This window comes from Trematomus bernacchii, unplaced genomic scaffold, assembly GCF_902827165.1.
Source record: "Trematomus bernacchii unplaced genomic scaffold, fTreBer1.1, whole genome shotgun sequence".
Taxonomy (NCBI): Eukaryota; Metazoa; Chordata; class Actinopteri; order Perciformes; family Nototheniidae; genus Trematomus; species Trematomus bernacchii.
This window is the reverse complement of record NW_022987550.1, coordinates 1,714,656-1,786,744: the sequence shown is the minus strand read 5'-3', so window position 1 is coordinate 1,786,744 and position 72,089 is coordinate 1,714,656.

The window sequence follows — 72,089 nt, the reverse complement described above, 5'->3', positions numbered from 1 at the left end:
CACGTTGGTTGATTGATTCCAAGACATTCACAAATGCTACGTGCTACATGCTAGGGGTTTCACAACTACCTATATTTACTAGTCGACACGTTTTTCAAAATAGTAGTCGACTAGTCGACTAGTTGTTACGTCATAATAAAGACACACAAAGAGAGGTGGAAAACTGTATTTTGTATTGCAATTCATACAGTTACGTTAAACACTGTAACAAAGGAGCATTTTAATTTGTGTTACATGCTGTTACATGGCTGATTAAATTAAAAACAGTAACTGGACTCACCAAATCTACTGCAAAAACTATGTTAAGAACATAAACGCAACGTAAATCCAGTGCGCATTGCGCAACACTTTACTCGCTGTCACTGTCCTCCTCGATAACGATGTCCACCCTTCCAGGTTTTTTGGTTTGCGTTAAGGAAGACAAAAGCATCAACATGTGAGGGAAGGAGGCTTGACCGCTGTCGGGTGACAGTGTTGCCTGCCAGGGAAAACATCCGTTTCACTTGGGGTGCTGGTGTACCCAGGTAGCTCCTGGAAAGCTTGGCTAAACGGGGGAAGCGGTTCGCGTTTTGTGCCCACCACCATACTTGCCAACCCTCCCGATTTCCGCGGGAGACTCCCGATTTCACTGTCCTCTCCCGGTTTCCTCCCGGGGTCATATTTCTCCCGCATTTCTCCCGATTTCTGACAAAATGAGATTTACTCAGGACTGTTTCCACTCGGACTTTAATACAGCTACACCATTGTTTGGTTTCCATGGTAGCGCGTCTCTTTAGTAGCGCACGCAACTGAAAGTCTGAGAGGGTGTTCAGCATGGTGAGGAAGATAGTCACAGAAAACAGAACAAGAATGGACAACTCGACCCTCTGCTCACTCCTTTCCTGTAAAATACAGGTCCAGCCCACACTTATGCTCCATCAAGGATGGTGCTACAGGCCGCAAGGCATTGCACTTACAACTACAATAAGCATGTTAATGTTAATCTACAGCTCCGGCGATCCACTAGCACCCCCCCTGAAAACTGAAACTGTAGAGTGCATAGGTGCGGCGTATTTGCGCATAAAATGAGTACCCCTGAATGTTGGACGTGTTTTGCTGGAGCATTTTGCAGCACCTCAGCGCCAATGTCGGCATCCTCATCTCCCACGTGTGTCTCCATTTTGTTCACGACTAGTTGACTAGGGCCTACAGCGCCGACTAGTCGATTAGTTGGTGAAACCCCTACTACATGCTACATGCTACATGCTACACAGCCAAAGGTAACTCGTCCTCTGCAGGAGAGAGTATAAAATGTTAGAAAAATGAACAGTAAATATCAATCAGGTCTCACAAAGACACACATACAAAAACAAAACTTTTCCCTCCTTAATTTGATGCTTTTAATTACAGTGAGGATAAAGCCCTCTTCATCCTCTCGTCTGAAACAATCCTCTGAGAGACTGGAGAGAAGGAGTCGGAGCAGATGGGTTTCCACCAGAGCTCCATCCTAATTTCCTCTTAAAGAGGGGGGGGGGGGGGGGGGGGGATCACAGTTGGCGTCTGAAGTTGGCATTTGTGAGAGTGACACTGTGATGTGAATTTTATTATTCTCTGTAATGAGCTGACAGCTATTGTTGTGCCTTAATCACGCTGGATTGGAATTGCCTTTTCCATTACGAGGAGCCACTTTCAATTCTCCCGTTCAGTTTCTCTCTCTCGCTTCTGTAATTCCCCGTCACCTGCCAGCGTGACAGAGTGTGAGAAGCGCCTTGTTTTTATAAAGACACATGCATGAATATATCCTTAATGTATGCAAGCAGAAGATGTCTTTAATGATCGGCTCACTCCGGGGTGAAAACAGTAAAAGTGCACCATGGAAAGCACAGAGAAAAGATGAAGCAGGGGAAAGAGACACTTCTTCAGATCTCTCCAAGTCAACAATTCCAACGATATTTAAATTCACATTGAACATCATTTTAAGAAACATCTTGGTAATGCACATTTAGTTTAGTTTAGTTTATTTGTTTATAGTCGCGTAACAGTAAATGGAGCAGCTTTAGCCAACATTGCTAATTTCCAGCTGTTGTCCCCGGCCAAATGATAATAGACACCTTTGTAAAATCACAATACGTCAACAGCACTATAGTTATAAAGAAAGGATGAGAGACAAGTAGATACAGGCAAAAGGATAAAAGAGAACAATCAAATGCATTTTAAAGGGGACCTATCATGCAAAATGCACTTTTGTACGTCTTTTCTACATGAATATGTGTCCCCGGTGTTCCAGGGAACTCACCAAGTGTCAGAAAACACAACCCTCTCTATTTTCCTCCATACCCAAATCTCTAAAAAAGGGTCTGCAACGGATCTGATAAAAACTGATCCAGATTTGAAAATTCTCTGACGTCAGGAACGAGGAGCTCCGCCTATATGGCCAACTCTCCACCTATCAGGGGAATGAGAGGTTGCCGTGGCATGGTAACAGCATGGTAACAGCATGGTAACAGCATGGTAACAGCATGGTAACATGACGCTCGTGCCTCGCCCCCCTCCTTTGCAGGGGGGCGTGGTCAGCTGCAGCGCATGCAAAGACAGGCTGGAGGAAAGCAAAATAGAGCAAAATGAGGCATGGCTAAAATGCATGATCTGTTTGGCATGTTTTATATAGGTATGGCCCTACAATATATTATTCAAATATAGCATGATAGGTCCACTTTAAGTGAGCTGTAAAGGTGGTATATGTGTGTATGTCTTTGATTTGAGTGGGTAGAGAGTTCCAGTTTTGTATTGCTGTGACCGAGAATGATAACTGACCAAAAGTACTAAGTTAGCAAAGATGCCACCTTTAATGTGCTTGGTTTAATGAAGGAGTAAGTAAGGATTTGGTACCATTGAGAGCTAGCTTTGAGAAAACGCTACGCGGTCGAACGCGGTTCACAGTGAGCAACATGGCAGTGTAATAAGGAATAAGAAGAAACACAGCATCAATTTTTGGGCGGTTGAGTTGCATTGTGGGTAATACAGCCGAGTTTTACAGAAGAATGAGGGGCATAAAATGATTCTGATGCATCAATTTGGTACTGAAAACAAATCAAAACTGTCCATTTTGAGTCTGATGATGAAAGAGGAGTGCATGCAGAAGCCTTGAATGTTAATAAGTAACAAACTAGATTGTATGACATTTTATTTGTCTGTGTATGAAGTGGACGATATGCTTACACAATCACATATGTACTGTATCATCTGTAAGAAAGTGTATAAAAAAGACATTTCCATAAAAAACGTAACTTAATATCAGATAAAAACACTGAAAAACGAATTATTAAATAACTATCAAGTCCCATAAAGACCAGTGTTTGAATGAAACAAGATACATTTACTCACTTATTGTACTTAAGTATAATTGTACTTAATATATGTAATTATAAAAAAACATGATATTCCTTTAATATAGGATGCAGTGCTGTACTACTACATAACATTTAATTTAGCTAACCTTTATGTAGAGCAACTTACAATAATTGCAATAAAACATGACGTTACAACGAGGAAAACGCAGGTTTATTTAATGAAAATAAGTCAAACTATTGCAAGTGCTGGTGTATTAGTTTAAAATTGGTTAAAGTCATTGAGTGCAGCCAATACTAATCTATACAGTCATTAAAAAGTGTCTAAAATTGGCTCCACATTGAAAAACAACATGAAAATGATATGAAATATTTTAGTTATTTAATTATTAATACAATTTCAATTGAGGCAATGCATTTACACGTTCTTGTATATGTCTTAGTAGCTCGAAGTGATGAATCGTACAGATGTAGAAAAACTCTTCACACTTTCTAAAGTCTTTTCTCATCCTCGGTTGTTCACGCAAAAAGTGATGAAAGGACGTTTGGGAAGAAATACTAAAACGAGCTGGAGGCAGATTTCCTCTCCTCGTCATTTCTGTCGTTTTTCAGGAAGTTGCACAAATGATGTCCGACCCCACAACACCTCATTTGGGAAGTCAGAAAAATGTGCAGGGAGGAAGTTCCCGTCACTGTTTGACAGGAAGTGTGTGTGAAGAACATCAGACAGAGTAATTTACTGCACACACACATCGATGTGGAGCCACAAATAAAAGTGAGCAACATGCGTGTTTTGATGAAGACGAGAATTGAGAATCACTATTCTTATGGTACTGCTGCCTTATTAGGCCCATATTGAGCAAAGCATATTAACCTGTTAAGCCCCAAAGGATGCTTTTTTTAATTTAATCTTTTTTTTTTTTTTTTTTTTCTTTGGATGGAATGAATACCTATGGTGATAATTCAATGTAATACACAATTTTGATAGTCTGGTCTGAAAACATTTTCACTTGTTTTGCATCAATCTTGATACGGGGTACTTATTATATGTTATAGTTTGGATTCCTAAAGCTTTTAGTCTACCATCCCATCATTCAAGGGTGGTTTTCACTGTAAGTAATGTTTTTTCTTTAGGCGGAGGTAAGAATTTACCTTTTTTTGCTATGTTCCATCTGAATTTACTCTGACTGAGAAAAATCTATATTGATTCTGACACTTATATATCCAACTCACAGATGTAACCTTGCTTTGATAAAAGAAATTATTCATATAACCCTTTTAGAAGTTAAGTTATAGTCATTTGTTTTGGGCATGTCATTTTCGAGCCTGAAACCTGAAAAACAGGCTCGGGGCTTAACTCATGTACAACAACTTCCTTACTTGCAATCAATAAGCACTAATTAGAGGGTTATTGAGGAAAAAGTCTCAACTAATGGCTTATTACTTGCAGAATATGGTCATGCAGAATAAGGCATTAATAAGTGTTTTATAATGACCAATAAAGAGCCAATATACTGCTAATTTGCATGTTAATGAACAACTAGTTGGTGGTGAATTTGTGTACCTTAATATAAAGTGTTACCAAAAAGTCTATTTACATGTAAATAGAATATGATACGTACAAGAACAGAATATGAAATTAAATAATGTAAATTAAGACAAAATTAAATACGGTTCATTTGGTTTGAACAGTCTCATCTTGTGAGAGCGTGTTCTGCCTCACTCACTCAGGGTTTCCTCTCCTCTGAACTCCTCTGTCCGTCACTCATCAGTTCAGAGCGATGAAATGAAAGTAAGGATGAAGAGTTGCAGTCCGTCATCAGGCTGTCTTCATTAGTCTCTGCGGCTTCAAACAGAGCCTCAGCAGGAGGGAGAGGGAAGCACCCAAACATCCAGGAGATGACCATCAGCAGGGCTTCTGTTTACAGCTGACTTCATCATCAGGTCATGTTGGGTAGTGTTTGTGGAAAGACAGGCTGCTATCAGACTGTTTCCTCATGGAGAACGCTAGATCTTATGGGACTAGGGCGAGGTTCACTTACATTATCACAATCAGAATAGTTAATTTATCCCAGTGAGACATGATGAAGACATGATGAAGACATGATGAAGACTCAGACTCATGATGAAGACATGATGAAGACATGATGAAGACATGATGAAGACATGATGAAGACTCAGACTCACGGTGAAGACATGATGAAGACATGATGAAGACTCAGGCTCATGATGAAGACATGATGTAGACATGATGAAGACATGATAAAGACTCAGGCTCATGATGAAGACATGATGAAGACATGATGAAGACTCAGGCTCATGATGAAGACATGATGAAGACATGATGAAGACTCAGACTCATGATGAAGGTCTCGATGCAATCCTTGTCAGCCCAAACAGTCTGGAAGCCATTAAAGGAAACGTAGGAAACATTGTTGATGGAAACATTGTTGATGGAAACATTGCCAGAACAGTCCGTAAGAAATCGAAGGTAACGTTGTCGTCAGGTGTTTCCGTAAAGCACATTAAACAAGAATCCAGATATTCCTTATGACTCCTGGCTCACACCGTTAGCTCGTCCATTTCAGTAACCAGTGATCGTACGTTGCCCTCGATGAGACGGAGACACAGCTTATATTTTATTTTCTCCATAATCTGAACCCAGCTCTCCCTCTTCGTCTCTTCAGTTCATCCTGCATCCTTTCTGTCCCTCTTGGGGGTTTCAGAGGAGACATATCTGTTGTTCTGACCTCCATGTCAGCCAGCTTCAGAGCCATCAACTTCCCCTGGTGTAAACAGTGCTATGATTGATTGAATACCAGCAGAAATGCAGTGGCGGAAAAACAAACTAAATCTTTCTCTACTGAAATGTTTGGAAAGGGCACAGCTTAAGAAGTTACTAATAGAAGTTACTCATAGATAAATAACACGTTACGTAAAGTAAGAAAGCTAAAAGTTGAGAAATAAGGAGCAACAGGCATGCATGGTTGGCGCATGCACACTAAAATAAGGTTAATATAAACACCTTATGGTACACATCTTCATTGTCACATTGTCAAGTGATATTTACTTTTGGGTTACAGATAGTATAAAACCTGTAAGATCCTCTCAGCCTCGGACACATGTGGCAGACCGACTCATAAGTATTCTGTCTCCTATCGTACAACAATATAATCTTCACCTCAAATTACCTAAAGTTGTCCGTATTGTATTATTTCCTAATGTTCCTGAGTGCTTGACAACCCTTTAATGAATACCTAATGACTCCCCCTTGTCAATGATTCAGATCAGGTACCGTTTGAATGCTTTCTCGATGACTAATTGGGTGCAAAATAACCATAAAAAGTTATCATCCGTTGAAGCGTGGCTGTAATTTTGGAGGCGAGACAGAGAAGTGAAGTCCAGTGCTGTGGATGTGAATATATATCCAGATACAGCTCACTGTGGGCAGGCAGAGAGAAACGCCACAGGCAACACACACACACACACACACACACACACACACACACACACACACACACACACACACACACACACACACACACACACACACACACACACACATATTCACGGCCGCCTGCCATGTCCAACACAAATTCATCCATAAACTCAGCTGTCCTCTCGTCAACAACACAGGTAGAAACGCTGCTGGCGAAAATAGAAACCCGATTAAACCCCCTGTTGACGACACCTGTCGATACGACTTAAGCCCGGAGGATGATGTGTTGTTGCCTCGTGATTCATTACAGCGTGTGTTGTGCACGGTTTCTTTTAGTCTACTTCTCAATTTACCGCTGCAGAAATATTCTATTTGATGTAATGTGTGCTCTTTGTTCTCCAGGGGATTGAGTTTTTGGATCCGAATTTGAGTTTTTGTCACGGCTGCACATACATTCAAAATGATGTGTAATAGAAAATATACATAAACACTAACAATATACATATCAACAGTGTGTATACTGTAGAGCAGTGGTTGCCAACCTAATTTGCAAAATATTATGATTTGTGTGGAAACATTTCATTATTAAGATTTTTTTTTATTTGAACCTCTTTTCCTTTCTCTTTCTTGATCCTCCTTAGCAACGGTCATTACAGTCCTTAGCAACGGTCATTACAGTCCTTGACAGCGGTCTGTTCTACTGGATTTACAACGTGTCACATTTTCTGAATGGACCAATCAGAACTGTATTTAGCCTCCCTATTGTTTATGGTTGAATGTGGGCCACGAACAATTTTTTAGATTCTTAAGTGGGCCCTGAGCTGAAAAAGGTTGGGAACCGCTGCTATAGAGAATCCCTATTGAATACATGGCATCTTTAAGGTGAAGTGGACGAGGAGAGTGTGTGATGTGCTTGTGTTTGGTTGTGTTGTAGTTGTAAGTAAAGACTTTTTCTTTTAACTTATTCACGCCTGGACGTCCATTTTGTGTCCATGTGTGCAACAGTCGCACAAACTCAACTCTCTCATGTCTCTGGACAACAAGACCGACGACTTATTGCCAAGGAGGAGATGATCCAGAAGTGAAACAACAACGTAGTGCATTATTTTATGTTGTTAACCAAATTAAAAAACATGCTGGGTGGAAAATCTCTGCTTTATGAAACTAAAGCATTGTTCCTCAGTCTCTTAAAGCAGCGTTGAGACGGAGAAGGTTTTGAATGAACTGACTGAACTCTTGATTCAGAGACAGGTGACAGTCAAACGTCTCCACTTCTCTCCTCACTCTCCGGCTGGGAAAGGTTTCTTATATAAGTTGTTTGCTAAGTACTCAGAAATCAATGTGAGCATACCCAAGGCTGGCAGATTTGAATATTGAAATATCCTGCAGTAGTGAAGGTTATACTGCGAAGAAGTAGAGGTACATTTGAGGATTAAATAAGACTGTTTCTTGTGTAAAAAGAAGAATTTGCTTTTGCCTACATTTAATTTTCCTTATTAGTCTTCTTTAATGTAGTTTATTTACATTTATTCAGAGGTGGGAGAAGTACTCAGGTCTTGTACTTGAGTAAAAGGGAGGTGTGTGGTGCAGTGGGTTGTGCCCTGGTGTTCGGATCATGGGGTCACAGGTTCAAACCCCACTGCAGTCAGCATGTCGTTGTGTCCCTGAGACACTTCACCCCAAATTGCTCCTGTGGGGATTGTCCACAGTATTGAGTATGTAAGTCGCTTTGGATAAAAGCATCTAACAAGTGACATGTAAAAGTGGAAGTACTCAGATCTTGTACTTGAGTAGAAGTACCAGAGTGTAGGAATACACTGTTACAGTAAAAATATTAGCATCAAAATATAGTTAAAGCAGTAAAAGTAGTCATTTTTAGGTTGAGTTTATGGTCTCTATATCTCTAGTTTCAAGTCTTCTTCAATACAACATGAGGAAGCATGATGCCTACCCTCTTATAGAAAAGCGTTCTAGAATATAAAATACTTTATTCCACCACTGAGAATAATTTGCCGCATCTTTTAATTTTCCGAAATGTATGAATGAAGTCTCAGACTGTATCATATTACTGTTTCTCTTCCAGTCGTCTTCAATTTCCTCACTTTTTATTGAATGTTCCCTCTGGGTGTGTGTGTGTGTGTGTGTGTGTGTGTGTGTGTGTGTGTGTGTGTGTGTGTGTGTGTGTGTGTGTGTGTGTGTGTGTGTGTGTGTGTGTGTGTGTGTGTGTGTGTGTGTAGGAGCCATGCTGGGTTCGCTCCCTGCTGCAGATGCTAAACATTCAACTGCCTTCCCATCAGCCCCCTGTATTACCACGGACCCACTGACTGACTCAACAGCTGCCCAGGGTGTGTGTGTGTATGTGTGTGTGTGTGTGTGTGTGTGTGTGTGTGTGTGTGTGTGTGTGTGTGTGTGTGTGTGTGTTTGTGTGTGTGTGTGTTTGTGTGTGTATCTTTACAGTGTGGACTGCGTGAGTGCTTACATTTGTGAGGGAAATGATGGAAGTGTGTGTGTGTGTATATAGTATGTGAGTCAATTGTTGCCAAGTCTATGTGCATGATTTCATTTGAAGGTAGCATGAATGATGCATGTGTGTGTGTGTGTGTGTGTGTGTGTGTGTGTGTGTGTGTGTGTGTGTGTGTGTGTGTGTGTGTGTGTGTGTGTGTGTGTGTTTGCGTGAGCTAAAGTGAAACGTTGGTGAGGAATACGTGCTTATGTTTGTGTCATCGCCCGCTGGTTTGCCACTTCTAGATGTTTCAAACATTCTGTCTCCTCTAAAGTTTAGGAATGAATGTTTCTCAAAAACGCAGCTCAGCTAATCCAGGAAATGTCGTGCATCTTATCCGGATCAAACCATTTGGATGAGTCGATATCGAACAGACTCATCTATCAGAGAAACCTGGTTGTAATGAAAAGGTAAATCAGACTTTGTTTTGTTCATTTTGAAGATCCTCTCCACTGTTTCCGCCCCGCTGTGATGTGAAATCTGTAATTCAGAGTAAATGTGGCGCAGCGGATACAGCTCAGTGGGAAGCACAAACATCATGGAAGAAGAAGATCCTTTTACCTTTTACTTTAGGAAAGTAGGTACCAATGCAACACTGAGAGAGCAGTGTCAGAAACACAGAAGAAGAAGTCTCATTTCCTGTGATTCCCTCGTGCATCTGAAGGTGGTTTGGGATTATTTGCAAGAACGACAGACTCTAATAATGCCAATCTCAATTCAATCCATGACGTCAGCCATCTTGGAAGGATACAATCGAAGCGAAGCACAAAAACAACTTTAATTTAAACTTGTTAAACATGGTCTTTAAGCACTGTTGTGTTGTTTATTATTCGTATAATATTATAATAATTACTAAGTATATTATTATGATTATGTCAATGTGTAAGAAGCATTTAAATGTTGTTACTGGAAGACAGTAAGGTAGTTTAATAAAATACAATTGAGTCTAGTTTAGTTTTTCTCAATCTAGGGGTTAGTTAACACAATCAAATCAAAGTTTAGTTATATAGCCCAATGTCACAAAAGACGTTTGTCTCAGTAGATTGACAGAAACAAACATCAATATTGTATATAATATAATTACAGGAAGTAAATGAAAAGACAAGATAGAGTGTAAAATACAAATAAAATGAATTAAGATACAAGAAAAAAGACAATAGGCGCTTTCACACCAAGTACTTTGCAGTACTTAGTTCATCAGAACTCTTTAGTTCTGATGAACTAAAGAGCAGATCGCGTTCACACCGGAATAAGTCCCTGGGGGAGGATTAGGCAAATGGAGCCGCTGACGTCACTTCTTCTTCTTCTGCTTTGGGTTTACTGGCAGGCCGCAAACAACTTCACGCAATACTGCCACCCGAAGTCCCCGGCCGGAAGTCCCCGGAGTTACGGCCCCTACACACGGCGGCGTGTGTTGACACTTCAACGCTTCTGCCCATTCACTTTGAATGGGGTGACGTCACGATTCGCCGAACTGCATTCTGGGAGCAAAGCGTAGCTTTCCTCGCGGTGCTCGCTGCAAAAGTAGAGCAATGTTCTACTTTTGAAGCTGAGGCGGAGGCGTCAGCCAATCAAATCCCGCGCATGCAAATCTGCCAGTACAAGCGCTAGCCAATAAAACCGCGTGTATGCTGGGAGAGCCAGACCGCAGTTCATTTCCTCATATGCCAAAAAAAGGAGGAGAAAATAATCGTAGCGGTAGGGAATCACCCGGTGCTTTCAGTCCCTGTTCACCTACCGGGATACAAACCGGAGGAGCTAGGCATGGAGGGAGGTCGCAGAGACAGTGGGTGAAACTGCTAGGTTTTCGCCTGTTTGGGGAGTTTATATCCAGTGTACTTCGTTTGAATGGACAGCAGGCATAGACAGTATATTTAGCCACCAAGCAATGTTGCATAAAATAGCACCATAGACATTAATTAAAAATCGCTTTTTAGACATTAATGTCTATGGTGAGATTCATACACGGGAGCCTTTTTAAAGCCTTTTTACCCCGCTGCAAACAGAAACCCCCCCTCCTTCCCATCACAAACTTTACACAGACCCCCCCTTCCAATTATCAACTCCTGTCTTGTTTCCGCAAACTCTTGTGTCCTGCAGCAGATAAAAGTTTTGCAAGCCCCCGTTCGTTTAGTACCTAAAATAATAGACATCGCTTTTTCCAGCTGACAAACCCGACTTTCTGGTCACTTCTTCAATTTTCCAGCCCTTGGGGAGAGACACGGGAGATTCATGTGATTGGTTGTTGGTCGCGTTGCTCGCGTAAACTCCCCAAGCTCAAGACACGCCCACCGCCAAGCGGCAACGCACGCCGCCGTGTGTAGGCTGCGTTAGGGACTGGCTTCAGGAGAAGCCAGGCGCGTCGCCTGGCCTGGGCATCCGGGGCTTTTTTTTTCTGTAGCCCCGGACAATTCTCCCTCAATAATATAATACATTAACCGTGCTTTACCTGAACCTCATCATGACACTAGAGAGGACGGCAGGAGTGTAATTTTCCGTGTTCAGTGAATGCAACAGAGGCAAGACACCAGACCAACCAGAGAGTTGCATGGAAATAAACGTGTCTTATTGGCTGACAGGTACCTATCATGTGACAATGTCGCGGGTGTACTGTGTATGTGCGTGTGGGGAGTGTTGCAGTAGAACATTTCACTGTAGCGCCCGGTACCTTAATGTAGTGATGCGCAGTTGAGTTTCCCTTAAGCCCCGCCTCTGATCTCCCGCTCTGTGTCAGTCTAGTGATGGGAATTATGGCTCTTTGAAGGGAGCCGGATCTTATGGCTCCGTTCCTTTCAAAGAGCCGTTCAAAAGAGCCGTTCAAAAGAGCCGTTTTTTTTTTTTAAAGGGGGCGGGGTTAATAGGTTTATCTGCGAAATAATCACCAGGATAATGATTGCCAGACCTAATGTCAATAATCTGCATTGTAAACATGCAGATTAGGCGCAAGGTGGCGCCATATCCATGTCATTCATGTCAGTGAATGTACTACTTTGAATTTACCCTCTGTGAGACTGACCGTTGAGCGGCCCGACCAAGCAAGGAGGCAGAGGCAAAACGTCCCAAATACAACCCGGTGTGGGCATTTATTAAAATCATGTGCACATAGTTCACAGCCTCAATCCTGCTGTTCTCCCTGAACACATCCTGCAGCCACAAGGATCTCACACCACATTACAAACAGGAAACACAGGGTGTTTCTCAATCGCGAGTACGCTTGCTTGGTAGCACATGTCTGCCGAGCATCTTGCTTCAGAAGCGAGTCAAGAATACTTCCTGCCATTCGGAAAACGAAGTGTGGAACACGCTAGCAAGTGTGCAGGTGTGCGTCATATGAGAGGCCCCGCCTTACATCTTCCGCCACAGATTTGGGGAAATTGGTCCGTGCGCAAAGCATTCTGGGGATTTTAAGGCCGCGAAGTCTACTCATGTGCACACTCGATATTTCTCCAAACGGAGTACGCCGGGCTCGGTAGATTTCCAAGTATACTGGAGATTGGAACAGTACTTCGGCGGCACTCGATGACGTAGTATGCTTGAAATAGTGGCTCTGAAGCAGCTTTACTCGCGATTGAGAAACACCCACAGAGCCTAAATACACACACACTAATTAATCAACAAGACACAGGTGAGGGGGGAGGAGACAACACAGGGCACCAGGTGCACACAATCAGCAGCAACAGACATGGGGGAGTGACATGTCAACTCCACACAGTGGCAACTCGTACAATCAATGCAACCCAACGTCATGACCCATACACCCTCAACATATTATTTGCACCCTGATTATTCTCAACCGCTGTCATTTTTACACCAGCATAAATACTTTCGGCGCTCTCTCGCTTACTCCCCTATCTTCTCAGGCGGAGCCGAGGACCCGACCAGCACCTGCCAGACGACATTCCAATCAATACGGTTTAATCAGTTCATAAATACTACCTCAATAATTAGTATAAATTATGTAAAATGTGCAAATATGTAATGCCAAACGGTACTGTGCAATCACGCTAATAAAGTGCAAACTGTTCACTAAAGTGCTGAGTTACCAGGCCCGAAGCCGTCCACAGTGACGAAGTTAACTTCGTCACACCCTCTGTATGTGTTAAGTAAATAAAGTTGCCTTGCCTTGAATGAAATTCACGCAACTCTTAATATTAGATACTGTGTTTTTAAGTGGCGATGGAGATTATTAGTTGACCCTGCTTTAAAGGATATTTTGCCTTTACAAATGGTGCGCTTCATCACTGCCTGGGTTTTGGTTGAAGTGAATCCAGATGCTGCTGCGTTTTCGCGTTTGGCTCATTTTCCATCCGAAAAACACGTTGTCTACCTGTCCTGTACCACTTGTTATGACTTCTCTCTCTCGTATTCCGTTAAGACCCACCCCATCTCACTCCTCGTGCTGAAACCTACCAATCAGAGTAGGGGCGGGTCTTCACAGAATACGTTTGGGGAACAAAATCAAGCTTTTTAAAAGGCGAGTGGATTTTGGCAGGCAGTGAGTGCGGACCAACGATTGAACGATAAAAAGAACGGCTCTCACCAAGTACGACTCGATTCCCCTCGTTCGCGACCGACACATCACTACCTTATGGCGCGTTTCCACTACACGGCCTCGCTCGGCCCCGCTCGGTATGGCTGGGCCTCGTTAGGACTGGCTCACTTTATGGCGCATTTCCATTACAGTTTAGGAACTGGGGTAGTATCTATAGTAACGCAGTGTAGGCGGAGCCGTGACGTGATCTTCAGAGGACCCCAGAAAAACAACACAGCCGTTAGCTGTTAGCACTCAGAGCTCACAGCTCCTCATATATGTTCAGAAACTAGACAAAAGTTAAACAAGTACAAACCACAGACTGCCTGTGTCATGGTGAATACAGTCGCTGCTTTATTTATGTCTGTATAGGCCGTTGTTGTGAGTGTGGACGGTCGGAGCATATACTGCGTTAGCTTAGCCAATCTCCATTTAGAAAACAAGCATTTTAAAAGGTTTTTCGCCTGCCGTCTGTCTGCAGACTTGACAAAGCATTAATTCATGGTTTTTACTAACCGGTATCAGTATGTTGTTACTTCGGCATCATTTTGAAACGTGTATTACAATTAAAGATGGTCAAATATGTCCATCTTGTTGTAGTTGTAGCCCCCTTGCCAGCGATGCTCTCTCTAGTTTAGCATACTCAGCCCGACTCAGCCTCGTTGTCTCTGGCCCTAGACCCGCGATTTTATGAGGCCAGAAAAACTGTGAATTAGGACCCGCCGGCCGGTACTAGGCCAAGTGGAAACGCAACCAAAGACGGGCCGCTGACGTCACAGCCCTCTTAAACCGTGCTCCGCGCTGTAGTGGAAACGCGCCATAAATGTACCTTAATGAACTGTGGGCTAAGCCCCGAATGTTTCCAGGTCCAGGAAACGCCCCTGACTGAAGCCTTCCGAATAAATCGCCAGAACGCCGACACCTCCTCATCTCTACCGCTCCCATTTTTCATTTTGTGTTGCCATAAGTTAGTCTCTCTCCGTTGGTGCGCTGGGCTAATGCTAATGCTAATAATGTTAATGCGAGGATAATAAAATGGCGGCTTCACAAAACTTTTTGGGAGTTTTACGGGGCGTGGTTTGCAATCCGTCCAGCCAATCAGAAATGGGAACCTTTTTTTCCCATGAAAGTACCTGCTCTCTAGCAGGGACGGAAAAGGTGTTGAAAAGGTTCTGATGAACTAAGTTCTAGTTCCGGATTTTTTTGGTGTGAACGCAAATTTTCGGAACTATATCGGAACTATACTGGGAAAAGTACTCTAACCCTAACCCTAACCCGGAAAATAAAATACCATAACATGCAGGAACCAGGAGAACGTTCATACGGAATAATCTGGAACCAGCTCTAACTATAGGCGTTGTTAAAAAGGAAGGTTTTCAGCGTTTGGACACTCTCTGTCCCTCTGATAAAAACAGGATGTTGGTTCCAGAGAAAGGAGCTTGGTAGTCGAACGCTCTGACTCCTGATCCGGTTTTGTGGACTTTTGGACAGACTTGCACCATTGGATGCTTTAGAGCAGTGCTCTCCAACACGTCAATCACAGGCAGCTTTTCAATAGCTCGCCGCTCAATTACCGATTATAGCGTAGTAAGGTTGCTTATTGATTTTCCGGCCGCGGCTGGACAATAACGTTTTTTTATTTTATAATTGTTTCTGTCACACGAATATCAAATTGGTCGGTGACGCAGTGATCAAGGAACAGACGTGACAGCAGCACAGCGACACCACACACGGAGCAGTCTGCTTTCTCCACCAACACCAGTCCAGAACTAACAGCAGAATGACCCGCTCTGAATCAGGCCCTGTCGCTGCGGCTCAGAGACACACAGGGAGGGATTTGTGTTTTTTGAAAAACACTCGTTATCATCATGTCAGGTTTATGGTGGATTTAATCAAGTCTTGGATTGCAGAGTATGAATGTCCTCTTGCTATTTTCAGTTGATAAATACTTGTGTAAAGTTTGTGAAGGCAGGAGGAAAGCTTCCACGATCACCGTCTCCTCTGTTCCTCCAAACCCCGCCCCCTCCCTGAAAATAATGAGTGACAGGCTGATAGTGACCCGATAGAAACTTTATTATTCACTTAATCCCTGATTGAGATATGATGAAGCTAACTTAATCTCATACATTCATGGATGTGTAACAGTAAGAATGTAAGTGTGCACCCACATGCACTATTTTTGTTTTTATATGCTGTTGTAAATACTCCTGTTGTCTGCTGTGTTCAGACTCAAGTCATGCATGTGATGCCACATTCAGGACCTTCAGTGTCTTTTCTTTTTTAACAAAAGACCATTACTAGGACCTGCAGCTACTGTAGACTGCAGAAGCATTAGGGTTTTTTTTAGAACAATTTCACACACAGATAAAGGGAGGCTAGACCTATACAATTGATTTATTATGGTTTATAATTTCATGTCAAGACGAAGAAGAAGAAGAAGAAAAAGGTGGCTGAACAACTGTTCAGTGTCAATCCTGTGGAGATGGAGATGGAGGTTATAAATCTCCAAAATCATGTTCAGCTTAAGTCTCAGCAAAACTCAGAACATTTCTGGAGCCTTGTAGACCCAGAAAACTATAAGAACATTCACCAAGCAGCACTGAACATGTCTGCTTTATTTGGCTCTACATGCCTTTGTGAAGCAGCTTTTTCTGACATGAATGACAGCTAAATACAGAACAAGACTGACTGATTAACATTTACATGACTGTATTAGAGTGAACATAAGTGGGTCCAGCAGACCCCTCTATGGTGGACTCCATGCAGTGCCATTCATCTCACTAACTGTCAAAAAGAGGGAATGCACTTATTTTACACATGTGTCATAAGATGCTTGTAAGGTGGTGATTAAGGTGATGTACTATGTGGGCCATGATAATAATATGTGAGACATTTTCGTTTTCTTGGACCTTGATGTGAAGTTAAGATTTTTGACAAGCTTTAGGTATTGCAATTTCACACGTGTACAAAATGATAGCTTAATTCAACTAATGAGGGCTATGTGAATAAATGTAAGCGATGTGATGCAAGTAGCTCTCAGATGAAGAAAGGTTGGAGACCCCTGCTCTAGAGAGACAGTAGTGGATTAAACAATATTTTAGGTACGATGTTGCCTGACCATGCAGCGCTTTGTAAGTGAGAAGATGTATTTTTTAAATCATCTCTGTACTTTACTGGGAGTCAGTGTAGAGCTGCTGAGTAATGTGGTGCTTTTTTCCTTGTACTTGTCAGTAGGCTTTTAGAATTGGAATCAGAGGATGAAACCCTCTTTCATTTTGTCACACATGCAGACACATGTCATAATAATTGTAATGGATGTGGTGGGACACCCTGGGATAAAAGGGAGTTGCCGTAATAAATAAGGTGTTAGTAGAAATGTTCTGCATCACATTTTATTTTATTTTTCTGAATTTTGCTTGTTTTGTACACAAAATATTGGATCATTTAACCATTTTGAGCATCAAACTATTATTTAAAGTGGACCTATCATGCTATATTTTAATAATATAGTGTATATAAGGCATATTTATACTTTTTTTTTTCAAAATACCAAACAGATCATGCATTTTAGCCATGCCTCATTTTGCTCAATTTGACATTTTTTATCCCTGTTTTAGCAAGGGCTGATTCTGTGAGAACAGCACCATCTACAGGCCTGGCATATGTACTACAGCGTCTCCAGCGCTTTCGAACGGCAATGGCCGTGGCTGTCTCCTCCTGATTGGTGGAGTTGGCCCAATAGCTGTAGCGCCACCGTCCTGACGTCAGGACAGTGTTCAAATCTGGATCAGTTTTTATCAGATCCGTTGCAGCCCCTTTTTTAGAGATTTGGGTATGGAGGAAAATAGAGAGGGTTGTGTTTTCTGACACTTGGTGAGTTCCCTGGAACACCGGGGACACATATTCATGTATAAAAGACGTACAAAAGTGCATTTTGCATGATAGGTCCCCTTTAAATGACATTTCTGATGAGTGGATATTTCTCTTTGATGATGCTGCTAATAACTGATTAACGTCTAAAAGTAGGGATGCATATCGTTGACTTTTTTACGATACCGATACCGATACCGATACCACTGAACGATACCGATACTCAACCGATACATATCGTGATACTTTCATGTTGCATAAGGGAAACATTTTATCATCCCGCAATTACTCCCATGAAGCGCTTTATTATATAGTTAACATGTCAAATGAATATTAAATTCAATTGTGGGACTTGGACCTTTTAGTACTGAACAAACAATGAAAAACACGTTATCTATGAAGAAAACTGATTCTGCAATATCATTTATAACAACCATCAGGCGGGAATAGTACATCTTGTCAATGGAAAAATAAAATAGCACCAGTATAATCAATATTCAACCTGAGATTCGACTGACCAGAGAACACATAAAGGATCATGAGATCTCGGCATTGCACATAAAACAAATAGCATCCTTAAAATCAACATTTGCCTGATGAAAGAAAACAAATCCCATCACAGTTCAGTTTTGTGCATTCATCTTCAAGAAGATGAGCATATCTGCTCTCTGGATCCAAACGGGCCCTTTCACAGCGTAGGGTATCACCTGCTAAACTGAACACTCTCTCTCTTGGCACGCTGCTTCCCTGAACACAAAGGTACTTGGTTGCCAAACGAGACAGCATTGGTTGGAGGTTGGATGTGTTGCCACCTTTCCCAGAAATAAACTTCTTGCAGTGGTTACAGACCCCACCATTCAGACTGACAGTGGTTTCAGACCCCACCATTCAGACTGGCAGTGGTTACAGACCCCACCATTCAGACTGGCAGTGGTTACAGACCCCACCATTCAGACTGGCAGTGGTTACAGACCCCACCATTCAGACTGGCAGTGGTTACAGACCCCACCATTCAGACTGGCAGTGGTTACAGACCCCACCATTCAGACTGACAGTGGTTACAGACCCCACCATTCAGACTGGCAGTGGTTACAGACTCCACCATTCAGACTGGCAGTGGTTTCAGACCCCACCATTCAGACTGGCAGTGGTTACAGACCCCACCATTCAGACTGGCAGTGGTTACAGACCCCACCATTCAGACTGGCAGTGGTTACAGACCCCTCCATTCAGACTGGCAGTGGTTACAGACCCCACCATTCAGACTGGCAGTGGTTACAGACCCCACCATTCAGACTGGCAGTGGTTACAGACCCCACCATTCAGACTGGCAGTGGTTACAGACCCCACCATTCAGACTGGCAGTGGTTACAGACCCCACCATTCAGACTGGCAGTGGTTACAGACCCCACCATTCAGACTGGCAGTCATATGCAGCCACACTTTAGATTTTCAAAAGTGACTTGGTTGCGGAGTTTCACTGTGAAATTGACATCGTAATTCCGACGGTTTGGGCACAAGTTTAAGGATATTATGCCTCACTTTTATAAAAAAAAAAAAAAAAAAAAAATATCGAAAACCGGATCTGATTTCGGTACGGTATACCGTAGCCACCAGTAACCGGTATTTCGGTAATACCGGGAACCGGTATGCACCCCTAGTCCAAAGTGTTAAAAGGAAACACATGTGCTGTTTTCTAAGGGGTAAAAGGCCAAATAAACACTGATTAAGCAATGCAATATATTTGATCATAATCTTTACATACTGTACCGGTAAAAGGAATATGATAATAAGAAATAAGTCGTTATCTTAATGAGACAAGAAAATAGTAATTATACCTCAATTTCCCTCTCAAATTTAGACTCTAGCACATATCAAGAAAAATACAAATGTACTTTATTATTTAAAATCACTGTGAAAATGCTGCAGAAGTCGATCCTTCACACCTTTTGTCTAGAATATTTGATAAAGACTTTTAATATCGTGGTGCATTCATGGTCACCTGCAGCACATTAACTGTATAAGCTGTTGTTCATGTGAGCCTTGTCTGTAGACATTTTAGCATTTTATGAAATCACCAAAGCAGATCCGGACAAAATTAGAGCTATTTATAAAGAAGACGTGGACGCACGGTTTCTTTTTGCAGATAGTTGTTGCCGAGGCTCCGTAAGAACACAGCAAGCGAACAGAGGTTTTCTGAGTTCAGGTCTTGAATCGTCCTCGAGGGAGAGCTGACCTGCAGCAGAGACACAAAGAATATACAACGTAATGCAATGCAATAATAAAACAGGAGCGATAAAAGACATAAAACATGTAATACGGGACGAGCATTGGGCTGGAATTACTAGAATATGCAATGTCATAAAGCACACCTTTATAGGCTGATAAATAAATGTGATGATTGAAAAAAGGTTGGTCTGAGTAAAGTCTGAAATATAAAAATAAATTAACCTAATTTGACCGAAAACGAGTGCAAGGCTGAATTTAATTCTTATTATTACTTTTCTCTGCAACACTTAGCACTTTTTTCTTACCCTAATACATTTCAATTAAAAATATATGTAATTTTTGCACTTTGAGCTGCATGTTTTGTATGAAAGTGCTATACAAATGATGTTTTTTTATTATTAAATCCCATTAGTGTTCAAATAAAGACTTTATCATTTTCATAATTCTCCAATCCATGTTTATTGCTCTGTGAGATTTGTACCATCATCAAAACAGAAAATACACTTTGGAGGAGTTCAGGCAATGTTTTAAAGTTTATTTTCCTTTAAAAATGAAACTTAAAAGTAAATTCACTCATGCGATACATTTCTTGTAGCATATGTAATAATAATGATCATTTGACAGATTTATAGTACTTTTATACATCCAGAAGTTTGCCATGTCCGCTAAACTTGTTCAGTTTAATGGACAGGTTTAACTTCAGTGTTTATTTCGCAGTGTTTGACATAACCAGTCAATATAAGACTATATATTTCTTGACATATAGCCTATTGCCTGATGCTTTATAACATAATATAAAGATATCCTATGTGTTTTAAACTCAGTTTGAACCAATTGGCTGAATTTAGCTCAAAGTGGACCTATCATGCTATATTTGAATAATATAGTGTAGGACCATACCTATATAAGGCATATTTATACTTTTTTTTTTTCAAAATACCAAACAGATCATGCATTTTAGCCATGCCTCATTTAGCTCAATTTGAAAAATGTTAGCTCTGTTTTTGCAAGGGTTGATTCAGTGAGAACAGCACCATCTACAGGCCTGGCATATGTACTACAGCGTCTCCAGCGCTTTCGAACGGCAATGCCGTGGTTGTCTCCTCCTGATTGGTGGAGTTGGCCCAATAGCCGTAGCGCCACCGTCCTGACGTCAGGACAGTGTTCAAATCTGGATCAGTTTTTATCAGATCCGTTGCAGCGCCTTTTTTAGAGATTTGGGTATGGAGGAAAATAGAGAGGGTTGTGTTTTCTGACACTTGGTGAGTTCCCTGGAACACCGGGGACACATATTCATGTATAAAAGACGTACAAAAGTGCATTTTGCATGATAGGTCCCCTTTAATTATAAGCTGCCGTCTGGTTAGTATGACTGACAACATGCTTGCAGTTACATATTATCTAGGATATTGTCAGAATTCTTTATCAAAAACACAAAGAAGATATATAATTTGAGTTTGTCTAATTGTGTTACTATTGTCTCGTCTGACATGGTCTAAAGTAACAATGCATGACTTCTGTTCAAACTCAAATCTACCAAATTATCTTTTTGTCCTGATCCATTTATATAAAAACCTGTCTGAAAATGAGCTGATCAGATTTTGGCCACTTTATGATGTCAAAACGATTTTTTGTCTTGTGTAACCATTAGCCGATCAGCAACCAAGGTAACCCCCCCCCCCCCCACACACACTTTATCACCTGAATCTCCTCCTAGAGCACCATTGTGTTCTTTTAAACCAATCATCTCTCAGAGGGGCGTGGCCAGCAGCAGCTCATTAGCATTTAAAGCTACAGACACAGAATCAGCACTTTTGAAACTCTGATCAAAAGTCGTGTTCAATGGCATTAAAGCACTCATTCACCAATGAGTAATGTTTAGATGGATTTTAGGAACCTCCCCTCGATTCTATTGGCTCTAACGGTTATAAAGAGATGTCAATCATCAAAATCGAGCAAAGGGGGCCAGAGATATGGAAAATGCACGCAAATGACCCCAGAAGTGTGTTTTTTTTCTAAATCTCTCTAAAAAGGTCAAATTTAACTTGTTTTGCATCAATCTTGATACAGGGTACTTATTATATGTTATAGTTTGGATTCCTAAAGCTTTTAGTCTCCGATCCCATCATTCAAGGGTAGTTTTCACTATAAGTAATTTAATTCTTTTGGACGGACACTATAATTTACATTTTTTTACTATGTTCAATCTGAATTTACTTTACAATTTAAAAGATCTATATTGATTCTGACTTTTCTACATCTAACTCACAGGTTTATCATTGCTTTGAGAAAAAAGATTATTAATTTAACCCTTTTAGAAGTGAAGATATAGTCATTTGTTCTGGGAATGTCATTTTCGAGCCTGAGACCTTAAAAACAGGCTTGGCGGCTTAACAGGTTAATGATCTGTTTAGTGTTTCAGCCAATCAGAGACAGGTTCTGTATATATCTGAGACCTTAATATATTGTTGAAAAAGAGGATAATCTTTAAGTGAGCACCTTTAAAGGGTTTAATATCCTTTCAGTGAACCACATTTTCTTTAGCTTGCTTGTACACTTTTGGACTTGTTTTATATCATGATGTTCCTTTTCTCCCATGTGTTGGTTTGGAACTGTCCTCAGCTCCTCTCCTGCAATCTGGAAATGAATGCGAGTGTCATTGTGCTGCGGGCTCTCCAGAAAGTGAAGAGGAACCTTGTCTTGTCTCCTCTGGCAGGAGATGCACCGGTTCGTCCTTCCAGACATCTTTACAGTTTCTGGCAGAGGCTCCGTCCCTTGGCCAAGGCCAGAACATTACATCATACAGAACATTACATCAAGCAGAACATTACATCATGCAGAACCTGAGCAGACATCAGGTCAGTTATATCTCAGGTGAAATGCATTATGAGTTGGAGGGTGCTTTACATTCTCTGTAAAGTGCACTGCTTGTTTGAGCTACATCACCGTGAGTGAGAGGGCGATAAAGAACCGTAAAAAAAGACTGAAAGGTAGAGAGGTCTTACTCATAATGTGATACTTATGGAGGAAATTCTTAAGAGAAACTGATAAATGTGTCATGGACAAAATGTGTCTTTTGTTACATTTAATAAAGTAATAAAGAAAGTCTGGAGAGAGTGGAGAGACGACGATATTCAGAAACCTTCTTCCAATGCCAATGCTAATATCGTCTGATAAAATGAAGGAATGGGAAGAGGAACAGTTGTTACTGATGAAATAACAAGCAAGCTATGGTACCATTGGGACGAACAAGTACAAGAGTACAGAACGTTCATTAGGTTACGATACCATACGATATACTTTATTCTCCCCGTAAGGAAGTTCCACATACATGTACGTATACAAACATAGTAAACATTAAAATACATACACATATCATCACTCGTACACCGTTTGAACACAATACAAAGAAGCACCTACTGACAATGGTGGCCTATTGCACAACCCTCATGGCCAACATTTAAACTTATATTACATTACAGTAGGTTGATTTTATGCCTGTGAATGATCCACAACACCACGGCCAATATTAGCACGATGTTGAAGGTTGTTAGACGAAGTGAAAATGTTTTTAAAAACAAAGTGTTGCTCAATTAACAATCTCCTCACACATTTGATAATTACAACGTGTGTTAATTGGTTTCTGCAGGACGTGGGAGGTCATTCACAGTTTGTGTTTCCTATGAGAACCTGCAGGAGCTCCACAGTGTGTGTTGTGTTTAAAGTCAGTGTTTCCATTAGGCCTGATTGGAAGTGTTGATTGATTCTGTCCGTGTGTCTCAGATCAGAGCGGCCACTCTGCGTTATTGGGACAGGGTGGCACACTGAAGACTGGAGAAAAAGGGCTGACGCAGCACAAAAACAGCGTAAAAAAGAGTGTAGAGAAAGCTTTATAGCACCCTCTTAAACATTTAATTGTGTCTGTTTCTCTAATTCTGAACTTCCCCCTAAAAATCCAGATATCTCATCCTCTGTTGCATCATTTTGACGATGGGAACATGTTCATTTTTGCCGTAAGAATAAGTATTTTTTACACATAGACACACATAAACATTGCATTTTACTCCATATTTTTTTATTAAATGTCACCTTTGCACTTTTTGATGTCTTTTATACAAAATGATGTGTATGAAAGACATCCCTGTGTACCGTTGTGTAAGGGAACTCAAAAAGTATCAGAAAATAAAACTCTCTCTCTTTTCCTCCTTACCTAAATCACAATATCTCTTAATTTAATATGATTCATTTGGTCATTTCTGTAACCCATCCCTTTCAAAAACATCATAAAGTGCACTTCTAAATGACAGAGTTCCCCTTCAAAGGTCTCCTATTGCATGTATGCTATTTTAAGGCATATATTATAGGTCTCAGATATATACAAGTATATCAAAAACATGTCTATGATGTGTTTTGCTCAAAATACCAAACAGATCATGCATTTTAGGCATCCCTCATATCCCTCTATTCAGCCCTGTGATTTTGGGTCCTTATCTTAAAAAAAAAAAAAAGAGGGGGCGGAGCTAATGCCTGCTCAAAATTCTACGACATACAGCTAAATGCTGCCGTGATTAAACACCATATCATGTTCCAAACCACATCAAGGATTATTTCTGAAACAGTATGGAGCTCAAATGCTTTTTTTCTCTCTCAGGTTATACCACAAGGTGAGTTCCTTTTTATTTCCTGCTTCTTGACACACATACTCTCTCCAGTACAGGTTAGCTCTGAGTGTTAGCGATGCTAATGTAAACAAAGACCATATTACTTCCAAAACAGTCGGGCATTGTTTCTGATAGCAACGTTTCTGATAGTGCCGTGTGTCCACATTTCAGATATTACGTCATATCGGACGCAAATCTGGATCAGCTCCGTTGTAGCCCTGTTTTTCAGAGATTTGGGTCCGGAGGAAAAGAGAGAGGGTTTTATTTTCTGACACACCGGGGACACATCTTTATGTATAAAAGACATGAAAAAGTGCATTTTGCATGATAGGTGATCTTTAACAGTCGCTCTTTGAACTTCCCTGTTTCTCTGTGCCCTGATTAAACACACATTAACGAGTGAACCAAAAGGAGTTATGTGATCTTAATATTGTATATATCCAATTTTACAGAAAGAAGGGATTCCTTATGAGATATATTAATGACTTCCATAATGGAAAACTGTAAAGCTTGAGCAAATTTGGACGAAAGATCCAGATGATGCATAATTTCTGTAACCGATCCCTCCAAAAACATCATATAGTGCATTTGTAAATGACAGAGGTCCCCTTTAAGGTTCACACTGATCTGTCTGATTGCATTAGTGTGGAAAGGTCTCCATGTTTGACCCCATGAAGCTGTCTGTCAGTGTGTGTTTGTCTAACAACATCTCCTCCACTTTCTGTCCTGAATGTCAAGCTGACAAACTGACTCACACTTACTACTGAACTTTAAAGATCAAGTAAGTCCACTGAGTGGCGAGGGTGTATCATTCTTTCACCCCTTTTCTTTTTATCCAGCAGGTTTTCTCTGTCTGGTAGCAGGAAATCAACATATCAGCGCGGGCAGATAGCAGCGATGATCACTACAAATGGCTCCATGATCACTTGGCCACAGGCTGAGATTTCTGGCTCACACACTTCCTGGCCTCCAGTCAGTTTGGAGCTGAGTCCTAACAGTGTAGTCTCACAACAACTATTCATCCTCACACACACACACACACACACACACACACACACACACACACACACACACACACACACACACACACACACACACACACACACACACACACACACACCACACACACACACACACACACACCACACACACACACACACAAACACACACACACACACACACACACACACACACACACACCTCATCGTCTGAGGCTATACAAAAGCCTTGTTCCCAAGCCAGGTTATTAATATGCTGGTGTGCTGATGCATTAATATCTAGTGTGAAAATGTTTGTTTTAGCGAGATGAAGGAAGTGAGGGTAAAAAGGTTGGAAAGAAGAATTTAAATCTTAAAAATTGAAATCCGATTTTACGGCATTCTGGCAGTTTGTTGATCTGTTCGTATACACATATACTGAAATACAAATGGCAGAGAAACGAACAGCATTTATAGGAGACTTTAGACACTACATACTGATATACACCCTGAACTATCAGCAGAGAGGAGGACTCTTTAAAGTAGAGGACACTAACCATACTGATATACACCTGAACACCCTGTGAACAATCAGCAGGACTGGAAGGACTCTTTAAAGTAGAGCACACTACATACTGCATCATACACCTGAACCATCAGGCAGGAGATGACTCTTTAAGATTAGAGGACATCTTACATACTGATATACACCTGTGAACATCATGCTAGGAGAGGACTCTTTAAAGTCGAGGACCACTACATACTGATATACACCTGAACATCAGCAGGAGCAGGACTCTTCTAAAGTAGAGACACTACATACGGACTCTTTAAAGTTAGCAGACACTACTTACTGATATCCACCTGAACATCAGCAGGCAGCAGGACTCTTTAAGTAAGAGACAACTACATACTGATATACACCTGAACATCAGCAGGAGAGGACTCTTTAAAGTAGAGACACTACATACTGATATACACCTGAACATCAGCAAGGAGAGGACTCTTTAAAGTAGAGACACTACATACTGATATACACCCTGAACATCAGCAGGATGAGGACTCTTTAAAGTAGAGACACTACATACTGATATAACCCTGAACATCAGCTAGGAGAGGACTCTTTAAAGTAGAGACACTACATACTGAATACACCTGAACATCAGCAGGAGAGGACTCTTTAAAGTAGAAACACTACATACTGATATGTACACCTGAACATCAGCAGGATTGAGGACTCTTTAAAGTAGAGACACTACATACTGATATACACCTGAACATCAGCAGGAGAGGACTCTTTAAAGTAGAGACACTACATACTGATATACACCTGGACATCAGCAGGAGAGGACTCTTTAAAGTAGAAACCTACATACTGATATACACCTGAACATCAGCAGGAGAGGACTCTTAAAGTAGGAGACACTACATACTGATATACACCTGAACATCAGCAGGAGAGGACTCTTTAAGTAGAGACATACATACTGATATACACCTGAACATCAGCAGGAGAGGACTCTTTAAAGTAGAGACACTACATACTGATATACACTCTGAACATCAGAGCAGGAGAGGACTCTTTAAAGTAGAGACAACTACAGACTGATATACACCTGAACATCAGCAGGGATAGAGGACTCTTTAAAGTAGAGACACTACATACTGAGATATACCCTGAACATCAGCAGGAGAGGACTCTTTAAAGTAGAGACACTACATACTGATTATACACCTGAACATCAGCAGGAGAGGACTCTTTAAAGTAGAGACACTACATACTGATATACACCTGAACATCAGCAGGAGAGGACTCTTTAAAGTAGAGACACTACAAACTGATATACACCTGAACATCAGCAGGAGAGGACTCTTTAAAGTAGAGATACTACAACTGATATACACCTGAACATCAGCAGGAGAGGACTCTTTATAAGTAGAGATACTACAAACTGATATACACCTGAACATCAGCAGGAGAGGACTCTTTAAAGTAGATTACACTACATACTGATATACACCTGGACATCAAGCAGGAGAGGACTCTTTAAAGTAGAGACACTACATACTGAATATACACCTGAACATCAGCAGGAGAGGACTCTTTAAAGTAGAGACACTACATACTGATATACACCTGGACATCAGCAGGAGAGGACTCTTTAAAGTAGAGACACTACATACTGATATACACCTGGACATCAGCAGGAGAGGACTCTTTAAAGTAGAGACACTACATACTGATATACAACCTGGACATCAGCAGGAGAGGACTCTTTAAAGTAGAGAACTACATTACATACTCTGATATACACCTGAACATCAGCCAGGAGAGGAATCTTTAAAGTAGAGACAATACATACTGATATACACACCTGGACATCAGCAGGAGAGGACTCTTTAAAGTAGAGACACTACATACTGATATACACCTGAACATCAGCAGGAGAGGACTCTTTAAAGTAGAGACACTACATACTGATATACACCTGAAAAAAAGAAAATTGCATCAACCCTTTCAAAGCTAATACATTGAAATGCAGTATCTTCATGAAATCTGTGATGGTGTCCTTCAGCAAATAAGCTTCTCTGGTATAATTGTGATTTAAATATTGTACGCCTTTTCCAAGATCCACTATGTATGGTTGTTCAATTGATGTACCAAATGTATTTTCTTTGTGTCTTAAACAAAAAGAAAGATATATTCAAATAAATAATCTTCTCTGGGAAAATCTGCCCCTAAATCGCCAATCTGAACACTGAGAGTGTAACTCAAACTAAATATCTCTCATGTCCGAAGTGGTTGTGGGTTAGGTCTGCAAATGTGGTGAAATTATGCAAACAAACAGCCCATAATGAGAGGAACAAAGGCAAAGTCCTGCTGTTTAAGCACCCAAACACCAGGGGTGAATCAGCCTTTCCTCACTGCTCATTGGGAAAGGTCATCGTGTTGTTTGTGATGCAGGAATCGATTCAAATTACCAACCGAAAACAAAACATTTGGAAAATCAAATATCAAATCTTCAGTGGATTTTATATATCGTCGTGTTCCTCAAGATGGATATTTCCACCTAAAGCTGCTCGCCTTAATGTTATTGTTGTGGCTGAGAGAAGACGTCGTTGATATTACTGACATTTATCATTCTGGCATTTCAGTCTTCATGATGGTTAAAGACAGACAGTCTAGCATCGCCTTATTTATAGAGAAAAAAGCTGTTGTGTGAGTGATAGACGGAGGGGAAGGAAGTTGGTTCCAAGTGATGGAAAGAGAACATTAATTCGGAGAAAATGAGAGTTCCTGCTGCTCTTTACTTTTGATTTCTGCTCAAATACAAGTGATATTGTTCTTGTCACTCCACAACATTTACCTAAAGGTTTAGTTATTACTATCATTAGCTGTGAGTCCCAGTACAATCTTAACTGTTGGCTTATTTTCTATGTAGTTCTGCAATGGGATGGATAGAACAATCCCAGATGTAATTCATATTTCCTGATGTCATCTGTATTATCTGCCACACTGTTATTTTGCTTTGTTTACGTTTTCCCTGTTGCAAATACAGGAGAAACTATTCAGAAATGCACTACTAAGCTATACCAGCAGTCTCACAAATAAACGTGTCATAGCTACGTTGGTCCACAAAAACGTAGTATATTCACAAATAACCCTCTCAAGACGTGACATGGATACAATATTTTGTAAAAAAAAACATGGAGCTCAAATAATCTTCGGAATATCTATCAAACTATGGATCCTACACATCCACTGGAAGTAGATTCCAAAAGTACAATATAAACTTCTCGATAGAAATGTAATCAAAAAGCATTTTAACGGCCGAACTATCCAATTTGGGATTTTCAACTAAAAATAAATCGGGTGTCCGCAACGTTTTTTTTTTCTCACTGGGAAAGTTTGTGATCACGTGACATGGACACTGCTCATTAGAAATTAATAGGAAAAAATATTGTATCCATGTCACGTCTTAAGAGGGTTATTTGTGAATATACTTCCTTTTTGCCCTGTGGACCAACGTAGCTATTACACGTTTTTTTTGTGAGACTATGTTGGCTATACAGATGCATGCACCTCACACACATCAAATTGAACTGAGTCTGTTTTTTGGCGCGTTTCCACTACAGCGCAGAGCACGGTTTAAGAGGGCTGTGACGTCAGCGGCCCGTCTTTGGTTGCGTTTCCACTTGGCCTAGTACCGGCCGGCGGGTCCTAATTCACAGTTTTTCTGGCCTCATAAAATCGCGGGTCTAGGGCCAGAGACAACGAGGCTGAGTCGGGCTGAGTATGCTAAACTAGAGAGAGCATCGCTGGCAAGGGGGCAACAACTACAACAAGATGGACATATTTGACCGTGATTTAATTGTAATACACGTTTCAAAATGATGCCGAAGTAACAACATACTGATACCGGTTAGTAACAACCATGAATTAATGCTTTGACAAGTCTGCAGACAGACGGCAGGCGAAAAACCTTTTAAAATGCGTGTTTTCTAAATGGAGATTGGCTAAGCTAACGTTGTATATGCTCCGACCGTCCACACTCACAACAACGGCCTATACAGACATAAATAAAGCAGCGACTGTATTCACCATGACACAGGCAGTCTGTGGTTTGTACTTGTTTAACTTTTGTCTAGTTTCTGAACATATATGAGGAGCTGTGAGCTCTGAGTGCTAACAGCTAACGGCTGTGTTGTTTTTCTGGGGTCCTCTGAAGATGACGTCACGGCTCCGCCTACACTGCGTTACTATAGATACTACCCCAGTTCCTAAACTGTAATGGAAATGCGCCATAAAGTGAGCCAGTCCTAACGAGGCCCAGCCATACCGAGCGGGGCCGAGCGAGGCCGTGTAGTGGAAACGCGCCATTTATTTCCTGTCTTGTTGGTCCACAGTTTCTTTCAATGGGCGCCTCAGTGCACAGTTTTGTAATTGGAGGTCTTTGTAGGTGGACAGAAAAGTGACTCTTAATTAAGGCAGGTTATTATTGAGACTCTGCTACTTTGGAGGATGAATAAAAAATATGTCTAAGAGAAAACAACAACAACAACAACAACAACAGCAGCACAACGAAGCAGAAAGCTTTAAACAGAATGTCTCTATTTTCCAGGAGTGTGTTAATGGCTCCAGTATCTCGAAAAATCACTGCACAGCTCAAAGAGGTATTATCACTGAAAATGTAGAGTGGGTTTATTTCTATTTTTGTAAGCAGATTGGTGACATTGCAGTTCAAACACACTCCAACATGTAACAGGAAATATATACTCCATTGTTCATACCCTCATGTATTTTAATGCTGGTTCAGTCAGATCTCAGGTCAGTTATACAATCAATCTGGTTATTTTGTATCTTTGAGGGGATAAAGAGGACATCTTGTGCTCATCTAATTTTCAGGTTTGATTCCATAACATATGTAACTATGATTTTAGCCTTTGCAGACCATTAACATGCACTAAAAACCTATATAACACACTACAGGAAAGTGAAGTGAAGACCTCCAAAAAACATAATAGGGTCTCTTTAGAAATGTCAGGTGTGTGCAGGATGTCCCGTGTTGCCCTGTTGATGATCATCTCTGACCAATCAGATGTTCTGAATATTTAAAATCCACCTTTTAGTATCTGCAGAGATTGTTTGTAAAGTCTATTGGGTGTCTGAATTGTTACCCTGGTTGAAACCTTTAAATAAAACTGTTGGATCATATTAACATAGAAGCTAATGTGGGTGTTAATTAATTCTACTTTTAAGGACTTGTTTCTTCATTGTAGATTTAACATTTCAGCCACTGTATTCTGGTACACGCAGGAACTTAAAGTTTGCCGCAGTTAGGTTATTGAGTTATTTCGTACATCCTGGGAACATTATTAATTATTAATGACAGACAGTATTGCTTTTATAACACCTAGAGAAAGCAGACATTCATGTAACAGAATAGACTAAAGTAACCATGGCACATAAAATAGTTTTTTTTCTACATTTAATGAACTCATACCTGTGTTTGCCTTCTGAAAACTTCTGGTTTGAGTTCATGATGATGACTAATACACAACAACTGTATCTCATCTGATGGTGTGACTCAGCTCCTGTGTGTGTGTGTGTGTGTGTGTGTGTGTGTGTGTGTGTGTGTGTGTGTGTGTGTGTGTGTGTGTGTGTGTGTGTGTGTGTGTGTGTGTGTGTGTGTGTGTGTGTGTGTGTGTGTAGACACCCGTCCACCTGGCTGTGTTTGGAAAGCCTAACTTTAATTCAGAGCCCATTTTCAGCCCATTATGTCAGGCCACTGGGGAGCGCCATGGCAAATTAGAACTATCTCTACTCCACTGACTTCATCATTAAAATTAAAATGGCCATCACTGCAACCCCCCCCCCCCTCCTGTCACCCACCACCAACACACACACAACCACACACACACACACACACACACCACACACACACACACACACACACACACACACACACACACACACACACACACACATACACACACACACACATACACACACACACACACAACACACACACACACACACACACACACACACACAGAGAGAAGGAGACGTGCAAACTGACCAGAGACCTCACACAAACACAGAATTATGAACATATGCAAACGGTGACTATTATAAAACAAAAGTGTCCGCAAATGAACAACCCCTCATGAGATACACTGGCCCATAATGAGTGCCAATCAGAGACACACACACACACACACACACACACACACACACACACACACACACACACACACACACACACACACACACACACACACACACACACACACACACACGCACACACACACTCACACACATAGACTCATGAACTTATGCAAGCCATTTAATATCAAGCAATTAATGTCCACTCATTGACAACCCGTCAAGACACAAACACAAACTCATTAATTGTACAAACCGTGACACATATCAAACTAATGTCAACAAATTGACAACACTTAAAGAGGTGCAGATGTGCAAAATGGACGTAATCAGAAAACACACACACACAAACACACACACACTTGCAAAAACTGACCAGAAAGCACAAACAACTTCATCAACATATGTTAACCGAGACAAAAACCACACGAGATACACTTCTAAAAATGGACAACCATCAGAAAACCCTGACTCACTCTCTCTCTCTCTCTCTCTCTCTCTCTCTCTCACACACACACACACACACACACACACACACACACACACACACACACACACACACACACACACACACACACACACACACACACACATTGTTAGTGCCCTGTCACACACAGTCAATTCCAATATCTCTCGCTCAGTGGGTCGGCGTATTAACTGCCACTGTGTTTAGTCCCGTTCAGACTACTCTGCTGTTGCACAAGTGTGTGTGTGTGTGTGTGTGTGTGTGTGTGTGTGTGTGTGTGTGTGTGTGTGTGTGTGTGTGTGTGTGTGTGGTGTGTGTGTGTGGTGTCGGGCAATTCACGCAGCGAGGGGTAGACTTTGAAACCACGGCTAATGTAAGAAGTAAGAATGGCCGGTCATTTAGTTGATTTAGCTTCACGGGTGCCCTCGGCCCACACTGAGACCGGATCAATAAAAAAAACGGAGGATAGAGGAGAGAGGAGAGAGGAGAGAGGAGAGAGGAGAGAGGAGAGGAAGGGAAGAGATGTGCTAATAATGTCGCTGGTAATCACAGCCTTAAAACCGGATAATTACACCGGTTTCTCTGTAAACAGGACTGACTGAAACCATGCTGGTGTGTGTGTGTGGGTATATGTTTATTAGTAAGGGAACTAATGACATCAAAGCATTGTAATAGACTTAAAGGTCACCTATTATGCAAAATCCACTTCTTCGTGTCTCTTCTACATCAACATGTGTCCCCTCTTCTTCATGTCTCTTCTACATCAACATGTGTCCCCTCTTCTTCATGTCTCTTCTACATCAGCATGTGTCCCCTCTCTTCAGGTCTCTTTACATCAAAAACGTCTCTCTACATCAACATGTGTCCCCTCTCTCCAGGTCTCTTCTACATCAACATGTGTCCCCCTCTTCTTCATGTCTCTTCTACATCAACATGTGTCCCCTCTTCTTCATGTCTCTTCTACATCAACATGTGTCCCCACTTCTCATGTCTCTTCTACATCACCATGTGTCCCCTCTTCTTCATGTCTCTTCTACATCAACATGTGTCCCCACTTCTTCATGTCTCTTCTACATCAACATGTGTCCCCTCTTCTTCATGTCTCTTCTACATCAGCATGTGTCCCCTCTTCTTCATGTCTTCTACATCAACATGTGTCCCCTCTTCTTCATGTCTCTTCTACATCAACATGTGTCCCCTCTTCTTCATGTCTCTTCTACATCAACATGTGTCCCCTCTTCTTCATGTCTCTTCTACATCAACATGTGTCCCCTCTTCTTAATGTCTCTTCTACATCAAACATGTGTCCCCTCTTCTTCATGTCTCTTCTACATCAACATGTGTCCCCTCTTCTTCATGTCTCTTCTACATCAACATGTGTCCCCTCTTCTTCATTTTTCCTTCTACATCAACATGTGTCCCCTCTTCTTCATGTCTCTTCTACATCAACATGTGTCCCCTCTTCTTCATGTCCTCTTCTACATCAACATGTGTCCCCCTCTTCTTCATGTCTCTTCTACATCAACATGTGTCCCCTCTCTCATGTCTCTTCTACATCAACATGGTCCCCTCTTCTTCATGTCTCTTCTACATCAACATGTGTCCCCTCTTTTCATTTCTCTTCTCATAAATGTGTCCCCTCTTCTTCATGTCTCTTCTACATCAACATGTGTCCCCTCTTCTTCAGTTCTCTTCTTACATCAACATGTGTCCCCTCTTCTTCATGTCTTCTTACATCAACATGTGTCCCCTCTTCTTCATGTCTCTTCTACATCAACATGTGTCCCCTCTTCTTCATGTCTCTTCTACATCAACATGGTGTCACCTCGTCTTCTGTTCTTCTACATCAACATGTGTCACCCTCTTCTTCATTTCTCTTTCTATCATCAACATGTGTCCCCTCTTCTTCATGTCTCTTTCTACATCAACATGTGTCCCCTCTTTCTTCATGTCTTCTTCTACATCACACATGTGGTCCCCTCTTCTGTCATGGCTCGTTCTACATCCAACATGTGTTCCCCTCTTCTTCATGTCCGCACATCCTACATCAACATGTGTCCCCTCTTTCTTCATGCTCTTCTACATCAACATTGTGTCCCCTCTTTCTTCATGTCTCTTCTACATCAACATGTGTCCCCTCTTAAAGGATGAAGGTTTGCAGGGATGGAGGGAGGAAGGATCAAGGGATGTAGGTAGGAGGATAAAGGAAGTAGGGAGTACGGGTATGTATGGATATTTGCTTTTTAGTTTCCAGCTACTTTGCAGATTTAGATTGTTCATACAAAATATAAATCAGCTTACAAATGTTGATGTATCTTAGACCTGTCAATATATAAGTAATACAAATTAAATCCCACCTTCAACTGGCCATACTGCATTATGAGTACTTTAGGATAATGATATGCTAATAGTTTGTTCACTTCTGATATTGAATGGACTTTAACTTGTACTTATTAAGTATTTATTGCACTGTAGTGATGCTACTTTTACATGGGAATAGGATCTGAATAATGCATTGTACATGCTGTTCACTCCTCAAACTGTGAAAGGAAATTAATTTAAAAGAAAAAAATTGTGCATTTATTCAAATGAGATTGAATTAGTTTGAATAAGAGCAAGTGAAACCACGTCCATGTGTGTGTGTGTGTGTGTGTTGTGTGTGTGTGTGTGTGTGTGTGTGTGTGTGTGTGTGTGTGTGTGTGTCGTGTATGTGTGTGTGTGTGTGTGTGTGTTGTGTGTGTGGTGTCTGTGTGTGTGTGTGTGTGTGTGTGTGTGTGTGTGTGTGTGTGTGTGTGTGTGTGTGTGTGTGTGTGTGTGTGTGTGTGTGTGTGGTGGTGTCCAGTAAAGCAGCGAGGCTGGCAGTGGAAACGAGGAAGAGTGAGTGTTTTCCTCATGGTTCACGGAGGAGTCAAAGAGAAAGGGAGGCGTAGAGATGAGATGAATTGGAGCAGGGGAAGGTGGGTGTGTGTTGGGGAGAGAGAAAACATACAGAAAGCGTTGCTGCAGGAGTGGAAATGGTCTCGATGCTCACTGACCGTGAAGTTTGAGAAGTGTCATTCTGCTCCTGTTCACTTAAAGACAATGAGGAGAAGCACGCACGACTGAAACAGATTAAAGTGAGAGGAAACTTTGTGAGGAGAGAGACTTTATTCAGTCTCCATACTGTAGGTGTCAGGAACAGAGACAAATGAAAATATTGACGTTAGAATAGACCTGTGGAAATCAATATGAAGACAACTCTGATAATCAGAGCTCATTTCCAAGTGGTGAGTGAATATGAACACATGCTGGTGTAACACTTTCACATTTTAGATCAATAATCACTTCATCTAAAAACACATAACGGCTTTTCTTCAGACTCTTGGACATTCATTTATTTTATGCATTTGTTAGCCAGCTGTAGTTGTTCTACACATACTGTATAGTGGCGACACACTTCACTTAAAACCCTGATTTATGGCCGAAAAAAGACAAGTTACCTGCAAAGAAAAAGACAAAAATATGCATTTCAACTCACCGCAAAGACCACAGCGAACTATGACTTGTGTTTTTTGCCCGCATGAGGGGGAATAACTGTCCGTAACACAAGCGGAGGAAGCATGTATTCATTTAAGAAGTGAACCAGAAAACGTTGGCTGATTCAATCAATCAATCAATCAACATTGGGAAATTAGGCTTATGTTAGAATTGCACCTTATTAGAAACAAATAAATACATAAAATATAAACATAAGTTGAAATATTCATCTGAAGTCCTTGTAGGCTCTCTGCCTCTTAGGCACACATGGTGAAGACATGATGAAGACATGGTGAAGACATGGTGAAGACATGGTGAAGACATGATGAAGACATGGTGAAGACATGATGAAGACATGGTGAAGACATGGTGAAGACATGATGAAGACGTGATACAATCGTTATCGATCCAAACAGTCCAGAAGCCATTGATGGACACGTTGGATACGTTGTTGTCGGAAACGTTGTTGTCGGAAACGTTGTTGGAAATGTTGATGGAAACGGTGCCCGAACAGTCCAGAAGAACATATGACAAAAAAGGTTTTTGTCATATGTATCTTGGTACAGCCATGTCTCCATAAAGCACATTAAACCACACTCCAGATTGTCCATCTAACTTCTGCCTAACTCCATTGACTTGTAGGTTTCTTAAATAAAAACAAAGTTCAAATTCGAAAATAGTATAAATATTTCAGGAGCAACTGCAACAGGCTGCATGCAGTTAACATATCTGTGTATTAAAATGAGCAGAGCCTCTTTGTGAGTCCTTTTTCCACGTCTGTATCTCACTTTCTTCTTCAGATCGCCTCTTGGCAGTTCTCAAAGTCCCAACAGAGCAGGACACTTGGTGTCTCTGGTTCTTCAGACCCTGAAACAGTGATCCGGTCGATCAGCAAACCGAGTCTCGGCCACTTTGAGAGAAATCTAAGGTGCTGAACTCTGGCTGCATAATGAAAAAACATTAGTCTGACTGCTGGTTCTGTTCGACTGCTGCCTGTTGGTCTGATTAAACAAGCAAGTGTGGTGTGTGTGTGTGTGTGGTGTGTGTGTGTGTGTGTGTGTGTGTGTGTGGTGTGTGTGTGTGTGTGTGTGTGTGTGTGTTGTGTGTGTGTGTGTGTGTGTGTGTGTGTGTGTGTGTGTGTGTGTGTGTTAATCTTTATACAATGCAAAGTATCGGGGAAGGGGGAGATGGGGGGGAGATGGAAACAATGCGAAAGGAGAAAATGATTTGAAATGGAGCAGAGGTGTGAAGGAGGGGAGTGATGGAGAGAACAGAATGGGAGGGGAGGTTGTTGAGTTGTGTGTGCGTTGTGTGTGTTGAGTTGTGTGTTGTGTTGAGTTGTGATGTGTGTGTTTGTGTTGTGATGTGTGTGTTGTGTTGTAATGTACCAATGCAGCAGAGGGATCAGAACCGAGGCGTCTACAGAGCAAACAGTGGAGTCAGGAGGCAAACATGTCTTCAGATCTTTCTGTTTTGTTTATATGAAAAGTGAACGAATGAGACAGAGAATCTACTTGAAAAGATAACATCGTGTAAACCCTGCAGCGTGAAATGTTAACAGGAGCTATAAAAGTAAAATAAAAACAGTATATGTTAGGGCGGGGCTACCGTTTGATTGACAGGTTGCTACAACAATATTGGTTTGGGAGTTGTCTGTGTTTTTGACTCACAACTAGTGTTAGTCTGGTTCCACTGTTTTTTTACAGGAAGGGTTAGGGTTAGGGTTAGGGTTAGGGTTAGGGATGATAGCCAGGATTAGACATCAGAGGATTAGATATGGTCGAATAACTTTTGATAGGAAGGTCGGAGCGACTCGCAACCACGCTTCGTCTGCCATATTGTGAGGATTCCGCGTCCAAACGGTGCCACCCCCGAGTCCATATGACGTCGGGAAGGTTTTAACGTGAAGATGTGTGACATTTCTGAAATTTCAGAGATTTTTCGAAGTATCGTTTCTGCCTAACAAAATGGAATTTTGTGAAAAATGGATATTAGCACGTTTCAAAAGATTTGCAGATGATTTGGTTCTGATTATGTTTTGTTTTTTTCGAGCGAGTGAGTGTGTGTGAGTGTGTGAGTGTGCGTGAGTGAGTGAGTGTGTTAGTGAGTGAGTGAGTGATTGAGTGAGTGAGGGAGTGAGTGAGAGTGAGTGAGTGAGTGAGTGTGTTAGTGAGTGAGTGATTGAGTGATTGAGTGAGTGAGTGAGTGAGTGAGTGAGTGAGTGAGTGAGTGAGTGAGTGAGTGAGAGAGTGAGTGAGTGAGTGTGTTAGTGAGTGAGTGAGTGTGTTAGTGAGTGAGTGAGTGATTGATTGAGTGATTGAGTGAGTGAGTGAGTGTGTTAGTGAGTGAGTGATTGATTGAGTGATTGAGTGAGTGAGTGAGTGAGTGTGTTAGTGAGTGAGTGAGTGTGTTAGTGAGTGAGTGAGTGAGTGAGTGAGTGAAGGTGTTAGTGAGTGAGTGATTGATTGAGTGATTGAGTGAGTGAGTGAGTGAGTGAGTGTGTTAGTGAGTGAGTGATTGATTGAGTGATTGAGTGAGTGAGTGAGTGAGTGTGTTAGTGAGTGAGTGAGTGAGTGTGTTAGTGAGTGAGTGAGTGTGTTAGTGAGTGAGTGATTGAGATTGAGTGATTGAGTGAGTGAGTGAGTGAGTGAGTGAGTGTGTTAGTGAGTGAGTGAGTGAGTAAGTGATTGAGTGAGTGAGTGAGTGAGTGTGTTAGTGAGTGAGTGAGTGAGTGTGTTAGTTAGTGAGTGAGTGAGTGTGTTAGTGAGTGAGTGATTGATTGATTGAGTGATTGAGTGAGTGAGTGAGTGAGTGAGTGAGTGAGTGAGTGTGTTAGTGAGTGAGTGAGTGAGTGATTGAGTGAGTGAGTGAGTGAGTGTGTTAGTGAGTGAGTGAGTGAGTGATTGAGTGAGTGAGTGAGTGAGTGTGTTAGTGAGTGAGTGTGTTAGTGAGTGAGTGAGTGTGTTAGTGAGTGAGTGTGTTAGTGAGTGAGTGAGTGTGTTAGTGAGTGAGTGTGTTAGTGAGTGAGTGAGTGTGTTAGTGAGTGAGTGATTGATTGCGTGCTTGCGTGCGTGCGTGCTTGCTTGCAGTGCGTGCGTGCATTGCGTGCTTGCGTGCTTGCGTGCGTACGTGCGTGCGTGTGTTCGTGCGTGCGTGTGTTCGTGCGTGCGTGCATTGAGTGCGTGAGTGCGTGCGAGTGTGTTCGTGCATGCGTGCGTGTGGTTCGTGCGTGCGTGCTTGACTTGCGTGCTTGATTCCACACATTAAATGTCAATACATAGCCACATAATGGATCAACGCTCTCTGTCTAATATGTTCGCTAGCTGTTAGTGTTGTTGCATAGCAACCACCTCGCACTATGTTTCATGCAGAAGGCAACGGAGGGACTATTTTATTTTGAAAATCTTTATTTACTAATAAAAACTATTTAAATTAGAGTGTGTATTTTTCTTTCATATTGCCACACTTGGTAACCGTTTTATAAAAGCAATAGCTCACTTCAGGCCGTGATATATGCTCATGATATCACAGCTAAGGGGGTTGTCGGCCCGACGCGAAGCGGAGGGTCGAACCACGCCCCTTAAGCTATTGCTTAAATATATATAATATTGTAGAACCGGGTTAGGGTTATAAATACAAAATTACCAATTTATTTTTCTATCCTCACATTTTGTTTCTCCCTTAAGTCATGAACTGAAAAAATAGAGCAGCAATTTGACAAAAAAATAAACAGTCTCTTAGACACAAACTGATTTACTTGTCAAGGAAGTCTGATCGAAATACACAATCAGAATCAATCATCTCAACCAGAATACTTCATTCATCCCGGGGGAAATTGGGTTTCGTTTGCTCCATCTGAGAATTAAATAAAGAAAATACATAGTATAATAAAAAAAAAAATTGTATGAAAATAACATTAAAATATGTATATGACACATGCAATATTTAAGAAAAACATATAATATATTTATATCAACATTACTTTTTAGCAAAAAGCCCAATAAATGAGAAAAAGGTGATTAAAACAAATTATAACATGGGAAGTTAACTAAGAATGTGCAAAAAAAATATATATTATTATAGTTAGAATGAATATCCATTCAATTATAAAGACAAAATCCAATACAAATATTTATACAAACAAGAATGACTAAATCTACTGCGAGATATAACATGTATATGTCAATATGAATGTTAGTATATTAGGATTAATAAGATATGAATGCTGAATTGCATGGTTTTACAGGCTGCTGATGGTGAAGGAACCCTACAGTTATCTGACTGTGATATAAACCTTAATCTCACAGACGTTATAACTCTTTCCTTCCTCCGTCTCTCCTGAGCTCTCATTACATCTACATATCACCAGATCACCATTATTCACCTGAGTTTCTTCTCTTCGTCGTCCTTCTTGTTGCATTGAGTTATCGCTTCTTCTCCTTTTGTTTTTCTTTCATTTTAATTTCTAGTTTTTACTCCGCCTCTGTTCCCAGCTGAGTGGCAGAGGTTTGCAAACTGTACTTCTACTCCACTACAGTTCAGAGGTAAATGGTGTACTTTTCCTCCACTACATGTATTTAATACCTTTAGTTACTTCACAGATGTGGATGAATGATGTGAAATCTAACCAAGTGTTAAATCAGACTTTTAGTTCCACCTGGAGTAAATTCACAAGCTACCCTGCAGTATACAAAGTCATTCAAACTAGCTGCACCTTTACCAGCTTTGAGAACACTTTCATGATCAATCATTATAAAACATATCATATATATTATTCTGAAATGGACCAATCTGCACAATGACTACTTTTACTGTCGCTACTTTCACTATATTTTGATGAGAATACTTTTCTACTTTTACTTGAGTAACATTTTGAATGCAGGACTTTTACTGTAACAGAGTATTCCTACACTCTGGTACTTCTACTTTTACTCAAGGACAAGATCTGAGTACTTCCACTTTTACTCAAGTACCAGATCTGAGTACTTTTACTTTTACTCAAGTACCAGATCTGAGTACTTCTACTTTTACTCAAGTACAAGATCTGAGTACTTCTACTTTTACTCAAGTACAAGACCCTGAGTACTTCCCACTTTTACTCAAGTACCAGATCTGAGTACTTTTACTTTTACTCAAGTACAAGACCTGAGTACTTCCACTTTTACTCAAGTACCAGATCTGAGTACTTTTACTTTTACTCAAGTACCAGATCTGAGTACTTTTACTTTTACTCAAGTACCAGATCTGAGTAGTTCTCCCACCTCTGCTTTTTATAGATAACATATCTATATATACATACGACTAATCCAACAGAAATTATCCAATGTTGCTTTTTCCAAAAACCAGATATTACAATTCCCTTCGTCCATCTTATTTCCTGGTTCCTCCCCTTTTGTTAAACTCCTCCCTTCTCTTCCGTTGTCCATCTCTTTCCTCTATCCATTGCTTTTATATCTCTCCATAGCTCATAAAATACAGGAGGGATACGATATAAAGAGACAGAAATGTATTGGGATGGGAATAAGTTATTAAAGGTTTTTGGAGACTGTTGACACTTCCTGTTTGTTTCCCAGTAATCAAACGTGTCACCAGTTTCTCGCCTAATAACATTAATTGCAAATGTTGTTTAGGGGGGGGTTAGAATTTGCAGAGCACATACAGTATAATGGCGCATTTCCACTACACGGTCGGCCTCGGCCACACTCGGTACGGCTCGGTACGGCTTGGCCGCGTTGGGCCTTAACAGGGCCGACTCACTTCATGCTGCGCTTCCATTACAGTTTAGGAACTGGGGTAGTTACTATAGTAACGCAGTGTAGGCGGAGCCGTGACGTCATCTTCAATGAGAAATCCAGAAACACAACACAGCCGTTAGCTGTGAGCACTCAGAGCTCACAGCTCCTTATATATGTTCAGAAACTAGACAAAAGTTAAACAAGTACACACCACAGACTGCCTGTGTCATGGTGAATACAGTCGCTGCTTTATTTATGTCTGTATAGGCCGTTGTTGTGAGAGTGGACGGTCGGGGCATATACTGCGTTAGCTTAGCCAATCTCCATCTAGAAAAACACGAATTTTAAAAGGTTTTTCGCCTGCCGTCTGTCTGCAGACTTGACAAAGCATTAATTCATGGTTTTTACTAACCGGTATCAGTATGTTGTTACTTCGGCATCATTTTGAAACGTGTATTACAATTAAATCACGGTCAAATATGTCCATCTTGTTGTAGTTCTAGCCCTCTTGCCAGCGCTCCTCTCTCTAGTTTAGCATACTCAGCCCGACTCAGCCCTGTTTGTTGGCCCCGATAGAACCACAATTTTCTAGGGCCAGAAAAGAGGGGAAAAAGTGGCCCCGCGCCGTGCCGCGCCGGAACGAGGCCTAGTGGAAGCACAACCAAAAAAGGGGACGGCACGACACGGCACGCTTAAAGCGAGCTACGCGCTGCAATGGAAATGCGCCATTAAATACACAAATCAGGGGTTTTGCACGTTTTGCAAACTAAGTAGTGCAAATATCATGGTTTCAATGACTTGGTTAAGGTTAGGAAACACACTTTTAAAAGCCTCTTCGACAGAGCTTGACTTAGTAAAAGATTATAAAAAACTACTTTTTCAATGCGTTTCAATTTTTTCATATTTGAATTATTTCAACAACCAGACATTCAGAAAAGTCTGATAAAAGTGATGTGTTCCTGTTGATGGATGAACTCTAGCCCATAAATATGTTTTGGTTTAAAGTACTGACTTTATCAGGAGAACAGGCAACACGTTAAATATCTGAGCCACATTTTTGATGCTATTATCCACTTTCACATTTTCCCAGGATAACGAGAAAAGGGTTGAACGAGGGTTCGGATGTTTTAGATGCTATTTAGTGATGATGTTCAAAAAGCCTCTGTAATAACACCTCAGGATGCTTTCAAACCTGTAGTCAAAAGGAAAAATGGTCAGTATTTAGAAAATTTAAATTATCTATCACAATAGTATTTCTATTTTTACATGCACCATTTTTATTTTTATGTAAGTATATTGTAAGTTGCATTTTTCACAGAGCCTTAAAAGGTTGCCGAAGCTACGCTGAGATATTGTGCATTTAAATCTGCACAGCTCTCCACTTTGAACGTAATATATAGTATTTTTTCATATTTTATTATATTTCACTGAACTCAGTTTCCCACATGATTATATTTTGAGTAAATATTATCTTTATTTTCTATTTGTTAAAACACTTTTAAAATCGTTCTTAAAATAGCTTTAATAATAGTATATTTTTTAGATTATATTTCTTCTTTCTGTGTCTTTGTATACACCATCTAAACCAAAGGACATACCTTGTTTATGTAAACCTACTGAAATTACTACTTATGTAAAACTACTACACACACACACACACACACACACACACACACACACACACACACACACACACACACACACACACACACACAATAAAGCCTGAATCACACCAAAAATGGACAAATTGAAATCCAGTATACCTAAAATATCTACAAGTCTTACAAATATGTCTGTGTCACACACACACACACACACACACACACACACACACACACACACACACACACACACACACACACACACACACACACACAGCTGGATTGGCGCCTCTTCGCCCGCAGGCAGAGGACGGAGGTGGGGTAAAGCTGGCGTGTCAGCGGGGGGGCGTGAAGTGGCTCTAATCTGCTCTCCTGGCACGAGGTGGCATCGAACCGGACGCTGTGCCACGAGTTATGTTGGCAGCGAGTGAAACTGGCACCCTGCTGTGATCGGATCAGTGCATCAGACTCCTGTTGAGAGGGGGAGAAGAGCAGAAAATGGAGACGTGAGGCCAGATCAGATGTAAGATAAGAGATAAGGTGGAAAGAATGGAGAGACAGACAATGGGATAGAGAGGACTCTTTAAAGTAGAGACACTACATACTGATATACACCTGAACATCAGCAGGAGAGGACTCTTTAAAGTAGAGACACTACATACTGATATACACCTGAACATCAGCAGGAGAGGACTCTTTAAAGTAGAGACACTACATACTGATATACACCTGAACATCAGCAGGAGAGGACTCTTTAAAGTAGAGACACTACATACTGATATACACCTGAACATCAGCAGGAGAGGACTCTTTAAAGTAGAGACACTACATACTGATATACACCTGAACATCAGCAGGAGAGGACTCTTTAAAGTAGAGACACTACATACTGATATACACCTGAACATCAGCAGGAGAGGACTCTTTAAAGTAGAGACACTACATACTGATATACACCTGAACATCAGCAGGAGAGGACTCTTTAAAGTAGAGACACTACATACTGATATAGACCTGAACATCAGCAGGAGAGGACTCTTTAAAGTAGAGACACTACATACTGATATACACCTGAACATCAGCAGGAGAGAACTCTTTAAAGTAGAGACACTACATACTGATATACACCTGAACATCAGCAGGAGAGGACTCTTTAAAGTAGAGACACTACATACTGATATACACCTGAACATCAGCAGGAGAGGACTCTTTAAAGTAGAGACACTACATACTGATATACACCTGAACATCAGCAGGAGAGGACTCTTTAAAGTAGAGACACTACATACTGATATACACCTGAACATCAGCAGGAGAGGACTCTTTAAAGTAGAGACACTACATACTGATATACACCTGAACATCAGCAGGAGAGGACTCTTTAAAGTAGAGACACTACATACTGATATACACCTGAACATCAGCAGGAGAGGACTCTTTAAAGTAGAGACACTACATACTGATATAGACCTGAACATCAGCAGGAGAGGACTCTTTAAAGTAGAGACACTACATACTGATATACACCTGAACATCAGCAGGAGAGAACTCTTTAAAGTAGAGACACTACATACTGATATACACCTGAACATCAGCAGGAGAGGACTCTTTAAAGTAGAGACACTACATACTGATATACACCTGAACATCAGCAGGAGATAACTCTTTAAAGTAGAGACACTACATACTGATATACACCTGCACATCAGCAGGAGAGGACTCTTTAAAGTAGAGACACTACATACTGATATACACCTGAACATCAGCAGGAGAGGACTCTTTAAAGTAGAGACACTACATACTGATATACACCTGAACATCAGCAGGAGAGGACTCTTTAAAGTAGAGACACTACATACTGATATACACCTGAACATCAGCAGGAGAGGACTCTTTAAAGTAGAGACACTACATACTGATATACACCTGAACATCAGCAGGAGAGGACTCTTTAAAGTAGACACACTAAATACTGATATATACACCTGAACTTTAGTAAACGTATACTTTGTTACCCCTAACCCTAAAATGCAACCACTGGTGTTGTCCATGTGATACATCACTACACACCACATTTCCAATAACGTTCTATACTAAAAGTGCTAAAAGAAATAGCAAACAAAACACACGCCTGCCTTCAAAAAGTGACATATTACAGTATTAATACAGTACATTGTCTGCTGTGCATTTGACAGGCTGACGTGCACTACTCTCATTTTTATAGCTGGTGGTAAATCATGTCTTTATTGTTGCCTCAGTGTCCACTCATGTTATTTAATTGATTGCTAGGCCACAGAGGGCCTGGGAAATTACTGGCCGCTGTCACATCTCTCCTCTGGCAAAGAAGTGACAGCGAGCTGCACAGAAGTAACAAATACTGCTTGTTTTCTTTTAAAAAAAACTATTATTTTTCCCCCTTCCAGTCCATTTAGGGGTCCTGATTGACTCAAAACGAAAACATCGCCTGGGCTGAAAGATAATATATTCATTAAACTGGACTGTGGGGATCCGTCAGAGTCAAAATATAGTTTAGGATGACAAGTTAATTTGCAGTCAATGGTTTTCTAGTGTATATCCTTTGTTGATCTCTGAGCTCACAGAGAAATAGTTGCGTCTGAGCTTCACAAAGGAGTGATCGTCAACAGGTACAAGATCACAATTGAATAATGGGGAGAAATAGATGTTTTGTTATGTCAATGTCATGTACGTTAGTCTGGTAAAATTCCACAAAATATAGCCGTGGCTGCACCTCTTTCTGATACCTAAACAAGTGTTTTCACCACAGGAATAAATATCCAGCGGAGCAAAGAATCCTCCATTGTCCCAGTATTCCTTCTGACCTATATAGGCTCATATTGATCCTCCTTTTTCACCATCGCACACCTTCCTGCCATGGCCTGTCACGCACAGTTAGCCCTCGATTGACTCGAGCCTGGATTGTCCTGGATAGAGCTGGGCGGGAGCTAACTACTATTATTATTCTACCTCCACCAATTTAGAGTCCACTCGACCCAGACCATTCAAGTGGCGCCAGCAGCGAGCTAAAGGAGACGTTACGGAGAAATTCAGAGAGCAAACCCTACAACTGACATACGTACAGACTTAAAAACCAAGGAGACCAGAATAGTACTGTACAGTTGATCCTAAACACTGGAAATATGTCAGCATATTAAAATGTCCTATTCCTCGTTTTGAAATCAACAGTCTAACACAAGCTGAAGAGAGTTTAAAGAGGCCCTATTATTGGTGTTTTCCCTTTCCTGTAGTGTGTAATATAGGTTTTTGTGCATCTAAATGGTCTGCAAAGGCAAAAATCCATCATATTTCTGGAATATTGTGACATCACTATGTAGTTCCTTTATAGCCTAACATTAGCCACCTTTAGCTTAGCGGTGGTGACGTGAAGTCATGTGACCGTGCTGTAGTTCCTTTATAGCCTAACATTAGCCACCTTTAGCCTAGCGGTGGTGACGTGAAGTCATGTGACCGTGCTGTAGTTCCTTTATAGCCCAACATTAGCCGCCTTTAGCTTAGCGTTGGTGACGTGAAGTCATGTGACCGTGCTGTAGTTCCTTTATAGCCCAACATTAGCCACCTTTAGCTTAGCGGTGGTGACGTGAAGTCATGTGACCGTGCTGTAGTTCCTTTATAGCCCAACATTAGCCACCTTTAGCTTAGCGGTGGTGACGTGAAGTCATGTGACCGTGCTGTAGTTCCTTTATAGTCCAACATTAGCCGCCTTTAGCTTAGCGTTGGTGACGTGAAGTCATGTGACCGTGCTGTAGTTCCTTTATAGCCCAACATTAGCCACCTTTAGCTTAGCGGTGGTGACGTGAAGTCATGTGACCCTGCTGTAGTTCCTTTATAGCCTAACATTAGCCACCTTTAGCTTAGCGGTGGTGTCGTGAAGTCATGTGACCGTGCTGTTGTTCCTTTATAGCCCAACATTAGCCGCCTTTAGCTTAGCGGTGGTGACGTGAAGTCATGTGACCGTGCTGTAGTTCCTTTATTGAACGTTGGCTCCTTGCTTCTGGCGTTTACGCTTCAAAAACCATACAGTGGTGTTAATATGTGGAGATTATCCTGCTGAACAAAAGGTGTAAGTATCATAAACATTTGTTTTCCACAGAGCTTATTTTCTGCATTAATCCTTTACAAAAAGTCTTTATGCAGAGGACACCAGGGACATGCTACCTTCAGGGTCTACTACAGAAATATGTCATCGCTGCACCTCTCTTTTGTATCTGTACCTATGACTAAGCATGTTGTTCTGACCTGCCCTCGAGTTTCTCTCTGAATACATCTCTTCCACAGAAAGTTGGGCTTGGAAAAACCTTTGTTTGCCATCTGACCCTGCTCACTCACCCTGTAATTCCCCTTGGTTTTACGCTCTGTATGAAAGAAAAGACAGAAGTATCCCTGCCAGCTGCTCACTTTTCCAGATTCATCCAGAGTAAAGACCAAAAAACTGTCCGATGCTGACGTTATAGTCTACAAATATCATTGTTTTATAGTGACGTGCATGTATATCTTCAGATCTGACAACATGCCAATAACAAATGACCAGAGATTTATCCCAGCATGCTTTGTGGATACTTTGCATTGTATCCTACCATGAAGGCTATTTATGGTGTATTTAATTTGTCCTCTCCATTCAAGAGAGAGGTATCATGTGCTGTGACGTTCAAACACAATTACATTATGACATTATTATCATGACAAAAGGCAGTGACTGCTTTGATTTCTGGTCCGCTGAGACTGTTGTTGTGAAATTAGTAGGAATCCTTTGTGATTTAATGGCCGCCGCAGGAGGAAAGGCTTTCTCTTCCCTTGGTGGGGACAGATATTAAGCAGTGGGTTTTTTGGAAGACTTAATGTTGTGTATTCTGGTCAAATTGTAGGCCCCGATTTATGAAAATGTCTCTATTTATGTAAAGAAGAACACAAAATGCAAAGCGCCAGATGACAGTTCTTAATATAATGGACTAAAATGCAGTAAGGCTCTCCGGCGCTCTGTATTGCTTTCAGATTTGTATCGTCCTCTAGACCAATTTCTCTCATTTAGTGTTTTCTCTGCAGAGTGAACACAATGCAATGTGAAGTCTAGATCTCAAGACATGATGTATTCTTATATATTTAAACTTATAAAACGGACAAGTCAAATCAAGCAATCTGATTGGTTCTTAGCCGTGATATAATGAGCGTATATCACGGGTAGAATTGTAGTTACTTTTCACAACAAGTCAGTATCCCTCCGCGTCTGAGAAAAGCTACAACCGTTACATTACGTCCATTACGAAACTAACTAACTAACAAAGCTTAAGATTGGCAACATGTAAGGCAGTGGTTCTCAAATGGGGGTACGCGGACCCCTAGGGGTACGTTGGAGTACTGCAGGGGGTACATGAGATTTATTTTATGTTAATGAAAAAAATTCATTCGAAAAAAAAAAAAAAAAAAATTTTAGGAAAAGTAACAACGTTTGAGCAGTGTGGGTTTATGAACAGAGTTACATATATTTCAAAACGTGAAGTGTAATAACTGCAGTTTGCCTCCCTGTCAGAATGACAAAGATCCTCAGTGAAGCACAAGCCCATGTTTCTCACTAAATTGTAAGTACAACTTATTAAAAAGATTAGTTCAATGCAACTAATGTCGTCTTAGTGTTATGGCATGATGTTAAAATTGGTTGGCCATGAATTTAGTGATGGATTGTAAACATTTGAAATGTAGCATTTAAGTGTTTCTCAGTTACAATGTTGTTGTTTTAATAAATCAGACACTGATGGTGCAGCGCTGTACTGTACCTCTTTATATAGGCATTTTGTCCCTAACAAATAGTTGTTGCGCTGATCAGGGGGTACTTGGCTGAATCTTTTTTTCAAAGGGGGTACATTACTGAAAAAAGTTTGAGAATCACTGATGTAAGGGATAATGTGCAGCAAGGACTTATTGACCGTTGTTAAGGACGCTCACATCTGCAGAAAGAAGTCCCGTCGATTTAACTGTATACAGTTTGGCTGAAAACGAACCACGCCCCTTAACTGTGATATAATGACCATATACCACGGCCTGTCGTGAGCTATTGCTTAAATATACAATGATTGCCTTCAATGTATATACCCTTACAATGAGCCACAATTGGGCAGGGTTTGTAACATGCATTCCAAAACAATAAACCAACCTCAGGTCTTAAGTGAAAAGAGGATGAGAACGTTAATGCTTTGCTCCAGCGTTGTTTTTTTACCATGAATTGCATGGCAGTAAACATCACGGTGTAACGGCAGACCTAAAGCATGCCAAATGTTCTGCATTGTTTGCTTTAGGTGTGGGGAAAACGGAGGAAAGGCATTTTGCTGAAGCATGATTCAGTTTCTTGAAGTTGTAGGAGTGGAGTCAGTGGACAGGGTCACCACTAGACACAGATTTAGCTTGTAATATGATAGCAGCAGAGAAAACTATACTTAGCACTCATAATAAAGAGGGACATCTCCATGACAGCAGCTTTGTCGATGCTAAGCTAAGTGTTGGACTTCATGCCAATATTGCATAAATCTTAAAATCAAAGCTGAGATTATTTAATAAAGTATCTGCATTTCTTTATTACAACACCACACATGCATTTGTTTTATCTCCTCACATAATACCAATACTAATATTTCTTAAAACAGTAAATAATTTTGAGGTTGATTGGTTAGCCGGTTGTGATTGGCCAACAGCTTAGAGATGGGAACACAGGGATTTTAGCCTTTGCAGACCATTTACATGCACTAAAACCTATTTAACACACTACAGGAAAGGGAAAACCCCAAATGCACAATAAGGCCTCTTTAAACCTGATTATTATTGGGATTAACGCGAGGTAAACTGACATTATTTAACATTCAGATTAAGCATAACCATTTCACCAATCACATATTCAACATAGCATGCTAATTATGAAATCCTTTTTCATACATTCATCTACTAAGTATAAATCTTAACCTCATAAAAAACCCATGCATCTGAGTGAAATGAAGACGAGGTGCAACTCACACAGTTGAGGGATTCAAGATTGAAGGCTTTTATTGTCATGTGTACAGCAGCTACAGTGTAGATATATCAATGACAATCTGAGGTCACAGGCTCCTCCAACAGAGCAACACAATAACACAATTACTTGTTAGACGCTTTTATCCAAAGGGACTTACATACTCAATACTGTGGGAAATCCCCACAGGAGCACTTTGGGGTGAAGTGTCTCAGGGACACAACGACATGCTGACTGCAGTGGGGTTTGAACCTGTGCTCCCTTGATCCGAACACCAACGCACTAACCCACTGCGGCACAGCCTCTCTATATATTTCCTCAAAGAAATACATTTGATATTGAAAAACAAAAAAACAACAAATAAATAAGCAGATAAATAAACAAACAAATACAAAACAGAGGTAAATGATAGTCAAAGTCAAAGTCAACTTTATTGTCAATCTCAAAATATGTTTGTACACACAGAAAGATCGCAATACTGTTTCCCACAGTCCCGAGGTATAACAAAAACTCACACATTAAAATGCAAGAACACTCAATCATTTACAAAAAAACACAAGCAGGATATATATATATTAAAAAGATGATGTACAAATGAAAGTGCACAAGTGTCCAAAGCAGCAGGATGTATTCAAGAAAAGATAAAATAACAAACCAAATAAATAAATAAACTGCAAACACCCAGTTATGATTGAACAACGTCATCCCTGTATCTTGTTAAAATCGTGTCCTTATACCTTTTTTCAAACAGTTTTAATATATGAATGTGATATACTAGATACATCATGTGTAAGCTGCAAACAGATGAATGTTATGGATGTTCTTGAGGGAGAAAAAGAGAACGAGAGAAAGTGAATCTTTCCTCCATACTTTCTGGGAAAGAGGTGCTGGTTGATAAACGGCTTATACCTGCATGCAGCCTATCTTACGAGGGGGAGGGGGGGGGGGGGGGGGACACCGGGGCCTCGGCCTCCAAATCTCATTTGGCTCTGGGACCCGAGGCCTGACTCTCTGATAGGGAGAAAAAAAAGTGAATACCAGCAGAGAGGAAGGGGGGAGAGACGAGGGCAAACGAGTGTCAGGGATACGGTGCAGAGAGAGAACGAATGGGAGGAAAATGGCAGGAAATTGCAAGAGAAAATCAGCAAGGGGGGAGGCAGAGGAGACAGGGAGGAAACAAGGGGGTAACAACAGGAAAGGGGGTCGTGGAGGATATATCTCCAGAGAAAGATGGATTGAAAGAGTAAAGAGAGGTTAAGGAGGGATAAACGCTGAGGACAAACACAGAGAGGTGGACCGGGTGGAGGTAGAGGAGGGGGGGAGAACAATGGGGAGAAGATCGGAGAGAATGCACTGTGAAGAAAGAAGATGGGAAACTGGAGAGTAGGGTGAAAGTGTGTGTGTGAGTGTGTGTGTGTGTGTGTGTGTGTGTGTGTGTGTGTGTGTGTGTGTGTGTGTGTGTGTGTGTGTGTGTGTGTGTGTGTGTGTGTGTGTGTGTGTGTGTGTGTGTGTGTGTGTGTGTGTGTGTGTGTGTGTGTGTGTGTGTGTGTGTGTGTGTGTGTGTGTGTGTGTGTGTGTGTGTGTGTGTGAGAAGCAGAGAGCGAGGGGAAGCGAGTGTGACTGATTCGGCCGAGGCAGCAGTAAAAGGTTCCTCTAATACAGAAGCTGTGAGGAGAAGCCTGAAGGATACACTCTGTTAGAGGGGAGGAAGGGAGGATGATAGAGAGAGGAAGGGAGGATGAGAGAGAGAGGAAGAGAGGATGAGAGAGGAGGAGGAAGGGAGGGAGGAGACGAAGATCCAGAGTTGAAAAAGTAAGAAGGAGGACAGAGAGTTTTCCGCGGGTTATTCTTTGCATCTCGTCTGACTTCTGTCTTGTTTGAAACACGCCAAGTCTCCATTTTTCTCTTCCTCTTTTCTCTTCTTTCCCCTTTTGGCTTCTGCCCTTAAATCCAACCCCCCCCCCCCGTCCCCCCCCGTCCGCCCCTCCCCCCGCTGCAGTCTGCATTGAAATGGAAAGATGGAGCGTGAGAGCAAAGTGTCTTTTCAGTAACAGGATGATCAGAAGGAGGAGAAAGAGGAGAAAGAGGGACATTTGAACTGAAACCATGTTGCATCAATTCAGAACCACAAGAGACCGCATGCCAGCGGAGCACTTACAGGAAGCTGCACTCCCCCCTCCCACCGTTTATCATATCATACCCCCCCCCCCCCCCCCCCGCCACAATGTCTCTATAGCAGTGACTTTAACATCGTCCTCTGAACATATCTGAGAGCTAGCGTTATGCTACCTGTCGCAGAAAGATGCACAAAGATAAGAAACTACTGAGGTTTCTCTTTGAAATCATTTCTAGAAAAAAGAGGTATTTCTTGACAAAAATCAAGAAGTAATTTCTGAAAAATGTAGTCATTTTTTTTTTTTTATTACGCCATTATTGAAAAAATATGTCAGTTACAAAAAAATGTTTGGGTTTTGTTTATAAATGAAGTTGTTGTTGTTGAAGGTGAAGTTAGTCTTTTTTGGAAAATAAGTCATATTTTGAAAATGCTGATTTTGAAGACTTCATGCAGGAAAGGTGATTTTATTGAGAGTCAAGTCATGTATTTGTTTTCAAATAAGTCATTTTTGAGTCAATTTTGAAAGTGTAGTTATTTAAAATATATATATATATGAGAGCAAGCTTTATGCTACGTGTTGCAGAAGAGAAACCACAAAGATCAGAAACAACTGAGGTTTACTTTTCAAATCATTTCTAGAGAAAGAAAAAGTATTTATTGACAACATTTCTGAAAAATGAGTTGATTTTCTTTGACAATTATGTAATTATTGAACAAAAAAGTTGTGAAAAAAAAAAGTGATTCTTTTCATTTAAAAGTTTGTATTTTTGGAAAATAAGTCATATTTTCAAAATGCAGATTTTGGTGGTGAGGCAGGCGAGCAGCAGCAACATGAAACACAGCAGCAGGAACATGGACGTAGCAATAGCAAGTGAACACAGCAGTGGCAGCAGCAGCATAGCGAGGCAGAGGCAGGACGACCTGGCAGCTTAAATAGAGCGGCATGTTTAGGAGAATGTGATTGGTTGGTTGTAAGAGGGACGAGGTGCGTCACGTGTTAATGTATCATTGGTGCTCGAGTTGACTGAACTAGCTTGCAGGCTTCGCCGCATTTATTTATTTAAAAACAAATCTGAGAGCAAGCTTTCTGCCACCTGTTGCAGAAAACACAAAGATCAGAAACAAAAGAAAAATGAGGTGAGGTTTTTATAAATAAAATCACTTTTGGAAAAAAAATAAGTATTTATTTGAAATGAGGAAAGTAATTTCTGAAAGATTTAGTGATTTATTTGGAAAATTGTGTCATTATTGAAAAAACAAGACAGTTAAAAAAAATGATTGGGTTTTTTTTATAAATTAAGTATTTTCTTTTAAATTGAAGTGATTTTTTTCATTTAAAAGTTTGTATTTTTTGGAAAAACAAGTCATATTTGGAAAACATTGTTTTTCAAATATGTGTCATTTCTAAAACAATAAAGTATATTTGTTTTAATAAGTATTTTTTAAAACACTAGTCCATTTTTTTAAATGTAAAAATATTTTTTTTAAATGTATTTTCTTTTGGTGCTTTTTTTCAAAAATCAAGTAATCTTTCAATTGAAACTTTGCACTCCCTTTCCCCCCTCTCCACCCTCCGTGTTTCCTCCCCCCTCATCCTGTCCAGACTGGCCTTGGCTAAATGCCCAGGAGCAAGAGCTGCTAACTGCAGGCCGGATGGGAAGACAAACTACCTCCAATACAGTCTGAGCAGATAGAGACAGAGGGGGGGGTTAAAGAAAGAGAGGGGAGACGTGGTGGTTTCTGAGATGGAGGAACTCAGTAGATTACTCAAGTATTTCCATGTTATGCTTTGTACTTCTACTCCACTACAGTTCAGAGGTAAATTGTGTACTTTTCCTCCACTACATGTATTTAATACCTTTAGTTACTTTACAGATGTGGATGAATGATGTGAAATATAATCAAGTGTTAAATCAGACTTTAGTTCCACCTGGAGTAAATCCACCAGCTACCCTGCAGTATACAAAGTCATTCAAACTAGCTGCTCCTTTACCAGAAGGGGGTAAAAAGAGAGAAGGGAGGTTTCTGAGATGGAGGAATCGCTCCAGAGGGACTTGAGGTAAAGCGTGCTGCTCGAGGCATTGATTTGCAATTCCAATGAAGTCTGCTTACAGTGAATTACACACTGACACACTCGGGCTTAAGTGTGCATAAATAATCACGCCCACTCTGTCCCGTAATGGATGGTCCGAGCGTAACAAAGTTAGAGAGGAACAACATAAACATTAAAACCATTATAAGAAGTGCCAGGGTGGATTAAGATCACATCAGGAGGCACTCCTCGGGCTCTATGAATAGATCATGTGGTTTCCCTCTGAGAGATTGAAATATTTTAGAAGTTATTAGATATTTCATTCATTAATCTTGGGGCGAGTGCATTAGGTAATTACCTCCAACATGCAGAACCCCTGCATTAAACATCATCAAACATGTATACAAACTCTCATGTTGAATGGTAGTTATATGAGCATTTTTGTGTAGATTTTTACATATGATATCCGTCTTTGTTTCCTATATAGTCACAGACATGCTGGTTCCAACAAATCCCACAAACTTAATGACAAAATATGTCGTCTGTATTCTTCTTTTTGTATTATGTTCAGAGAGACGGATAGCAGTGTTTTCTGTCCTGACTCTCTTATCAGCAGGATTATCATTCTACTATGTGTTTTCTAAAAATGTCACCAAAAGAAAACTAGATTTGAGTCATGGTAACATTTGTGTAAAGGTGGGTAGGGTTAGGGAAACTCAAGTCCATGCTTTTAAAGAAAGATGTGGGTTTAAATCTGGGAAATCCATCCAACTGTCTTGGGGCACTTCCTGATTTCTCCCTTATTCTTGGAAACAAAGAAACAGCCCATGTAAATGGTTGTTTTGTAATCAATCGATCAGGACTAATTGGACAAGTTGCAAATCAGAAAATGTAAGATAGATGTGAGGAGTCTTTGGTGTTTACCTCCCTACATGAAACCACAGAATGTCCTGGTCGAGTCTTAACACTCTGCAAGAAGATGATTGGCTCTCAGATGTTGTGGAAACAGTTCAATCAGAGCAACTATTTCCATGCTTTCTCCATTTAATTATATCTGTCCTTTCTTAATTTGTCTTAGCCACTGTTCACTTCAACCAACCAGATTTTGCCCGTGTGTCAGCCATCTTATGACTAGCAAACTGTTTAGGATATTGATCAATACAAACCCTATGCATGCTGTTATCAAATGGTAAACATAATGGTTGGATTGATCATTGATTTTATGCTTTTGTTAAACAGCAGACTTGGGAAAGCCTACAGAAAATGAGAGGGAAAATGGCCACTGTTCTCTGCTGAGATGCAAACCAAAGATGTATAGATTTTTAGGCGACACATCGTATTCTGTTGATGCTTAAATGGCCGTCTCTGTTATCTCTGTTCAAGCCAAACAGAAATTGTAAACGTTATACCGCTGCTGAGGTTTGAAACATATTTTCATTCCAATAAATACAGAAAGAAATATTTGAGAAAATAGCAGAAGTGTTGAAAAATCCATTATCTGCGAAAGAAAAGCAATCCTTTCAAAGATTGTCTGCGTCTGCGTGTTGATTCCTATCTGTTCTTTAAACGGTTCCTTGGCTAAAGGCTTATCATTTCTGTTTTTGGCTGATTTTACCCAAAAAAACCATCTATATTTTATGTCCCAGACTACATGTTTTGTTCTATCTTAGAGTCTTATTTTTTCAGCCTAACTCATAAAAGTTCTCTCTTTGAACCAGAGGCGTCTTTGAAAACAAACAAAAGGCGCTTTCACACCGGAGTACTTTTACCTGTACTTTTCACGTTTAGTTCCGATAGTGCCCGGAGTTTTGCGTTCACACCAAAAAGAGAACCCCATTTTTAGTGCCTGCTAGAGAGGTGGGACTATCCTGGGGAGAAAAAAGTACCAATTTCTGATTTGCTGGGCGAATTGCAAACCACGCCCCGTAAAACTCTGAAACGTTTTTTGAAGCCGCCATTGTATTTGCTGGCATTAGCATTATTAGCATTAGCATTAGCCCCACGCACCAACGCAGAGAGAATAACTTATGGCAACACAAAAAAAAACATGGGAGCGGTGGAGATGAGGAGGTGTCGGCGTTCTGGCGATTTACTGGGAAGGCTTCAGTAGAAGCTGCTGGGAGTCCCAGCAGCTTCTACTGAAGCCAGTCCCCAACTCCGGGGACTTCCGGCCGGGGACTTCGGGTGGCAGTATACGCCGTGAAGTGGTTTGCGGCCTGCCAGTAAACCCAAAGCAGAAGAAGAAGTGACGTCAGCGGCTTCATTTGCGTAATCTTCCCTCAGGGAACTTATTCCGGTGTGAACGCGATCGGCTCTTAGTTCCATGGGGGAACTAAGTGCTGGGAACTAAGTGCTGGGAACTAAGTGCTGGGAACTAAGTGCTGGGAACTAAGTACGGCAAAGTACTTGGTGTGAAAGCGGCTAAAGCTTTGGCCGTCATAACTGGAAATGACCTAACATCCGAACTCCTTTCAGTTCCTCAACATTCACAAAAAAGAAAATAGTGAAACATTCATTTACTGTGGGAGCAATTAAAGAAATTGTTAGGTGAGCATCAGGCCAGACCACACGACTCAGGATCAAGGAATCAGGATCCATGACTCAGGATCACGACCTGTGTATATGAATATATACGTGTCATAACTGGAAATGATATTGTAGAAATAATCTATATTATAAGATCATGTGTTGTAAGCCATGCTCGTGAGTTTCATCCTTTAGTTTATTTTAAGAGACTTTTGTACCATGAATGTGCACATGTCTGTTTTCACCGTGTTATTTAGCATAAGGTCTTGTAACATGTGATTATATAGTGTCCAAACCAAAGGTGTAGTGCTGTGTAAACTGAAAACAAGTGTTTAAAACCTGTGAGATTCTGTTATTCTATAGACAGACACATGTACTCTTGGTGGACTTGACGCAAGTGTTCTGTCTCTTATACTGTTGTACAACAATATAATCATTTCTTCAATCAGCATTGTGTCTGTGTTTCTATTTTGTTATATCTTGTTATGTCTTGAGTGTCTAAGGTTCAACACATACAAAGAAGGAAGAAGTGAAATATTCATTCTCAGCACTCTTCAAACATTAATGCCAACGAAGCCCCGTTCAGCGTTTCCAACATTTGTAATTTGCACACCTTCTCACCTGCAGCCCGTTCTGAGACAACGCACTGATGAATACAGTAGCTTTGGGATGGAGACTGGCTGTTAGCTTCGCGTTGAACGCCAGCCAGTGTCTTAGCTCCAGTGTTAATGTGAGTGTAATCTCCTCTACTCATGCAGGCATGTGTTGTTAACGGCTCTCTGTGGAGCCAGAGATTAGTGTGGAGACGGCTTGTTGTACACAAAGAAAGACTGAGGGGCTTTCTACTCGTCTACGAGATGCTCGGCCAACAGCTAGAGAAGAGTAACAAGAGAGGAGGAGAAGGAAGGATGCACAGTGGAAGAAGGAGGGGGTAAAACAAGGAGAGGAGAATATTCAAGGATTGAAGGCTTTTATTGTCATTTGTACATAGCTACAGATGACAATGAACATCTTAGGTCACAGGCTCCTCCAACAGTGCAACACAATAAAACAGATAAAAGTGCAAGTAAATGAAATAAAATATAATATAATAGTGCAGAATAGTCTATATTGCAAACAGATGAATGTTATGGATGTTCTTTCAAAAGAGGCATCAGAGGCAAGGTGAGGTGAGGAGGAAACATGGAGGGTTACTTTAAAAATGCAATCTGTTACAATAACTACCGTATGGACACGAGTATAAGACGACCCCTCTTTTTCAAGACTGATTTTGGAAAAATACTTTTTTTTCGGGAAGCTGCCCCTTAACTGACCGTGGAGTGCTTTTCGCTGAATGTTTACATTTTGCGCACGCTCGTGAACTGTTAGCGCCGTGTTATGCATGTCCACTACACCTCGCGGGAGCGCGCCACAGCGTAAAGCAAAAACTCACAGACATTTCAATGATTTGTACGGCAAAGTACGGTTTGGAAACGATATCATCTCCTTATTGGCGGGCATGCATAACCGCCTCGCTGCGGGGAAACTTTGGCGCTGTTCTGAGTTTGTTCTAATCTGTCAAAATGACGGACTGCTTTCAGATTTTTCCGTCATTGTTAAAAAAAATCCTGTCATAGACGGAAAATATTCGGTTAACGCGACCACTGACTCAGAAACACCATATTTCTTTGCTGCTCGACAGTTCTTTGATGACTCTGCTTCGTTGATCACCATTAACTTAAAATTGGCATCAAAACTTCTCCTCTCTCGTTTATTAACTTGCCTCCACTTTGTTGGAGTTGGTCTCTATGTCTCTCCATCTCTTTCTCTCCTGTTGCTGCGTACTGTTACCGTACTTTAAGACGGTGTCTCGCTTGGGGAACACTCGTTTGGCGCGATATGTTGTTGCGACTGTAATTACATCGAAAAGTCTCGACCCCGAATATAAGACGACCCCTCTTTTTCAGATTTGTTTCTAGGAAAAAATACCTGTCTTATATTCGGGTCAATACGGTAGGTGCATGTCCAAAGATGTAATCAGTAACCTTATCTGAGTATCAAAATATAAAAGTAACCTGATTACAGTCTGTTACGTTTGGATTACCTCAATATCAAATGTAATGCAAATAAAAACAAGAGAGAAGTCCCCTAATATGCTAAATCTACTTGTTCATGTATTTTCGACATGCATATGTGTTTAGAGACTCTGAAAGTCTCCGGAACAAAGACCCCCTCTCCTTTTTTCCCTGATCCATCTTTATAAAAACCTGTCTGAAAAGGAGCTGGTCAGATTTTGGTCACTTTATGATGTCACAATGTTTTTTTGGGTTGTGCAACCCAAACTCTGTGCTTTGACCCCCCTCCAAACTAATATATCTATGATAAGGCAATGTGCGATAGTGTTGCAGCCAAAACCTTACTGTAGCCTGGGCCAAAGATAACAGGAATGTAAGTAAATCAACTTAAGTAAAGTTACTGAAAACAATCCTTTTGCTAAAACAAATACCCACAAATGTTAAGAACTGAAATAAAAAGAACAATTTGTTGCATGAATAATGTAATTATTACCAAAAACTGCATTAAGGCACTACTTTTTATTTTGTATTTTGTATTTTATTATATATGTTGCATTGTTGGAGGAGCTCAGGTCAGAAGAATTTCATTACCATTTCTACACTGTAGCTTTGTGCTTATGACAATAAAACCTTTGAAAGTGAGAGGACAGAGAACAGAGGGAGGGGAAGAAGAATGGAGGAAGAGCCGGACAGATGGAGGCAGAAGTTACGGATGTTCGGAGGATGGATGGACGGCGCTAAACGACGCCATCATTCAGAGAATTAACGGCCCGTGATGGGGCATCGTGCGAGCCAATGTGATACCACAGGACTTTGTTTACTTGCCAACAATCAACTCGGCCATGTTTGTTTGTGTCAAGAAGAAGTAGACACTGATGAGAGGACACAGAGAGGGAGGACAGTTTTTCGTTGCTTGTGTTCTAAATGGTTATTGTTCAGTGTTGAAACATTCATTAGCTAACAATGACATCATTACAATTTGAAATAGAAGGTCTTTAACGTTCTATTAATATAAAGTGAGGTCAGTTACTCAATAAAACTGTTGGTAGTTATGGCTACTTTTCCTTAAATGAAGTGAATTTGTTATCCTATGTTCAGGAGCATGGCCACGCCTCGACCCCTTCTCTAATCACGGCCATCTCTATTTATATCCATCGCTTGTCTCCATTCTCTCAACTCGCCCTCCCTCTCCCTTCTCTCAACCCGCCCTCCCTCTCCCTTCTCTCAACCCGCCCTCCCTCTCCCTTCTACTCATACTCAGCCACACCCTTTCATCCCTCCACCCATCAACCCCCTTTAACGATACACCTCTACATCCATTCATCCCTCATCCCTTCATCCCTCATCCCTTCCTTCCCTCATCCCTCCCTTCCCTCTTCCTTTATCCCTACATCCCGTCATCCCTCCCTTCCCTCATCCCTTCCCTCATCCCTCCCTTCCCTCATCCCTTCCCTTCCCTCATCCCTCCCTTCTCTCCCTCCCCTCATCCCTTTACCCTCATCCCTCCCTTCCCTCATCCCTCCTTCCCTCCCATCCCTTATCCCTCCTTCCCTCCCTTCCCCCATCCCTACATCCAGGTTTAGAGTTATAATCTGAGCTTTATGGGGCTCTTTAAAACTAACGTTAGAATCGGAGATAAATACGTTTTTGCATATGAAATACATAAAAGTGATTGTTACACAGTCTCCAAAAAAAAGAGTTTATATTGAGATATTGGAGAAATTAGAGTGTATTTCCTGCCCTCCCCGACTTCCTCTCATGTCAGGTTGTAATTGAAGATAAACCAGAACCAGTGGTAGATCTTCGGTTACGAGAGGATAGTATTTTTCTCCCGTGACCCCCCCTAAGTCGCAGTAATTCGCTCTCTTTTATCCTCTGCCACTGATTGAACCATTAAGCCAGCCAAGCCGACTGATTAATATACTGCGTGTGTCAGGATAAATTGATTTATTGCAGTAAATGATTTGACGAGGGGTCAGTCCACAAATCTCCCAGGACTAATGTGAAGATAATGACAAATGACAACAGGATCGAGCTAACCGCTGCGATAGCATGCGTCTTCAAGGTCAAAGGAGTGAGGCAGTGTTTGGGGGAAAAGGGAAAGTTGGGGACGGCATCATTAAGGTGAGTTCTGCTTTTAATGCAAACCATGGTATGATGGCAGATAACAATTAAGATTACAGACCGTCCAGCAGAGGTGGGAAGTAGTGGAGTACAAATACTTTGTTACTGTACTTAAGTACATTTTTCTGGTATCAGTACTTTATTCCACTACTTATTTTTCTGACGACTTTTTACTTTTACTTCTTACATTTTCCAAACAGGCTGGTTCCTTTAGTTTGAATGTGTGTTTGGTGGCGTGATCAATATTATTTAGAGTCATTGCGTGCCTATTGATTTGAACACGATCCGTGTATCCATCATTTCCTGGTCTTCTCTAAAGAAGAGGGACCAATGAAAACGTTGTCATGTTGCTGTTGTTCAGCATGGAAACATTCATTAGCTAACAATGACATTATTGTTCTATTAATATAAAGGGAGGTCAGGTACTCTTTAAAACAGCTGCTAGTTATGGGTACTTTTTACTGAAGTACATTTCAAAGCCTCTTTACTTTTACTTGAGTAAAGAAGTTTAGTCAGTACTTCTACTTTCACCAGAGTATTTTTTAATAAGTATCTGTACTTCTACTTGAGTAAAGCATGTGTGTACTTTTGCCATCTCTGCCATCCTGATATAAAACAGACGAGAATTCAACCAAGGGTCCTTCTCAGGTCGACTATTTTCATTTCCTCGGTCCTCGTTCCTCGGTATCACCGGAAGTTGATTTGTCTGCGCCATCTTGAGTAGCGTCCCATGGCTCTTATTTCTGCCGGAGGACCGAGGATCGAGGAGCGAGGAGCGATAATGGAGGAGCGATAACTGAGGAACCACCAGACCATCCTCCGGTGAAATCCTCAGATACTCTCCCCGCCCCCTTACTGTGTATCGCTCACTGATTGGACGATGCAGCGCCTGCACTGATTTGATGCTTCTTGACATGAGAGCAGAGTTTCCCAGCGGAGTGAAGAAAACACATGAAACTCACGGGACTCACTCCTCAGTTTATACTGTGTTTTGTTTCAATGAATGCATCATTCAGTTACAAATATGTGATATATCTGAACAACAAAGTGGTCAAAAATTATTTTATTCATTTATTGGAAACATTTTCATGATCGCTTTTTCGTTTTACATTTTCATTTATTGTCATTTCCATTCAGTCAGTCATTAAGTGCTATTTAACATGTTAATTTGCTACATATCCACACAAACTAAGTGTGCAATCCAATTAATGTTAATCTAACTGGGTTTTGATAGATAACATATCTCTTTTTCTTCTCTGAATTATTTTATTTCTATTGTGCACTCTAATCAATATTAATCCAACTATTGTTCGTTTATACATTTTAAGAATGGCGTTTATCTTTTTTGAGAATGAGTTCTTATTTTATTTAATGTATTTAGGTCTACAACAGATGATACAAATGTTTGTGTCAGTAATGTGTACTAACAGAGGTGGGGGTGTTTGTGAAAATAACGGGACAGAGCTGCTGTCAGACGAACAGCTGTGCAGCGTCATCACAAACGGACGTCGCTTCACGTGACGCTCCGGAGGAAAGGACGTCCCATTGCTCTTAAAACTCATTTCCCTGCTTCTCGTGGTTTCCTTGCGTCTCTCCATGCTTCCCTGGTGGGAGGGACTAAACGCAGGGAAACGACGCAAGTGAGGGACGCAAGGATTCCATTTAATCGACCTGAGAAGGACCCCAAGAACAACCAGAAACCAGGACTTAAATACAAGCTGAGCTGACGAGGGGATGAAGGTCAGGTGGTTGCAGGGCTGCTGGGGAACAGATGCAACCAATAAGGCCAGGACAACAATAAAAAAAGGCGGGAAAACAAACAAAGACAGGAAGTAATAAAATACATGACATTGAGAACTTCAAAATAAAACAGTACATAGACTAAAAACTAAATAAACAAAAAAACAGGGATCATGACAGTTTAGATGGTCCATATTAACAAGTGTTATTGAAACTAAACACTGACAACAACTACATATGTTGATGAAAGTTTTGGTCTAAATACAATTTAGTGTTTATTTGTAACACACACACATTTATTTTGATAAAGCCCGCTTTTGGTTTGCCATTGGGTTACGGGCCGTCTCCACAGCAGCGTTAAAAAATCTTGAAACGCTTCTGCCCATTCACTTTGAATGGGGTGACGTCACTTTCCCTCACTTTTCGCCGAAATGCATTGTGGGCAGGCGAGCGGAGATTTTGAGGATTTTGAGGATTCAAAGTTGAACAATGTTCAACTTTTGAAGCTGAGGTGGAAGCGGCAGCCAATCAAATCCCGTGTACGCAAATCTGACCGTTCAAGCTCTAGCCAATCAAACGGCGTGTATGCTGGGAGAGACATACTGCAGGTCATTTCCTCATATTCCAAAAAATGGAGGAGAAATTAGCGGTAGCGAATCAATCACCCGGTGCTTTATGACCAGACCTACCGGGATATAAACCGGAGGAGCCAGGCATGGAGGGAGGTGGCAGAGACAGTGGTATGTTTTCGCCTGTTTTGGGGAGTTTATATCCAGTTTACTTCGGGCTTTTTTGCTTCGTATGTCGCGGGCGGGAGATTCATGTGATTGGTTGTTCGCAAAAAATCCCCAAGCTTCAGATACGCCCACCTCCAAGATTTTTTTAACGCTGCTGTGGAGACGGTCCGTTAGGGTCCGATTATTATTTTCGCACTCCTTCAATTGGAAACCCCTCACATCACAAATAGACAGGAAAAGACAGGAAGTTGTTTGAGAACTTCAAAATAAGAATATATGAACAAAAAACGGTTTTATTGAAACTAGACACTGACAACAAACAAATATGTCCCCTGTCAACATTTACCACGACAAGACAACAATCCATTAGTCTGTCTCAGAAGACAAAAATAATCACAAACATTAACATTACGCAGTTATTTCCTATAAAAGCAAGGATTGCTACTTTTAGCAAACGTTAATTTAAGGAAATACTGCATTTGTTGGGCACTATTTTAAGTCATAAACATTTGTTTTTTTGAGTATTAGTGGCAGCAGGACCGATTAACATCCAGTGTGTGTTCATGGTGATGAAGAAAATGTCCATTTAAGTATTTTTCTGGTACTTTTATAGATCCTTTTACAGTGCAGCTGTAGTTTTGGGAAAGGGCAGGATTAGAAAGCTTTTATTTACTGGATTCTGGGCTGGAGTTTGATCTCCATATTTTCAATTCACCACTGATGCTTGCTCATTTTCCAGTAACATGAATGCGAGAAGCCCGAAAATGGGAGACACAAATGAAAAATGTTTGAAGCAGAGAAAATGTGACAAGCTCTAAATTGGAGCGATTTGGGGACTGGAGTATAAAGACACATCTAAAGCTGCTAAAGCTTTCCATTTCTCCAGTGAGCAGACCCATGCTGCTTCTGAGCTTTACCTGAGGATACTCGCAGGGGGAAACAACATCAACCAAATGACCGAATAATTGAATGACCAAATGAAACAGCCTGCGATGCTGAGTGGATCAATACACTCTATACTCTCCATTAGGCATTCAATGCTGCCCCTCGCTCACAATTTCTGTCTTGTTTCTTTCCCATTTTCTTCTTCTTCTCTCCCACTCTTCTTATCCCACTTTTCTTATCCCACTCTTTTGCGATATGTTATTTTGTATTTGTCCTATGGTGTGGTGCAGGAATGACTCCTAAGACCCAGAAATTAGTATTTGAGCATTGTATGTTCCCTTGTCAATGTTTTTTTAAAATATGTTTTCCGTTAGATGCCTTAAATAAGGTCTGTGGTTAACACAAGCTGAAGAGATTTTAAAATGTTGTTCTACGACATAAATACATCAGTAAATACCCCACTGGTGAATTTAAAAACAGTGTTTGCTAACAAGTGTCTGAATGAGACGACTAAACGTCATCACGCCCAACATTAGCCGCCTTTAGCTTAGCGGTGGTGACGTGAAGTCATGTGACCGTGCTGTAGTTCCTTTATAGCCCAACATTAGCCACCTTTAGCTTAGCGGTGGTGACGTGAAGTCATGTGACCGTGCTGTAGTTCCTTTATAGCCCAACATTAGCCACCTTTAGCTTAGCAGTGGTGACGTGAAGTCATGTGACCGTGCTATAGTTCCTTTATAGCCCAACATTAGCCACCTTTAGCTTAGCGGTGGTGACGTGAAGTCATGTGACGTGCTGTAGTTCCTTTATAGCCCAACATTAGCCACCTTTAGCTTAGCGGTGTTGACGTGAAGTCATGTGACCGTGCTGTAGTTCCTTTATAGGAAAAGTACTATTTTGACATACTTACTGTACTTTACTGTACTTGAGTATTTCCATTATATGCTACTTCTCCACTACATGTATTCAACACTCATAGCAGGTACTTTCTCCAAATAAAAACACATGAGATGCTGATATGATGCAGTAATTTAACGATAATCCGAGCCAGGAATTTAAAAAAGGAAAGTCAAATTGGCTCAACTTTGACAAACAATAAAACCATATGACATGTTTGTGTTGGTTATAAACACCCAATCATACAATTCCTCAATAATGTGAAAAGAGCCATTGTGAATACTGAGTACTTTTTCTTTTGATACCTTAACTATACTTTGCTGATACTACTTCTGTACTCCTACTTAATAACATTTACAATACATGACTTTTACTTGTAATGGAGTATTTTAAAACCATATTATTTCTTCTTTTCCGTAAGTAAAGGATCTTTTCACTCCTTCCTCTCCCTCTTCTCATCTTGCATCACAAACACTGAGAGGTTGTTTTCAAAATGTTGTTCTCCTTTCATCGAGGGAACAAGAAACCAATATATCCAGTCAATATTAGACTTTTATTAAAAAACAGACTTCAGTGAGTCAGTGTGGTCGAACTCATGATGGATATGATGCAGCGTGATTGATGATTCGTTCATTAAAGAGCTGATGAATACAAAGCCTTGAATAACTGGGATACAAATCAGAATATGACAAGAATAAAGCTCTGGGAAAACAGTGGGGATGTTATTAGGTAAACTTGACATCATTGTATCTCCATTTAATTTATTCTCATAAAGCAAATATCATACTTTTACCTCCACTACATATTTCACACTCATAGCTACTAGTCCCTTTTTACATATTAAACACAAATATGCTTATAATTAATTGTGCTTTGATGCAGTGCTTTGCTTTATTCCATTCCATTCACACTTGATGTAAATAATATCCTGCTCATATTGTGTATATTGTGTTAACAGAAAACTGGCCGTTCAATAGTGTTTTTATTTGTCAGACAGTATCTTCACGGTCATCTGTATGTTTTTCTTACTCTCTAATGCTGCTTTCCATTTCCATTTTGAGATGTTTATATTTCAGAATTGTTTATTTCTACTCTTCTAACAAAAAATGTTTCCAAATTGGGATTAATAAAGTAAATCTTATCTTATCTTATGTTACTTCAAATAAAATGTGTATTTTCTGAAGTCTCCAAAATTAGCTACTTACATGTGTTTGTTAGTGATAAAAACAGGATGATATAATACTATAATAATATAGTACTTAATAGTACCTTAAGTAGTTTTTCATGCCACTTGACTGTATAATTCAACCCTGATACAATTTATCTGCATTTATTTTAAAGCCTTGATTACCAGTTTGGCATAAAAACCGAAGTTTATAAAATATTTAGAAATTAGGCAACAGTGTGTACACGAACAGCTATGTCAATAATCAACTATCCAGTTAAGAGATAATTTTATTTATTTATTGATATTTTACGATTTTTCTGCATCGGTACCTTTTAATACTTCTACAACAATTTGCTGATTATAGTTTAAGTGTGTGTGTGTGTGTGTGTGTGTGTGTGTGTGTGTGTGTGTGTGTGTGTGTGTGTGTGTGTGTGTGTGTGTGTGTGTGTGTGTGTGTGTGTGTGTGTGTGTGTGTGTGTGTGTGTGTAAATAATAAAACACTATTGAAGGGTAGATAAATGTCGCTGCCCACTCCCCGTTGACCCATCCTAGGAGCAGTAGATACTTTTACTTCAATATTTGTAAAGTGTCATATCTCTATTTTATAGTACTTCCTCTCACACCGTGGAGAAACAATACTAAGCTGATGTGATATTGTCAAAACCAGATTAGCTATTAAGGCATATAGCATATTACTGTTACCATACAAAGGGTTTCAATCCGCTTTCCAGCCTGTCCTCCTCCAAAAAACGAACAAATAGGTTGATTGTTCAGCAGCTTGTTACGACCTATAGTCAGGTTTTAAAGTTTAGCACCTCTAGTGGTCGTGTAAGAAACAACAATTTGCGGCATATGCTCCCGTTGATTGCAAACGTTCCGGAGGGTCATATATTCACAAATAACCCTCTCTGGAAAATCCTAAAATGTAGGATAGTTTGGCCATTAAAATGCTTTTTGATTTGATTTCTAGCGAGAAGTGTATTTTGTACTTTTAGAATCCACGTCCAGTGGATGTGTAGGATCTATAGTTTGATAGATATTACGAAGATTATTTGAGGTCTCGCCAGGAGAATGTGTATACTACGTCTTTCCGCAGCGTCCATGTAAAGTTGGCGTCAACCCTCACGGGGTGAAAACAGTGTTTCCGGTCTCAAAGTTTTCATAATAAAAAAAAAAGTATTCCCCTCACTGTCAAATGATTACACAGTGATATCTGCATTACTCATCCACTAAAAAACATCAGTTTATCCTTGTTAATTACACAATATTTATTGGTTTAAATTGTGTACAATGCATTTGAGTTTTTAACCTTCGATTCGGAGAAACAAATACTAACACTACACTACCCATAATCATCAGCTATCGTTTCGTACTACAACATACACTGTGCTTGACAAACCCCGTGATTAGTCCTCAAGCTCTGTGATTGGACGTTGGAGTGGCAGGGCGCCAAGGTTACGCCAAGCTCTTTGAAATGGAATGAATCCACGGCACGCTATCCAAAACTGGACTACTATCCAGTGGCGTCTGAGCCATGCTCTGAGCTAGCCTATGTTTCGGATATGAGGCAGGCTTCTTTCCCCGTGGACGATGATTCGCTTCCAGAGTCGGAGATAGCGAGAATAAAGTATTATTATTTTATTTGTTTATGTTTTCGGATTTCACATTGCATAAACACCATATCCCAATGTGCATTGCGGCTAAAACCTCCAATCACCGAGCTTCAATGATAGCTGAGGATTATGGGTAGTTCGATGTTTTAGCCTATCAAAACCTCTGAAAAAAGAAACGTGTCTCTCAGAATTGAAATGTAAAAACCTATGGGAAATAGGTACTGCAGATATAGCTTTAAAATCATTTGACAGTGAGGGGAATACGGTTTTATTATGAAAACTTCGAGACCGGAAATACTGTTTTCACCCCGTGAGGGTTGACCCTAACTTTACATAGGGGGAAAGACATACACGTTCTCCTGGCGAGACCTCAAATAATCTTCCTAATATCTATCAAACTATAGATCCTACACATCCACTGGACGTGGATTCTAAAAGTACAATATACACTTCTCGGTAGAAATCTAATCAAAAAGCGTTTTAATGGCCAAACTATCCTAACATTTAGGATGTTCCAGAGAGGGTTATTTGTGAATATACGACCCTCTGAAGCATTTGCAGTCAACAGGAGCACTAGAGCTCGAAAAATTTAAAACGTGATTAAAGGTCGTAATAAGCGCTTGAACAATCGACCTATTTGGTCGTATGAGTTGGAGGACTTGTTGCCGCTTTCACAGTCTTTTCTCTTTAAGTGTGTGTTGGATATTCATTCACTTCTTCCCCCACTGAGAAACCTGCATTCCTTCACCCTCGTCTTCACCACCCTCATCTTCACCGCGCTCATCTTCCCGTCACAATCCCGTCCTGTGAATATGATCCGGGCCGCATCACAGATCCCATCTCAGTATTCAGCCGAGCAGAAAGACACCGTTGGATTTCACAAAAAGAGGTTAACAGGTGGAGGGAAGAAGGGGAAGATGAGAAATGGATGAGCGTGTGTTTTCCTGAGCCGCCGCTCTGAAAGTGTGACCTCAGTCAAGCATCATGAACATGTTCCTACCTGATCAGATGAATAGCGGCCACTGAAGCAGAGTATTCCTCTTTCTCTGCGATACTGTATCTGAGAGTGTGAGGTGTATTGAGCCCGGATTAAATATGTCTATAAGAGCAGGATGAAAGCGAGGACACTTCGCCGATCCTCACCCGTGCAAATGGTGAGTTATGGCCTGTGTTCACGTTGCAGTTACATTTGGTTTTTGTTAAGGTAAGCATTGCAGGTACTAAACTTTGCACGGTTTTTAGTGTTCTTGAGAATTAAAGCCATATTTCTCCCCAAATGGAGGCCTCCTGTCCTGTCTGAGAGTTCGTTGCTCCCCTCTTATCTTCCCTTGCAGTTGCTCGGCTAACGATTGAAAAAGGCAAGAAGGACAGCGGCAGAAAAACAATCCTTTTTCCTGCATTTCTGTCACGACTCCTGGGAGGTTTTCTGAACGCCACAACTGGATTGCCAATTTCTCTACAATCCTGGCCAAACTTTGGCATCAATAGTTAAAAAACCTCAGGAAAACACACCCCTAGAGTGCTCACAAATATTAATATGTATTCCTTTCACACTAAAGAAAGTTTCCTTGACTATTTGATTCAGAAGCCACTTCGCTGTTTATCACACATTTGTTTTTGTTTAGTTTTTTGCTGAAGTTTTTTGTGGCACTTAAAATAAAAGATGTTACTGGCATGAATCAATATTTCATCTCATGCATTACAATTGGAACATACTCATTTTCTGAAGCCTACTATAGCTCTGAAGGCAAATGCATATGAGCATATGGGGAACAAACAGCTTTAATAAGCACCTAATCTAATGTTATATGTATTTGTGGTGTGATATCATGTACACGGGAGTCATACATTTAAATTAAGTTAACTATAAATCATGCTAAATGATATCATCAGTAGTCTATCGAGTTCAGTGGCAATCCATCTAACATTTCTTTAAAAAAAACACCCATTTTCACCTCATTCTTATGCTGAAAAAAAGGGGGATTCATCCTCTTACAACCATTAATGCGCGGATACGACTTAACTCAATTCATCCAATATAGTTTAAGAAGTATAACTATGCACGGCTACATTTACCATTTTGTTTTTTGCATACGTTTTTTGTGCAAATAAAGATGTTAATACAGTACAGAATGATTTATCTCGGTCTTGAAGTTTCTGTTACTCTGAACCATTACAATTTTAAACAAGTACATAGACAATTTTTGTAAAGCTTACTATAGCTGTGAAGGCAAATTCATATGAGCATATGGAAAAAAACAGCTTTAATAAGCACCTCATATATTCTTATATGTATTTGTGGTGTGTTACTATGTACACAGGAGTCATAAATGAAAGTTAAGTTAATTATAAATCATGCTAAATGATATCATCAGTAGTCTATCAATTTCAGTGGCAATCCAGCTAACATTCCTTTAAAAAAAAAAAACACCCATTTTAACCTCATTGTTGAGCTGAAGAAAGGGGGATTCATCCTCTTGCTGTGCGTATAAAACTTAATGCCCCGGCGATCCATCCAATACAATTGAGAAGTGTAACGATGCACGGCTGAAACCCTGACCTAAGGTAAACAATGTGCACTTAAAGTGGATTAAAGTTTGTTTTAATGACACGGTGGCTTACAGGCAAAATCAAAATGCTTCTTGTTTTTCCAGAAATCCATCATCGCCCCATTGCAATTGCACAGGTGACTCACGATGTGAAATGCACTGCAGCTGCAAATCTTCTCAGTGGCTGTTTTGTTTGTTTATGGTAATTATACCCTTGTTTCAAAGTTAATGTGGTAATGGTTTATTATCTGCGCCAGCTAACGTTGCATTGGGTTTATGCTTTTTATTCTGTCTGCTTTTCTCTGTCGAGCGGGGTATCTCAAACACTTCACGATGGATTTGCATGATATTTTCGTTCGTTGTTAGTCACAGGGGGAATAACAAACTGACTTTACACTGGTTAACAAAGGGATTTATGTTGAAGAGCCAAAATAAATGTTGGTATGGTGGCTCTGAAGGTCAAAACACAACACAATAACTCCAAAAAGAACTGATTTTGTTAAATGTTTTTTGTGGTTTCTAAGTCTTTGTGAGTTGTGAAATAATTACGTTTTTTAAAAAAAAAAAATGTGTGTTTTGACTTTCAGGGCCACCATACATTGGACTTCTTTGAAAGAATTACGGTGGAGAGACTTTGGCCGTGGTTGCGGTCGAATAGTCCGTTTAGCTTAGGAACCTTCCTAACGGAGTGAAATGACCCGGAAGTCCCTCAGTGGCAGCCATGATAAGTGCCGTTCCAATTCTCTAGATGATAGGAAAGGAGGTTTCAAACTTCCTTTATAACCTCCTTTAGCTTAGGAACCACTGGACCTCCCTAACCGAAAGGAGAGGAGAAAATGCTGCCCCACAATGCCTTGCGGCCGCGGCATTTGCCTTGCCGTCACACAACAGTCGGCCGTTCACGGAAACAACCGATTATGAACGAGAAATGATATCATGAAAGTTACGGTGCATTTTAAATGAAACGTTTATAATAAATACATTTGTATTGATTTTAAGATCTTTTCATACAATCATACGTATTGGGATCATTTGTATTAATGTGGACCGGAGGGAGAGGGTGACGAGCATAAGTTTCACTTTCCTTTTTTATTTCA